The sequence below is a fragment of the Hyaena hyaena genome, unplaced genomic scaffold (genome assembly GCF_003009895.1).
Source record: "Hyaena hyaena isolate Hyena2069 unplaced genomic scaffold, ASM300989v1 scaffold_1069, whole genome shotgun sequence".
Lineage (NCBI taxonomy): Eukaryota > Metazoa > Chordata > Mammalia > Carnivora > Hyaenidae > Hyaena > Hyaena hyaena.
In genome coordinates, this window is record NW_024081703.1 from 309,078 (window position 1) to 381,166 (window position 72,089).

The 72,089-nt window shown below is 33.7% G+C and overlaps 1 long non-coding RNA gene across 1 annotated transcript; it reads right to left on the minus strand.

Annotated features, from left to right (window-relative positions):
- Positions 1 to 11,558: 11,558 nt before the first annotated feature.
- LOC120223930 lies at positions 11,559 to 51,081 on the minus strand. The gene is made up of 3 exons (XR_005526409.1): positions 51,022 to 51,081; positions 48,113 to 48,224; positions 11,559 to 11,865 (listed from the first exon to the last, which is right to left on the minus strand). It is a non-coding gene; the product is annotated as an uncharacterized LOC120223930 (long non-coding RNA).
- Positions 51,082 to 72,089: the final 21,008 nt, after the last annotated feature.

The window sequence follows — 72,089 nt, forward strand, 5'->3', positions numbered from 1 at the left end:
CTCATCAAAAGAATCACACACCATAAGCAAATGGAATTTATTCCTGGAATGTAAAGATATTTCAACATATCCAAATCTATAAATATGATACATCACCTTAATAGAATGAAAGATGAAAAGCATCTGATAATCTCAATAGATGCAGGAAAAAAAAACACATTTGACAAAATACATTGATTCATGACAAAAACTCTAAGCAAATTGGGTATAGAAGAAACATACACCAACATAAAAGCCATATATGACAAGCCCAAGGGTAACCACATATTAGGTGATAAAATGTTGAAAGCTGTTGCTCTAAGATCAGTAATGAGAAAAGGGTGCCTATTCTCACCACTCCTATTCAGCATAGTCCAAGCCAGAGAAATTAGCTAAGAAAAAGAAAAAAAAGACAGGCTAAATAAAAAGGATGAAATAAATTGTCTTTATTTCCTGCTGTCATGATGTATAGATAAAATTATATTTGCTTACATCAATTTGGAAATCTTTGGATCAGTGTCCTTTGAAAGATCTATAACTTTAAAATATGTAAAATTTTATCTTTATTATTTCTTATATGGAAATTATTTTACATATAGGTAAGTGTTCAGATATGTTTATAATAAGATTTTGCATTTTTAAAAAATATTCAAATTATATATACTTTTATACACATACTTATTCAATATAGCAACTGAATTTATGAAAGAATTTATACTATCCTTACTATAAATTGTATCATGATCCTTGGCTTTGCATGTTATCACAAAGATTATGTAGCATTTATAAAATTCTCCTTTTACTGATAATAGCATTAATTATCACTGATGATTTTGTATCATTCAAATTGAACCATAATATTTAATTGCCATGTTTAGACAGACTTTCTTTTGTATTGCTTCGATAATTTTCAATTGGTATCCTAATCTGAAGCTATTCTTTTAATGTACTATTTATAGCCAGTTTTCCCAGTAGATTTATTTATGTTTAACATCAAACACAAAATGTTGATTTGTATATTTTTTGTTGATCAGGGGCAATATACAATCTCTCAATCCCTCATTTCTGTGCATGACCAGCAATTAACAGTCTGCCACTTCTCTGTATATTTCACAATTTTAGTGTAATTGTGTGGCTGGTGTCCATTTTCAAAGATACACATTATTCAGTGAAATATTTGATGAGGAGTAAAATATTTGCCAATGCCTGATAATTGAGGAAAGTAAATATTGTTTTAGTAGGTATTCTTTCAAAAATGTCTACAGTGTGGTAGTTTGAGAGAATGGAGATGTGTAATCACTGTCAATGGCATCACATTTTGTTATCATGAAAGACTGCACTGAAGATGTTGTGAGGCATAGTAATTAGAAAATTCATTCTTCATCTATTGATAAGCCATATTTCATAAGTGGAAGCATAGAACTCCTAGGAATTTAAGTATCTAAATTTAACTATTTTAGGGGAAAAATACGCTAACGAGGAGCAAATAGAGAATTCAAAAGAGAGTGAAAATAATGAAGTTCTTATAAAATGTATGCTAATTTATATGCTTTCAATATAAACTTTTCAAACTATGTGTAGAGCACTGTGATCTTCAATACGTGGGCACACTTTTAAAATGCAAAGAGAACCTTAGTAATGCTTAAAATGGTTATAAAGTAAATTTTATATCTGAAGGATATATTAGCATATATAGTTCACAAAATGATTTTAATATACCTTACATTATTTTATCTTCAATGTTTCAGGGAAGTTTTTTCTAGCAATAAACAAGGATATTGACCAAGATACTGCCTTCTTACTTCTGCTGCTTCTTTGGGAGAGACAAGTAGGGAATCCTAGTAAAGTCATGAGATTTCCCTTACAACTATTTCTGTGTGCAGAAACCTAAGGAGTAAGTTTTATGGAAAGCCTAAGTTACTGAGATTTCTTCTGCCCTAATAACAATGAAATCTGAAAGACAAAGTGTTTCTGATAAAAAGCAATTGCAGGGTTTTTTGTTCTCAATTAAATGGAATCTCATTTCAATACCTAAGTGCATTTCATGAAAATCTATAGCTTATACTCTGAAGACTCCAATGAGATTTTAGAGTACATTTTATTTTTGAGAGATATCTGGAAAAAATAATTATTTTGAATTTGTAAAGAGAATAGACTGAAGGAAGTTATGAATCCCCTTTCTGCTGTGGTCTTAAAGAGACATCTTCTTAAGTGGCTATGGAGATATCAAAAAAACCCTAGTGGACATGGTTGAAAAATTGTGCATCTGGAAATAAAAGCACAATTTGTTTAAATTGTTTTTGAAGAATTTGAATACATATATATTATATTCATTACAATATAATATGTATTATATGTAATATAATATGAATTATACTTATGTATGTATATATTTTAATACATGCACAAAATATATATTACATATTGAATACCTGTCCATATGTAATATATATTATGTATAATAGAAATCTAAGTTGAATGTTTTGGGACAGTTGATCCAACTCAGGGGGTTCCAGGGAAATATCCTGTGTTCATTTTTCACCCTGTCTCTAGTTCTGCTGTAAGCAGCTAAGATTGACTGTGTGAAGGCTAGGGCTATTGTCAATTTGACTTTTTAATGTCCAGTGGAATCTATTTTAACCTTAATATTTTTTAATCAATTAATAAACACATGAAAAAATACTGTGTATGAAAATACTGCTTAAAAAGAAAACAAAACCAGGGGTAGGCAAACTTGTTATGGAAGAAAAACAAATAGTAAATATTTAGAGTTTAAAGGGCCATAAAGTCTTTGTCATAGATACTCTGCTGTGACACAAAAGCAGCCATAGATAATATATTTAAAAAATGTATGTGCCTGTGATCCAATAAATCTTTATTTATAGAAACAAGCAGTGGCCTGGCTTTGACTAATGTGTCTTAGTTTACCAAACACTAACTAGACAATGAATTCCAAGTTTATGTGTATATGTGCATATCTATGTATATATAAACATATGTAGGTAAATACATAAAAAATATATAATAGGTATGTATATATGCAAGTAGTAAAAGTGTTTAGTAAATATCAAATAGCATAAATAAATGTATATAGAAAATTGATCAATAATAAATTGGGTAATGAATAGCAATGAACAGTTGGAAACATATATGTTATGTATAATATATATTTATGTATAATATAAAATATAATGATACAATTGACTAGCATATTAGATAAACCCCAGCATGTGCTAAATAACAATTGTGAAGAAAGAAGGAATAAAAAACAAATGAGTAGATACAACAAAAAATGAAGGTAAGGGCAGGGGTAGAATGGAGGGGAAAGTGAAGAAAGAGAAAAGAACTGGGAACAGAATTTAAAACAAAGATGAGTGTATAGTGTATAGACAATGAAAGATTTAATAATAAATATAATGTTTTGCAGTAAATTAGTATTTAATAAAACTATAATTTTATTAAGAATAGAAAAGTATACTATTTTTGAAAAAGTAAGAGATCGGTGCATCAAAGTCTCTGTGGTGTGTTTATTCACTTGAATGATCATCAATGGCACATTACAGCTCTGCCACGTTAGAGACAAAGTACTTGCACATTAACTAATAATAAAACATTCTTAGCTAATTGTTCTGGTATGATAGGCTCCCTCTGTAGACCTTAGACCTTGACGTTTCTTCTGAGTCATTCTGAATATTGACTGAGTACTGCTGAAACTCCATTGCCTTAGTTAGCTGCAATTTAGATTGGATTCATACATATATTTCTGAACCATAATTAATTAAGACTACATAGCCTCCTATACTCCTTAGAATATGGCTTAAATTCCTTGGTTTTCAAGCTAGAAAAAAATCTGTAGAAGGTTTCTCATTTCACTAACATGGGCAAAATTAGAGTATTGCCCCAGTGACCAACCATATTCTCCTATGTTTATGGGCTTCCTCAAGGTACTTGGTCCATAGATCTGTGTCCATCTTTGAGAAGAGTTCTTCTACATTCTTACTTATTGCATGTGTTTTAGGTATGAAAGATTTTTTTTTTAAATAGTCAACTGTATTTGAAAAATAATTTTGGAAGATCATCTTATACGATTGTCCTCATGGTGGTAATTATTATATTTAACAACATTGGATCATAGTAATGCAAAATCAGAGTAGGAATGAATAATTTTAAGCTCTATAAATGCACAATAGTACTAAAGCCTAGAAATATTTTATTTTGTATTATTGTATTGTATTGTACTGACCATTGAGCAAGTGGTCTCATCCCTATGTTTATTTCCAGTGTTGTATGTGCTATTATATAAATAATTCAGGCAACTTAGTCTTGATCAAACACTTAAAAATTATCTGAAATAATCCCTTCCTCAAGGTGTCCAACACTATATGGGCTGGCCCAGATTATCTTGATGGCATTAATAGTGGAAGAATTTTTCAGACTTTAAGGCACACAAGACCTGATATTAAATATATGACAGATATCTCCATCATTTGCCATTTTATTATTTGTTATTAATAAAAGATTCTCAACATGATAACACATAGTAGACTTTTCATGAAATAAATTATAAAATATGCTAATATCACTTTAATTGCTTTAACTTCACTACATCTACATTCCATCCATAAAGAGTCAATAGTCTTGTTATTATCACTTGACAGTGCGATATTCCCAAATTGGCTTTTATATTCTCAGTTTACACCTCTAGCTTAATTCAGGTTATGTTTCAAACTATCTTCTGACTTCTCTTTAAACTTCTGGTTTTCCACACCATTCCCAGATCCAATCTAGGTAATGGCACCAGTACTGTGACCTGATCTAAAGAAATTTCTTTTTGGGTTTTGCCTTTGACATTTCCTCTTTAGTTTGTTTTTCGTGGTTCCTTTGGTCGAATACTCATGATAATTCCTAGATATTCAAATCATAGTACAAAGCATATCAATGGAAAGTACTAAAGAGAGGCAAGAAGATGGCAAAATTCATCCTAAGAAAACTTTTAACACATTTTAGGTTCCTTGCTGGTAGTCAGGCAAAATCTACCCAAAAGAAGATTTTTAAGATGTTGTGTAGGCTCAGTGCAGGCTACCACAAAATATGTCACAATGGCATAAAGATTATTTTAAATTAAAGTTATTTAAGGAACAGCTAGTGTAAACAGAACACTCTGATTCCAGAAAGTAGGAAATAAATCTCCCATGTGAAATGTACCATGTGAAAAGTATCTGCAGGTAGAGAGACATCCTTACTATAACAGACAGGGAATTCAGAGCCACGGAAGCTTATCTTAACAAATCTTGATACTTTTACTAATTTACTGTACTTCCCCAAATTCTGTTTACTGATTGAAACTCCCAAACCTAAGTTTTATTTGTCTTGTCAATTTCTCAGATATATGTGTTTGTTGTTTGCCTAAAATTTATTAAAGCTGAATGCTTTGATCATTTCTTTTGGTCTCACTTTTATTACTGATCTTCTGGCTGCATGTAACTAAACTTTATTTTTTTTTTTCTATTAATCTGCCTCATGCCAATTTAATTCTTAGACCAGTCAACAGAACCTTGAAGGTGAGAGAAAACAATTTTTCCTCTCCCGGAATGCCAATGTTCCACCCAAAGTTTAAAACAATGCTTTATTCCTAAAATAAAAATGGAATAAACTGGGATCAAGCAGGGAAATGAGAATAATCACAGTGCAGTAAGCAACAAAGACAATGTGGCCTTAGATTGGCAGCAAAATATAATACAAAAGTGGTCAGAGTGGGTAAAAACCCATACTTGTTTGTGATATCCCAGATCCTGAGCTAAAGTGTGAAGTAAATAAAATGGTACTGAGTCCTAGGTCTTGTGCATGTGAATAAACCAATAATATACTTCCAGCATTTTTCAGACTAAGGAAGAATATTAGAAAACTTGTAAACTAGTTCTATAGACTGGATTATTCAGTAAATAGATCTTTAAGGAGCTATGAAAGTAAAACGTAGATAAAATGAAGAAAAGATTTATAATTTATTTTTTCTAGGTAAGTTCTATCAAATTCAATGGTGAAAAATGTTGTAAACCCCATAATGCAAAATAAGCAATAGATAAGTCATTTTTTCTGAGTAATTGTCTTTCAGAAGAGATATATTTGATGTTGATACTGAAAGTTCTGTAGGAGTGGTTCTTGGAGTTCAAGAAAGTCAGAGGCATCAAACTCAAAGAGAACAGCATGGTACATTTCCTGCACTATTTCTACTTAAAATTTATTGCAGGGGCACCTGAGTCGCTCAGTCAGTTAAGTGTCCAACTGAGGCTCAGGTCATCATCTCATGATTCATGCGTTTGAGCCCCACTTCATGCTCTGTGCTGACAGCTCAGAGCCTGGAGCATAATTCAGATTCTGTGTCTCCCTCTCTCTCTGCCTCTCCTCTGTTCTCTCTCTCTCTAAAATAAACATTTTAAAAATTAAAACATTGCATATAACTTAGAGTAAAATATTTAAAAATATGTTGTTCTTTTCTTTAAATGTTTATTTCATTTATTATTATTAATTTATTAACATATATTAATCCAGAATTTTTCTCTTTAAAATACAACTCATTTCTCCCTCCCTAAATTAAAGTGACTATAGAATTCCAGACTGCTTTGAAGATTGCTCTCAATTATGCAGTATTTTTTTTCCATGACAATTTCCACATTTGTGCTAGCAGTTTTTTATGTTCTTTATAACCTGCTAATCAGAATGTTACCAAATTAACAGTTAATTTTTCTGTACTATTAGTATTTGTTTATGATTGGTGAAATACTACTAAGGTTAAAAGATTGCTTCAGGTTTTAATTTTCTTTTATTCTCTTTTCCCTCTTCATTACACCCTGGCACCTAATGGCCATAAAAACAAACAATAAAAGTTGAATTGAGTTATAATAATTATTAAAATATTATTAGATTAAATTTTATATTTGAAAAGAAAGAAGACAAAATTTCATTGTGATACTTTTCATACTCTAAAATGAGATAATGAGATGGTCAAATAAATATTCAAAGCATAATTTAAGCTCACCATTTCTGTCTTTCCATTTTCCGTATTAACAACTATTGAAGTTTTAGTAGAAATTTTGTAAAATATTTTTGACTGTATCATTTTTTAAATTCAAGTGACCTAAGACGACATAGTTCACTACTATAAGGTGGAAAGTAGAACTTAAAAGAAGCCTCCTGACATGCTTAAATTTATCACAAGAATGCATTAAAAGATATCTTAGATTAAGATCTCCCACAAAGGTAGATTTCTAAGGGGACTTACTCAATTTTTAACAGTCTAGTTCTTAGCAGGATGAATGAGAATAACATTAGCTGAAATTGAAAGCGTTAAGTCACTTGCCGAATTAAGTCTTCTAAATTTGGACAATTATTTTCCAGTCTGTTTGATGCTAACACAATTAAAAGAGATTAATTTGGTAGTATTCAACTTGGTTTCTTTTGTTGTTGTTGTTTAATTCTTTGCCCTAGAATGGCTAACAATGAAAACAGGTAGTATGCGGCATCGCTGCTAGAACCACTGAATCCAACAATATCAGAAGTCTGGCGGCATGTGCCTCCACTTTCAGAGGCTCAGATAGATTTTATAAATGTTCTGAGTTCCAAGAATATCAGTAATATTTACTGTACACCTACTATGTTTCAATTATTGTGGTTTACATTATAAAGGATGTAAGGTTTTCAAAAGACATCGGTGTCATAAATTCTGCCCTTGAGTGCTGTTATATTTCTTCTTTTTAAGCTAGATAGAGATAGAGATAAAAGAAATAAATAAAAAATATGTTTTATGATGTGGTAGATTAATTTCCTTGAAGAGCATTAGTTTCCATCTATTTCTGGGTCTACACCTTTTATCGTTTAACTTTATAAGTCTCTCTCATTCTGATTCTGGTCCTAGTCATGTGATTTGCTTTGGTAAATGGAATTCTAGAAGGTATGATACAAGCAGAGACTTGATAAAGCATTTGCACAGTTTTGCTTGTGCTTTTTTCCCTCTGCTATCACCATGAAAAAGACATACTAACGAGTTTGTTGAGGGATGAGATCTACAGAGCAGTCAGGTTTACCTCAGCATCTCAGCTGAGGCCTCTTAAATTAGCCAACAGCCAGCTGACCTATAGACATATGGGCAAGTACTGTTAATATTAGGATTCACATATCAACTGCACTAGGTTCATGATTAATGGATACTACTAGTGTGTGTCACTGAGACTTTTTTTTCTTATAGACCATTATTAAGGCAATAAATATCTAATACAAATAGTACTAAATTATAGTCTAAATATTGTGGAAGATTCTCGAAATTTAGGTTCCTGTGAGGACTTAATCAGAAAATGTATGATAATCTTACACTTAATAATCTTTCAATGGTTGTTTATCATCTCCTTCTCCTTCAAAAATTCCCAAATGATCTTTTAAATTCAAAATAATGTGTGTGAACATAAATAAAAGTGTTAGATAAATAATTAACCCAGTCATAAAGAGATACGTTTGCCTGAAATGAACATCAGCACAAACACAAATATGTCTATGCACTCATGTGCATAAACAGACGTACATATGTCACAAACTTCCAGTTTTAGGGACACATTTTCCTTCAGATTTTAGATAGAATATCATGAACTTTTTTTCTATACAATCTGAGCTGTTGCACACTTCATCTCCATATTTTAAGAGTTTGGGGGGTGAGAAATAGGGATGAATGACTAAAATATTTCCTGATTGATCCATTCAGCCACCTGTTCCTCCAATGCCAATAACCACTGGCAATCCTGTTTCAGTAATTCATTTCTAGCGACTGTCATTTTCTTATTTACTTTTTTATGTTCAGGATATATCTCTTTTCTTCTTCCCTCGATAGTGTTCTTGTATAGATGAAATATGTTGAATGTTTCTGGATGGCAAAGTATAGTTACAACACAGGACATAACAGAACTTTAAATTCTGCCTATTCTAGATGCATACCTGTATTTTTACATCAAAGAAATTATTTCCCCTGCCCGTGTATTATCTTATTGCCTTCTTTTGTTATCTGTCTTTATCCTTATAAATTTCCTCATCCACCAAGCACTATACACACAAATCTGAAGGTATTGTAAATAACAGTTCACAAATATGACTGTAGTTATTTTTTTATTTGAAAAAATTTACTCTTTGTTTATACCTTTTATTTCAGACTGTCCTGGAGTGAGCAATATTGGATGGTGAGTAATTCAATTCACTTTTTACTACGCTATCAGAATATTTCTAGATTAGCCATAACAAAAAGAGCCCTTCTTCTATCTCTACTTTAAAGCATACCTGATTACTCAAATAATTTATTTGAATGGTATATATGTGGAAAAATGTATACATTTAATACATATTTAAATATATGTATATATGTGTTTTGTATTAAAAATTTAAAGATAATATTCAATGTATTTATGATATCAACTCTTCCAGGACATGGTGACTAAGGTATTGATGAAATATTAAGAAGATATAATTAAGCAAAAATCTTATCTAGTGCTATTGAGATAGAATTCTTTGGTTGCCATGGTCATATTGTATTTAGATTGTCTTCTCTGTCCATTTCACTATGTATAAAAGTTCTGGGTGGTTTCTTTTCCTGTAGTTTAAATTTCAAATGCAAGAATATACCACATCTAAGAGTTTAATATTTCAACTTCAGATGAAGAAAGTTATCTATGCTTATTCTAGGGCCAGATGAATGATTGTTCTACCTTAAGAGTGAGGTTAAGATTTTTATTTTTTAAAGTTAATAAATAAGAAGAATTAGATAAAATGGTTTGAATTAGAACAGACCAAGGACATATTATCTTTGTATGAATTGAAGCCCTAGTGTTGATTTTAAGCAACTTATTAAAGATAGAATCTGATGTAATGAACATTAATCATTTTAGTTTTTGCTGCCCTTCATGGAGCATTTGTAGTTTTGAGAATTTCTAATATTAGGAAAATGAAAATCTTTCTTCCCAATACAAAAGGCAAAAACAATATATTTACAATCCTTCCTCAATTATGCCAGTTACCTGGCTTTATAGTACAATTTATTCTAGAGTGATAGTGACTAGCTTAATATATCAGACGTTAGCATGTATCTAATTGCAGGTGTATAAGGCTTTTAGTACTTGAAGAATAAAAAGCAATAAAGGAGGTTTGAGAATGAGTGGATGGACCACTCAAAATCATTCTATATTCTGAGTCTCAGAAGAAGCTGCTTTTGGGGTAAAATACTTAATAACCACATGGAGGAGAAAGACCCACTCTGTGAATGTCTTCTTTTAGTCCTCTCAAGGTGCTATAACAAAACATCACAGACTCAGTAGCTCGTAAACAGTAGAAATTTATTTCATACAGTTCTAGAGGCTGAAGGTCCAAGATCAGGGTGCCAATTCAATTGGGTTCTAGTGAACACCCTCTTCAAGATTGTGGAAGCACACAATCCTACTCCAAAGCAGTCACTGTTTCAGATATCAAGGATTTATTTATTTTTATGTCTTTATTTTATTTTTTTGAGAGATGAGACAGACAGTGAGTGGGGGAGGGGCACAGAGAGAGGGAGACACAGAATCTGAAGCAGGCTCCAGGCTCTGAACTGTCAGCACAGAGTCTAATACGGGGCTTGAACCCACGGTCTGTAAGATCATGACCTGAGCCGAAGCTGGATGCTCAACTGACTGAGCCACCCAGGGGCCCCTAGATATCAAGGATTTAAATACATTATATTTGGGTTCACCAGGTAAGTTCTGCCTATTGCTATGACTGAAAGTCCAACATTCTAGCATCAGCATTCATGTCCCCTTGATATACTACCGTATCTTACAGTAACCAACCAGTCACCTAGTGTTAGGTTGACTACACTTCAATGAAAAGATGATTAATTTGGAGAGAAAATTTTTATTACTGTATGTGAGCATTTCCCATGCTCATGATTCTTGTATTTGTAAACGAGATGTTTTATAAAACATAAGTGCTATTCACCTTCTACAATAATTATTCAGTGGGATTTTTAGTTAATTCCATCTTACATTTCATAACTTTCATGCTGCTGAGTGAATGGAAAAATATAATGAATCTATGGTATTATCTAGGAAAGTTTGTCTTAACTACCAAGGAGGTTCTGGGGAGGGACTATACAATGCAGTCAGAGAGGAGATGGAACAGACTGGAGGAGGTTGAGGAATAGAAGAATACTATCTCAGTGCTCTGTCTGGTAATAATAAAAGGAGCATTATAGCTGTTTTATACAATCAAGATAAATAAGAATTCAGATTCCTCAGGACCTGATCATTTGGAGTAAAAATATCTTTAAAAGTATTCAACATCATAAGCTCTGAACCATAATTTGGTGCAAAGCAAGTAAAACATGCACATAAATGATGTCTTGTTATATAAAAAATCATGGCTTACTACAAAAGATTCTAACAGTAAATATGAAAGACAATGTGACTCAATGGAAGACTTTCAATATACTAAGTGAAGACTCAAGTTAGAGTTGTAAATGGCAATGACTCCTCAAAGTAAGACAGTGATGGGGGGAAAAAGACAACATTGCTTTCTTTATTTATGATGTGGTACACTTACTCTTTTTCTAAGACAGGGAAAGAATCAACTGATCTCGGAAAGTTAATCCTAGCTCTAAGACTGTCAAACTTTAGTTAGGCAATCTTCTTCTTCCAGGTAACTATCATCATGCTTTTCCTTTCTGTTCATATTTATCAAACTGATTAAAGTCACATCATTCCTTCTCAGTAAATTTCCATCCCAAATATTAATGTGATATTTCAGGATGTAGATTATCTTCCCTACATGGATATTTAATATCTGGATTGCAAGATACATCAGATTCCTTTGCAAAGAACTAACCTGCAAAGTAAATTTTATAAATCAGTGTGATACATTCTACATATTAGATGTTGATCAATACAACAACAAATTTGTTTATTCATCAATCTATTTAAGGAGTCTTATTAAGTTGGTTTCAGGTTTACCTTTTTAGGAGAAATTCCATTATTAAAGAAAAGCTATCACTAGATTTGTTCAAACTTTTTAAATGTTTCCACCCACTAATTTTATTTAAAAAACATTTAAACAAAAAAGAATGAACCAAAGAAACCCAAACACATTTATATATCATAAGGATTATAAAACAGCTTTACTTAAAAACAAACACTTAGAACATACTCCAGGAATATGCCTGCTCATGAATATTTTAGGTCTATTGCAACTTTCAAAAAAACCTGTATGAGTTACATAAGTAAGTAAGAAATATGTCTGAAGAGAATGGCATCTGTCCACTAATGGTTGTTCCCAAGGAGAGAGCATTTCTTCACAGCCTCTGCTGGTCATGGGTGAACTCTGTTGTTAATGGTCTGTGAATAGCATCATGGATACTCTCCTGGGGACAGGCCTAGTTGCTAATAATTTCTACCATGCAAATATGCTCATTGACCTACAATGGGATGAAAGTGCAGCCTTCTGAAGCTGTTTGCAGCAATTAAACTCAGTGCCCAGGGTGGATAATTTCCACCATCAGAACAAGGAAAATGGTTAACGCTGTGCTCTACCTTTGTCTTGCATCCTGTAATTTCTGTTGAAAGTCAGTGTTAAGTGACTTCTTCTACTGAGGGTTTCCAGCAGAGTAAATGTGTCTACATCATCACATATATGAAATTAGATAGTTTAGAAAATAATGATACTAATGGGAATCCCATGTAACTTTTCCGTACATTAATGCCTGAATTTTTGTTGTACTTTCACTAGAACCATAAAGATGTGTCAGTGGAAACTATAGCCTAATAGAGCTGTATACAGGCTCTAAATTGAAAGAGCCAGGGGAGAAGTCAGAGAGACATTTTACCCCTCACCGCATGAATTCACTATTATTCTTTGTTGAGTTATACTAATATACAATGCACTGTTCATTATTAAGTAGTTTTAAAAGTTTGATAAAGTGATAACACATTCCTCAAACAATAACCCAAACTGAAGAATAAAGAAAAATATGCTTCCCCCACCCCAACTACAGAAATTAAAAAGTGTAAGACAAAAGGTTGCATGTTTTGTGGTTCCTGTTCTCTTTTAAGCTATCAGAAGAGACTGGCAAAGAGTCTCATGTGTATTCGTTCTAACTATATCTTTTAAATGCCAGAAATTGCACCCTTTATAAAATATTTTTTTATTTACTGGGGCTTTTAATAATATGGATCAATCTATATAGTTTTTTTAATTTTTAATGTTTTTATTTATTTCTGAGAGAGATACAGAGAGAGACAGTGTGAGCAGGGGAGAGTCAGAGAGAGGGAGACACAGAATCCAAAGCAAGCTTCAAGCTCTGAGCTGTCAGCACAGAGCCTAACACAGGGCTCAAACCCACGAGGGACACCTTTGGAATCTCAGCTGGCTTTTTATCTTATACCTCAGACACTATGTTTCTTATAAAATAACTTATTTTCCTCTCTGAGGAAGCTTAGGATCAAATACTTGTTACATATCCAGAAAATATAGAGCACCAGTTGAATCAATTTTGAACTCCACAATGACATTGCTTTTATTTTCTTTATGTTATCATTCTCACAAATATTTGCTGTGCCTTTTGATATTGTTATTTTTGAATCTTAGGTAAAATATTGTTTTATAAATCTGGAGAGTAAGGAGAAACAACAAGATAAAAGAAGGAAAATAGGTTAATAAGATGACAGGAAAGAAAATAAAGGAAAGTATAAAAACAAAAAGAAAGAGGGAAGGAAGGAGGGAAGAGAGAAAGGGAAGAAGGAAAGATGGATTACCCAAAAAGGAAGCAAATGAATAGAAAGACCTAGGAAAGTTAAATTGGAGGAACTTTTGAAGAAAAGAAAACTAAAAGAAAGTTGTCTTGGTAGTGGGGAATAAATAAAGGATTTGGGAACAATTCCTTAGTTCAAATGACTGAAGCTGCAGAATACCGGACAATTATTTCTTGCTTAGAATACTATATTCTGAATAATACAAATCTATCATGGCTAACTGTACTTTGCTTAAATTTTGGAAGACTTGTAGAGCTTTCAGATCTCTCCCTCTCCCAATCACTGAGCCAGTCAATAAGATAGGATGAAATAAAATAAAATAATTTACAGTTAGGTAATGAAGCTTATATCTAATATTTATTTTTTAAATGATGAGTAGTAGTAGAAATAATTTATTATTTTATAATAAATCTAGAAGGAGTAAAAGACATAGGCATAATGCAGCAAACATCTGAGTGATTATTCATATAATCTTACAGCAATGAAGTTGGCTATAGCTAACTATTGGATTGATGGGAAGAGTTAAAGTCGTCCTCCAAAAATAGCCTTCAATAACTTATAGGAACAATAATGCAGAAGATGTTTGGAGACTTAAGATACAACTTAACAATAAGCTACTCCAAAGCACTGGAGTTGGTACCCCCTCAGTGGCCAGGAAAAAGAGCAATTCCAGCATTTGATGAGCTATGGTTATAGGTTAGCACATTAACACAGGAAACACATTACTCTCCTAAAACCTTATTTCAAAAATGTCTTAGAAAGTAAGATCTGTGTCTTATCATTTGTTACCTCACATAAAGTTGCCTCTTTTTGAAATAAAAAAAAAAAAATGACTTACTGAAAATCTACACTAATTGAACTCATCTACTCATATACACAAGCACATCAATACTAGATCAACCCATTAATTTTCCCTACTGGCCTTTTCTGGATGATTTTACATCACACTACATAATGGGGGTAGACTGGAAAACGTCTAGTTAACCTTCCTGCCCTCCTCTGCCCTGTTCTGTGTCTTGGGAGACTGACTATTAGGGACTGCATCAATTGGGTGCCCTTGCCTTCTAGCTTTGAGATGGATTTGACCAAAGAGCAAAAATAGCAGGAGTTTCAAGGAGAGCAAAATAGAGCAGGTTCTTTATTTTCTCACTCATTTGTAGTATGAGATTTATAGGGTCCAAGATGCTTTTCAACTATGTCTCCTACTCAGTAGTCTTTCTTATAATACACAGGCTCTCACTGGACTCTGGTGACCCCCCTTTTCCCCTCTATTCCTTCAGGAATACAGGGGTAAAATTTTATGCAATTGCTAGAGCCTCAACATCCTCTGTTGGTTGCTATACCCAGTTCACATTGTACCAAAAATCCCCTATTAATTTGTCTTCAAATAGTCAACTTTCATATCCTTCCATGATATAAAGGCAATATGTCAAAAATATATTCTAGCCTTATGACTGTGTCATGTTGGGCATAATAAACTGGGTTTGGAAAGCAATGTAGAAAACAATAATTACATCTTCAGCCTCATAGTATTATTAAGAAACAGAGAAAAAGTGATACTCTAAATACTTTTAGTTTTATATTTCCACACTGAGCATGGAGCTTGCTCAAGATTCTCTCTCTCCTTCTACCTATCGTTGCAGAGCATGAACTCTCTCTCTCTCTCTCTCTCTCTCTCTCATAAAAGTATATGGAGAAAACATTTATCATCTGGGAAGTATTATATAATTATTAGCTATCTCATTTATTTTATTTTATTGATATAAGTATAACTTATATGACCTGGAGGAAGAATACTTGAATTTGTAAAGAACTGTATTTTCTTTTATGGAGCCAATTTCCTGGCTTTCAGCCTATTAATTTAAGTTTGCATTTCTCCTAGCATTTTCAAAATTACTGTCATGGTTCATCTATATCTAATGGCACAGAATGTCTTTGGCCTTTAGTCATTTTTAATGACTTCTAAGTTCTTTAAAATCACTTAAATGAAATATTTTCTTTATTTGTATTATAACAGAAATCATGCTCTGAAATGTAAGGAATACAGAAACCTTTTAATTGAGTCTTTTCTTACATTTTGTAGTATTTATTTTTTTCTTAATTTTAAGTTTTGTTTGTGTTTTTACTTTCAAATATGATCTCTCTCATAATTAGAAATCATATCTTTCATTAATTCACTTAATGACAGAGGAGATAGTTTGAGTACTGACTGGGAAGACATTTATGTTTTATTGATTTGTCTTTTTTTCCTTGGAGAAATTTCTTCCTCAAAGAAAAACAAATGTCAATATAATATCAATATAGGGGCGCCTGGGTGGCTTAGTCGGCTAAGCGTCCGACTTTCGCTTAGGTCATGATCTCGCGGTTCGTGGGTTCGGGCCCCGCGTCGGGCTCTGTGCTGACTGCCAGCTCAGAGCCTGGAGCCTGTTTCAGTCTGTGACTCCCTCTCTCTCTGACCCTCCCCTGCTCACGCTGTCTCTCTCTCTATCCTAGAAATAAATAAAACATTAAAATTTTAATATAATATCAATATAAATTAACCCTCATGTAAAATGATTCAACAGAGGGTCAAAGAGAAAATTACGTGCAGTCTGGTTGTTTGTATTTTATACAATCATTAAAGATTTATTAAACCTCTTACTTTTTTTCTTAAGAGAAAAATAACATCCTTTATTATTTATTTTGTCATTTATATTTTCTCTTAAATAGTTTCTTTTCTTTTTTTTTTAATGTTTTATTTATTTCTAGGAGAGAGAGAGAGAGACAGTGTGAGCAAGGGAGGGTCAGAGAGAGAGGGAGTCACAGACTGAAACAGGCTCCAGGCTCTGAGCTGGCTGTCAGCACAGAGCCCGATGCGGGGCTCGAACCCCCGAACCACGAGATCATGACCTAAGAGAAAGTCGGACGCTTAACCGACTAAGCCACCCAGGCGCCCCTTAAATAGTTTATTTTCAAGTTGGTTTGCATATAACATGTAGTGCTCATCCCAGCAAGTGCCCTCCTCCATGCCCATCATCCCTCCATCACCTTCCCCCCACCCCATCAGCCCTCAGTTTGTTCTCAGCATTTAAGAGTCTCTCATGGTTTGTCTCCCTCCCTCTCCCCCACTATTTTTCCCCTTCTTCTCCAACATGGTCCTCCATTAACTTCCTCCTAATCCACCTATATGTGCAAACATTGGTATTTGTCCTTCTCTGCCTGACTTACTTCACTCAGAACACCCTCAAGGTCCATCCATGTTGCTACACATGGCCAGATTTCATTCTTTTTCATCGCCATGTAGTATTCCACCTTATAGATAAACCACATCTTCTTGATCCATTCATCAGTTGATGGACACTTAGGCTCTTTCCATGTTTTGGCTGTTGTTGAGAGTGCTGCTATGAACATTGGGATCCCTGTGCCCCTATGCATCAGCTCCTGTATCCTTTGGGTATATTCTTAGCAGTGCTATTGCTGGGTCATAGGGGAGTTCTATTGTTAACTTTTTGAGGAACCTCCACACTGTTTTCCAGAGGGGCTGCACCAGTTTACATTCACACCAACAGTGTAGGAGGGTGCCCATTTCTCCATATCCTCGCCAGCATCTAAAGTCCTCTGATTTGTTCATTTTAGCCACTCTGGCTGGTGTGAGGTGGTATCTCAGTGTGGTTGTGATTTGTATTTCCCTGATGAGGAGGGATGCTGAGCATCATTTCATGTGTCTGTTGGCCATCTGGATGTTCTCTTTGGAGAAGTATCTGTTCATGTCTTCTGCCCCATTTCTTCACTGGATTCTTTGGTTTTCAGATGTGGAATTTGAGGAGCTCCTTATAGATACTGGATACTAGCCCTTTATCTAATATGTCATTTGCAACTATCTTTTCCCATTCCATCATTTGCCTATTAGTTTTATGGATTGTTTCCTTTGCCAAGCAGAAGCTTTTTATCTTGATGAGGTCCCAGTAGTTCATTTTATGCTCTTGATTCACTTGCCTTTGGGGATGTGTCAAGTAAGAAATTGCTGCAGTTGAGGTCAAGGAGGTTTTTTTGCTTCTTTCTCTTCTAGGGTTTTGATGTTTTCCTGTCTCACATTCAGGTCCTTTATCCATTTTGAATTTATTTTGGTGTATGGTGTGAGAAAATGATCTAGTTTCATTCTTCTGCATGTTGTTGTCCATTTCTCCTAGTACCATCTGTTAAAGAGGCTGTCTTTTTTCCATCAGATACTCTTTCCTGCTTTGTCAAAGATTAGTTGGCTGTACATTTGTGGGTCTAATTCTGAGTTCTCTATTCTATTCCATTGGTCTATGTGTCTGTTTTTGTGCCATTACCATACTGTCTTGATGATGACAGCTTTGTAGTAGAGGCTAAAGTCTAGGATGGTGATGCCTCCTGTTTTGGCTTTCTTCTTCAATATTACTTTGCTTGTTTGGGGTCTTTTGTGGTTCCATGCAAATTTTAGGATAGTTTTGAGAAGTATGCTGGTGCAATTTTGATTGGGATTGCATTGAATGTGTAGATTGCTCTGGGTAGTATTGACATTCTAACAATATTTATTCTTCCAATCCATGAGCATGGAATGTTTTTCCATTTCTTACTTTTATTTTGGGAGGTAACCTCCTACTTTAATTTTAAGAGGTAAGAGCAGTTTTAGGTAATAAAATCAATGGCAAGTCATTTAAAGGTTAGATTTTGTGTGAAATGAAAATTGCTCTATTGGGTTTTGAAAGGTAACTTGACCTAGTAATGACAATGCTGTATTTCCATTCCTGTATCTGTGGCATGCAAAATTTCTCCAGGCAAAATCTTCTGGCAATTACTAGCTCGCATATTTTGTTTTAGGCAAAGGAGGAAATTTCTGTTGCTACGTTTTGGTTAGATGCTGAAGTTTCCACGGTTTTGCTTATTTTTCCTTTCTTTTCTTCCTTCCTCCCTCCCTCCCTTCCTTCCTTCCTTCCTTCCTTCCTTCCTTCCTTCCTTCCTTCCTTCCTTCCTTCTTTCTTCTTTCTTTTTTCTTAAATTATTTGTCTTTTTCTGCTACCTGAGGCAATAAATGTTGGTGAGGTTGCAGTGTTGAGCTCAAAGGCTTGAGAATTAGAGGAATCAAAGAAGAGACCATATTCTCTTTCAAATAAAGGAACAAACAATGGAGCAAAAGAGAAGGCTAGGAATTTAAAAGATCGCCTCTGACTTTTTCCAGAACAATGACTTTTCCTAAGAAACCTTGTTATTTTACCATGTTGAAAGAGAGAACAGAAACAACTAAGATAGTTTAGAAGTGCTTTCGGAACAAAAAAGAAAAATGTAACATTTCTTAATATATGACACATAATTCTGGTTTAGAATTCAAATCAGTATGATTTCAATGTGACTTGTAAAAGGTGATTCTAAAGGTACACAAGACTAATTTTCATTGAAGTAGCAGACCACATTTTAATTTATAAAAGAAGTATTTTTTTTTCTACATAAGATATTTATAGGATGACTTAGATTTCTTCTGGGGTTTTTCATTCACAAATGTTTCCTTGTGCTGGTTTGTAACTTTTCTGTCTCATACACCCTATCACCCTCCCCCAAGTACAGACAGTGCCTGTATAATCATTTTTTTCTGGTTTCCTTCATGCAGCATAATTATTTAAAGATTTTTCCATATTATTTCATGAAATATATTTCATTCCATTTTATTGATGAGTAGTGTTTGACTATATATATATGGCATATATATTTATATGCCATAATTTGTTTATTCACAAACTTTCTGATGGACATTGGGTTGTCTACAATTTTTAGCTAATAGAAATAAAATTGCTACAAATATTCTTTTAAAACTTTTTTAAATGTTTATTTCTGAGTGAGAGATAGAGTGCAAATGGGGGTGGGGAGTCAGAGACAAAAGAAAACATAGAATTCAAATCAGGCTCCAGGCTCTGAGTGGTCAGCACAGAGCCTGATGTGGGGCTTGAACTCATGAACTATAAGATCATGACCTGGGCTGAAGTTGGACATTTATCCAACTGAGCCACCCAGGTGCCCCATGAATATTCTTATGTAAAACCTTGTATGGGTATAAAATTTAATTTCTCTTGGGTACATACCAAGATATAGAAGGACTGGGTCATTGTTAAGAAACTGACAAATTTTTTCTCTGATGTTACTGTACCATTTTACATTTCCACTTTTAGTGCTGGAGTTGGGTCTTATTTTAAGCTAAGTTAAGGCATAGAGAACAATTAGTCTCGGGTTACTTTTGCCCTACTACTGAGGGAAAACCCTTCTGTGCACTTCACCTGATTCTCAATCACTTATGAATTTTCCGACTCTGGATAATGGGAAGAGAAGCTATTCTTGGCTACGTGTGGACTTATATGATTGTTCCCTTTCATTGTTTGGGAGTTTCTTTCCCCCTAGCTTCAGACACTTTCCTAATAGGCATGCAGTGATTAGCTCTCAACTAAAGATTTGAGGACTTTTGGCAAGGCTTTTTGTCTGTGCAGCTCTTCTCCAGTGCTCTGTTCTGTGAACTATACCACTTTGAACTACAAGCCATCTCCTAAAGTCAGAGAGACCTCTGGACCCTGCCCTTTCTGCTCCTGTGTCTGTAGCATGCAAAATTTCCTGAGGCAAAACCTTCTGGCAACTGCTAGCTCACATATTTTGTTTTAGACAAAAGAGGACATTTCCAATATTCCATTTTGGCTAGATACTAAAGTCTCCATGGTTTTGGTTCTTTCTTCTTTCTTTCTTTCTTTCTTTCTTTCTTTCTTTCTTTCTTTCTTTCTTTCTTTCTTTCTTTCTTTCTTTCTTTTCTTTCTTTCTTCTTCCTTCCTTCCTTCCTTCCTTCCTTCCTTCCTTCCTTCCTTCCTTTCTTTCTTTCTTTCTTTCTTTCTTTCTTTCTTCTTTCTCTTTCATCTATTTCTGTTTCCTGAGGCAAATGTTGACATGGTTGCTGTGTTGAGCTGGATGCCTTGAGAGTCAGAGGAATCAAAGAATCCATACACTCTTCAAACATTCACTTTTAGATAACTCTAACCCTTGCATTAATACACACCTTAATAGAATAGATGCCCTATGTGACTCTCTACAAAAGATAATAAAATAATTGCTTTTCCTACTCATTCTACTTTTTTTTCCTCTTCTTTTGCTTTTTTTATTTTTTTAAATGTTTCCTATTTATTTCTGAGACAGAGAGAGACAGAGAGAGAGAGAGAGACAGAGAGAGACAGCATGAACAGGGTAGGGTCAGAGAGAGAGGGAGATACAGTATCTGAAACAGGCTCCAGGCTCTGAGCTAACTGTCAGCACAGAGCCCAATGCGGGGCTTGAACCCACAAACCATGAGATCATGACCTGAGCCGAAGTTGGATGCTTATCCAACTGAGCTACCCAGGTGCCCTTCCTTCTACTTCTTTATTTCTTATGAAAACATGTCTACTTAACTCGATCATACACTGGCCCTGCACTGGAAACACCCAGATTGCTTTTTAAAGCAATTTGTATCTTTTTAAAAATGTTTATTTATTTATTTTGAGAGAAAGACAGAGGCCATTAGCAGGAGCGGGTAGACAGAGAGAGAGAGACGTAGAGAATCCCAAGCAGGTTTGGAACTGTCAGTGCAAAGCCTGACATGGGGCTTGAACTCACGAACCATGAGATCATGTTCTGAGCCAAAATCAGGAGTCAGATGCTTAACGGACTGAACCACCAGGTGCCCCTAAAGGTATTTATATATTGAACCTACCCTTGAAGTTAAATAAGAATCTCTGGGATTAAGATCTCAGCGTGAGTACGCTTTAAAACTTCCAAGGTGATTTCAATGGATATGAGCACTACAGTCCTGCACTAATCTATTGTGAGAGACTGTGTGTGCATGTGCCAGTACTATGCAAGTATGTGTGTATTTGTAAATCAAGTCTTAAAACAAAATATGCTCTTAAATACAAGTGACAATCTAAACTTCTCTAAATTTATAGAAACACAGAAAATAATGAAATCTATTTTTATTGAGTATTTAAAGACAATTTTATTTGGGATGGCTGTTATAAGAGCTCGTGGGATTTTTCTCTAAGATTAATAGAAGGAAAAGAAATATATATCTGGGAATAGTATGATCAAATGAAATAGCATTTAAGTCTGGAGAGCACACACAGGAAATAAAGTATCTGGATTTTAGAAAAATAAGTGCACGTGTATTTTGTATTTATGTGTGGCAGAGTAAAGAAAGGTGGAAGCAAAGAACAACATGACTTGCTTGTCCAAGTTGTAGAGACTATTGCATTTTATGTTAAGGAGTTTTACTTTATTATTTTGGTAACAAGTAGTTATTTATACAAAAATTAAGTCACGCAAACATAGGTTAATGTCTTAAATGTGGATTATTAGGAGATATGCTGGTATGAATATAGTTTGGAACCCACTTTTCCTATTTATTCTACAGCAGTTTTGTAGATTATCAGATTTCATGAGGATATACGAAGCTAAATAACAGAAAGCTTGGGGAGTTTGGGTGACTTATTCAGTTAACCATCCAACTTCAGCTCAGGTCATGATCTCCCAGTCTGTGAGTTCTATCCCCATGTTGGTTTCTGTGCTAACAGCTCAGAGCCTGGAGATTGTTTTGGATTCTGTCTCCTCTCTCTCAGCCTCTCCCCTACGCAAGCTCTGTCTCACTCACTCTTTTTTTTTTTTTTAAATGTTTTATTTATTTCTAGGAGAGAGAGAGAGAGACAGTGTGAGCAGGGGAGGGTCAGAGAGAGAGGGAGACACAGACTCTGAAACAGGCTCCAGGCTCTGAGCTGGCAGTCAGCACAGAGCCCGAAGCGGGGCTCGAACCCACGAACTGTGAGATCATGACCTAAGCGAAAGTCGGACGCGTAACCGACTAAGCCACCCAGGCGCCCCTCACTCACTCTTTATCAAAAATAAAAATAAACATAATTTTTTAAAAAACTAACAGAAAGCTTGAGAGATGCCTGGGTGGCTCAGTCAGTTAAGCATCTGACTTCGGCTCAGGTCATGAGCTCACAGTTTGTGGGTGTGAGGCTTGGGTCTGGCTCTGTGCTGACAGCTCAGAGTCTGAAGCCCGCTTGAGATTCTGTGTCTCCATCTCTCTTTGCACCTTTTCCGCTGGTGTTCTCTCTTTCTCTAAATAAATAAATAAATAAATAAATAGTATTTTAAAAAATAACAGAAATCTTGAGTGTCAAAGCAAAGTACATTTTAGTGCTTGTATATTACTCCTTCATTTATTCCAATGGTAATTATTGAACTATTTATGACATTTAGCTAAGGGCTACATGTTTTCTTTTAATATACAATAATTTAGTAAATAAACTCAGAAAATAATATCATACAGTCCAATTGTTGTCACTAATCTCTATTCAATCAAGCTATTGTTATTATTTCTTAGGATCAGTAAGAAAATTTAAATAATGAATATATAAAGTTAGTAAGTTGAATTTATTTTCAGTAAATACACAATGTGCTAGTGAAATGTGATGGGAAAAATTGTTTTATTTTTCAATGTGAACTGTGCTGTGTCAATTCTGCTTGCATTGACTCTGTTAATTTGTGATCTATTCTTCAGCTGAAAAGTATGATGAAATAAACAGTGGAATTTAGTGACATGTATTTGCTACCAACAATAATTATACTCCATAGTATGCAATGAGATTATGCATTTTGTCCAGAGAGACTGCAGAAGAATTAGTCTAAACACAAAGGTAAAATTTTACCCAGAGCAAGAATTAAAAAGTGAAAGTATCTGCTAAGTAGGCTTAATTGTGACAACTTTAAGTGGGTAGATAGCACATGTAATGGAATTCTCTTTTAGATATTGAGGGTATGACAATTCTGGGCATACTCTATAAAACATAGAGAAGAGGATTGCAAGGAAACACATTATCTAGTATGAAAAAGTCGGTAAGAGATAACCAAGTTAGATAAGCAGAATAATTTAAGATAAATGAAAATACCCATAGTTTTATAAAACAGAAAATTGGAATTTTAAATATGGCTGATTAAGGTCATCAGGGACACTTACAGAAAAATATACTGTTAAGTAAAGACTCTATGGTGACAGGTTAAACTGGAACTAAGTAGCCAAATGTATAAGGGAAGAGTCAATAAAAGATTAATTTTATAGCTTTATCTCTAGTGTTTATTCCCCTTTTTAAAGATTATTTAAGCACATAATGAAACTTCAGTTTACGTGTATTAGACCTTAAGTTTTTCTGTTCTTTATGTTTTTGTTTTTCTGAGTATTCTTTTTTTTTATCTTATTAATGTTTATTCAATTTTGAGAGAGAGAATGTAAAGGGGAGGGTCAGAGAGAGAGGAAGACACAGAATCTGCAGCAGGCTCCAAGCTCTGAGCTGTCAGCACAAAGCCCGATGTGGGGCTCGAACCCAGGAACCATCAGATCATGACCTGAGATGAAGTCAGATGCTCAACCGACTGAGCCACCCAGGCGCCCCTGTTTTTCTGAGTTTTCTTATTTTGCTTTTCTAACCTAGCCTATTTGTAGACTTAACAGATAAAGTCTCAAATATCTCTTTTTCATGGTACAAAGGCTGTAGAACCTAGGAAAATATTAAATTCATAAAGAAAATTAAGAAATACATGCCAGAAAGCTGTATTTTATTTTATGTATTGACCACTAAGTTGTTTGCTGATAATTTATAATCCTAAATTCATGGTTAGTATTCCTAACCCTAAATGTGTAGTTCACCTAAGCCACATTAATGATCAATATTGTTTCAGCCCAAAACATATATATACACACATATGTATGTACATATACATGTACATATATACAGATATATGATGATGACTGGGTACTATTATGTTCTAGTATAAAAATATATATTTTATTATTATTTTCTTTGCAGATATTTGCAGTCCTTTTATGGATACAATACAAGAAGTAAAATATCTTAACCCCTATTTCACTTGCTTAGATGATCTCAAAGACAAATAGATTAGTAATTAAATTTCAGGAGTACCTGGCTCATGTAGTTGGTTGAATATCCAGCTTCAGCTCAAGTCATAATCTTGTGGTTCATGAGTTTGAGCCCTGTATCAGGCACTGTACTGACAGCTCAGAGCCTAGAGCCTGCTTTGGATTCTGTATCTCCCTCTTTCTGCTCCTCCCCCACTCATGCTCTGTCTCTCTCTCTCATTCTCTCTCTCTCAAAAATAAAAAAAAAACAATAAATATATATATGTGTGTGTGTGTGTGTGTATGTTTAAATTTCAGTAGTCTGATATTTTTTAGAATTTTGTTTCTTTTTTGTTTATTTATATAGAAGTATTCTTAAAATATAATATTTATTCTTAATATTTTCTCTTCCAGAGCCAATTTATTTTTATTTAAGCAAATATTTGGATAATATTTTCTATATTACAGAATATGAAAAGGGTTAAGTTTGCAGAATAGTAGGAATTTCTTCTGCTTGCCTTGTGCCTCCAACACAGCTAGGTAAATATCAAGTCATTCTTAACATCCAAGAAATTGATCTGATGACTAAGGACTGAGAGAACAAACTGCACAACTAGAGGGAGAGAAGAGGCCCCGTGGTAGAAGGCAAGAAATGTGGAGATGTGGTTTGGGGAATGGGGAAAGAATCACAGGTGTGCAGATGGATAGAGGAGGGAGGGAGAGAGAGATGGGGAGAGATTGAAAGAGGGAAAGATAGAACAGTACATAGGGAATCCCAGAAGAAAAATACTTCCCCAAAACTACTAACTGAAAAAATGAGAGGGGCTGATTATCATGATTTTACAACCAACAGAGCTCAAAGATTGAAGTTGTAAAAGTCTAAGTCATGATCAGTGTGGAACCTGGCAGGCACAGAAATTCTCCTGCATAGGAGGGCAAAGGCCAGGGAGCAGACAGTATGATCTGAGAATCCCCTGGGATGCACTGGGAGAGATGTTTCCCCTTCTTAGAGTGCATCTGGAAGACGTGGCACTTCCTCTCGGGGGACAGAAAGCTTGTAGGCATCATTGTGCTGACCTGTTCCTTAGCATAGATCTCCTGCTGAAATCAGCTAACCTTGACACCAGCTTTTTATTGCACTTTATTCTAAACTTCAAGCTCTTGCACGTTCATTTGATTGTCCTTCTGGTACAAACCAGCACCAACCTCAGCGTGGCAAGATCCTTCCCCAGAGGATCAGCATGGGTCCATACCGTGCCAGATCTCTAAAGACTGAACATTTGAAATTTAGCTGGCATACCAGGGATAAAACATAGATAAACTGTGCTGTTGGTGAGCAGATGGCCCAGGAACACAGAATAAAGGCAGGGATCTGAGGGATGCCTGGGACACATGAAGGGATATTGTCACACCTCTGTGAGGTCTTCCCAGAGAGTGGCATGTGCAACCTCCCATCTCCAGCAATGAGGAAGAGGGCTGACATAATATTTTTCCCCACCCATAAGCCTGGGCTGACTTCAATGAGCAGTACAACGCCCAGAATGGAGGCCGAAGCTTCTTACATTAACCCTAAACCTCTGATCTCTGCAGTTGCTTCTTTAGTAAGGCAAGTGTGTCCCTCCCCTAGAAGACCAGCAAAAATCCCTGATGTGCACCAAGTGTTGCAAAGCTTCAGCTCTACTGGTAATAGGATCAGGCCAACTTTAACAAGCAGACCAGACCACAACTACATAAATACTCGCCATAAACTATACAAAATCCAGACACTCCCCACTTCAGGCAAGGAGAAATTCTACAGAGGCCTGATCTGAGGGAAAGAATACTATGGTTTCTCTTCAGATTGTATAAATCTTTTGCCCTTTACTGATCTGAGGGAAAGAGCAGCCAAAACACAACAGCAGAGTATACACAGCATATACCAGAAACACTTCTTGAAGAGCTAGGCTCTGGACACTATATGACCTCTTCTTAATAAATACATTACTCTCAGGAGTAAGAAACATACAAGGCTTTCCTAACACAGGGAAGACAGAAACCTATACAAAATGCCAAGATTGAGGAATTCATTCCAAAAGAAAGAATAAGAAAAGGTCATGGCCAGGGATCTAATCAAAAGAGATATAAGTAATGTCCTCATCCAGAATTTAAAACAACAATCATAAGGATACTAGCTGGGCTCAAGAAAAAATAGAAACCACCAGAGAGTCCCTTCCCACAGAGTTAAAAGACCTAAAAATTACTCAAGCAGAAATTTTAAAATGCTGTAACTGAGAAGCAAAACTGACAGAATATAATGACTACAAGGATGGAAGAATCAGAAGAATGAATAAGTGATATAGCAGATAAAATTATGGAAAATAATGAAGATGAAAAGAATAGGGAAATAAAAATCTTGGATCAAGAATGTCAACTTGCAAATAGTAAAATTTGCAAAGTACAGAAATAAGGAAAAAGAAATAAAACTTGAAAGTAGCAAGGAAAAAGAAATCCCTAGCATAAAAGGGAAGACAAGTAAGATTAGCAATAGACTTATCAACAGAAACTTGGCAGGCCAGAAGGGAGTGGCATGATATAGTCAAGAGCTGAATGGAAAAATTATGCATCCAAGAATACTTTATCCAGCAAGACTTCATTCAGAATAGAATGAGAGATAAAGTTTCCTAGACAAATAATAACTAAAGGAGTTTTTGACCACTAAACCATCCCTGCAAGAAATATTAAAGGGGAATCTTTGAGTCAGAAAGAAAAAACAAAAACAACAAAGGCTAGCAAGGAATAGAGAAAATCTCCAGAAATAATGGAGGTAATACAATGGCACTAAATTCATATCTGTCAATCATCACTCTGATTGCAAATGGACTAATTACTCCAGTCAAAGTACATAGGGTATCGGAATGGATTAAAAAAAAAACAAAAACAAAAAACAAGACCCATCGTTATGCTGCCTATAAAAGACTCATTTTAGACCTAAGGATACCTGCAGATTAAAAGAGAGGGTATTGAGAAACATTTATCATTCTAATGTACACAAAAGAAAGCCGGAGTAGCCATATTTATATCAGACAAAGTAGAGTTTAGAACAAAAGACTGTAAGATAGAATTGAATTCAGTAAATTGGCAGGATATGAAATCAACATACATAGATCTGTTGCATTTCTATACATGAATAATGAAGCAAGGATGAATATTATAATAGAGGGATTGATCCAACAAGATCTAACATTGTGATCATTTGCACCCCCAATGTGTAACGACCAAATATGTACAACAATAAAAACAAACATAAAGAAAATCAATGATAACAATACAATAATAGTAAGGGACATTAACACTTTACAACAATGGTGGGGCATTGCAAGCATGGTCAGATCATCTAAGCACAGAATCAACAAGGAAACAATGGCTTTGAATGACATGCTTGACCAGATGGACTTAACAGATATATTCAGAACATCTCATTTTAAAATAGCAAAATACACATTCTTTTTGAGTGCACATGGAATGCTCTCCAGATTAGATCACATACTATTTCACGAGTCAGGCATCAATTAGTACAAAATGATTGAGATCACACCATGCATCTTTTCAGACCAAAGCACTATAAAACTTGAAGTAAACCACAAACAAAAAAAATATTTGGAAATACCACAAATACATTAAAGAACATCCTACAAAGAATGAATGGCTTAACAAGGAAAGTAAAGAAGAAATAAAAAATGAATGGAAACTAATAAAAATGAAAACATGACCGTCCAAAACCTTTTGGATGTAGCAAAAGTGGACCTAAGATAGAAGTATATAGCAATACAGGCCTACCTCAAGAACAAGAAAAATCTCAAATATACAACCTAACCTTACACCTAAGGGAACTATAAAAAGAACAGCAAATGAAGCCTTAAGCCAGAAAAGGAAGAAAAATAATAAGGATTATTACAGATATAAATGATATAAAAATGTAAACTACAGTAGAACATATCAATGAAAGTAGGAGCTGGTTCTTTCAAAGAATTCATTGACAAACTTCTAGCCAGATATATCAAAAAGAAAACAGAAAGGACCCAAATAAATAAAATCATAGATGAGAGAGGAAAAACCACAACCAACACCACAGAAATACAAACAATTATAAGAAAATATTATGAAAAATTATATGACAAGTTGGGCAATTGGGAAGAAATGGATAAATTCCTAGAAGCATGTAAACTACTAAAACTGAAACAGGATGAAACATAAATTTGAACAGACACATAAACATCAGAGAATTTGAATCAGTAACCAAAAATCTTACAATAAACAAATCCAAGGCCAGATGGCTTCCTGGGGGAATTCTAGCAAACATTTAAAGAAGAATTAATACCTATTCTACTCAAACTGTTCCAAAAAATAGAAGAGGAAGAAAAATTTCCAAATGCATTCTACAAGACCAGTATTACTTGACTCTAAAACCGGATGGAAACTCTACTAAAAAGGAGTGTTATAGGCCAATATCCCTGATGAGCATGGATGCAAAATTCTCTATATGATACTAGCAAATCAAATCCAACAGTACATTACAAGAATCATTCACCATAATCAAATTTATTCCTTGGCTGAGAGACTGGCTCAATATTTGCAATCAATCAATGTGATACACTGCATTCAAAAAAGAAAGAATAACAACAATATGATCATTTTAATAGATGCAGAAAAAGTACTATAAAGTACAGCTTCCATTCTTGATAAAAATCCTCAATAAAGTAGGAATAGAAGAAACATACTTCAACATCATAAGTCCTTATATTGAAACTGACAGCTAATATCATTCTCAATGGGGTGGTGGGGGAACAAAGCTTTTCTTCTATAGCAGAAACAAGGCAACAATGTCCATTTTTTTTTTAACCATTGTTATTTAACATAGAACCAGAAGTCCAAGCCTCAAAAAGAAAGAAAAGGTATCCAAATAAGCAAGAAAGAAGTCCAACGTTCACTATTAGGAGACATCATTATATTCTATGTATAAAACCCAAAAGACTCCAGAAAAAATTATTAGAATTATTGTATTCAGTAAATTCAGAGTTTAAAAAATCAACATACAGACACCTGTTGCATTTGAATAATAATAATCATGAATAATAAAACAAATGAAAGACAAATCAAGGAAACTATTCCATATATAATTGCATCAAAACCCATAAGATACTTAGCAATAAGCCTAACCAAAAGGGTAAGAGATTCGTACTCTGAGAACTGTAAAATGCTGGTGAAAGAAACTGAAGACGATACTAATAAATGGAAAAACATTTCATGCTCATGGATTAGAGGAGGAAATATAGTTAAAATGTCTCTACTACCCAAAACAATGCTATCCCTATCAAAATAACACCAACATTCTTCACAGAGTCAAAACAAACAATCTTGAACTTTGTGTGGAACCACAAAAGACCCCTAAAAGCCAAAGTAATATTGAAAAAGAAAACCAAAACTAAGACATCACAAATCTAGACTTTCAGCTATATTACAAATCTGTAACCATGAAGACAGTATGCTATTGTCACAAAAACAGACACGTAGACCAATGGAATAGAATAGAGAATCCAGAAATGGACCCACAATTATATGGCCAAGTAATCTTCGACAAAGCAGGACAAAGTATCCAGTTGGAAAAAGACAGTCTATTTACCAAATAGTGCTGGAAAAACTGGAAAGCAACATGCAGTAGAATGAAACTGGACCACTTTCTTATACCATTCACAAAAATAAACTCAAAATGGATGACGACCTAAATGCAAGACAGGAAACCATCAAAATCATAAAGAAGAACACAGGCAGCCACATCTTTGACATCAGTTATGTCAACTTCTTACTAGACATGTCTCCTAAGGCAAGGGAAACAAAAGCAAAAATGAACTATTATGACTTCATCAAGATAAAAATATTTCATGCAAGAAAGGGAAAATATAAACAAAACTAAAAGGCAGTCTATGGAATGAGAGAAGATACTTGCAAATGACATATCTGATAAAGGTTGGTATCCAAAATCTATGAAGAACTTATCAAACACAACACCCATTAAACAAAGAATCCAATTAAGAAAGGGCCAAAAGACATGAATAGGCATTTTCCAAAGAAGACATACAGATGGCTGACAGACACATGAAAGATGTTCAACATCACTCATCATCAGTGAAATACAAATAAAAACTAGGATGAGATACAACCTCATACCTTTCATAATGGATAAAATTAACAACACAGAACATACTAGATGTCTGCGAGGATGTGGAGAAAGGGGAACAATCTTACATTGTTGGTAGGAATACAGACTGGAGTAGCCACTCTGGAAAAAGTATTTAGGTTCCCCAACAATTAAAAATAGAGTTACTCCATCACCCAATTACTATGGGTAAGGTATACCTACTACTAGGTATTTACTCAAAGGATGCAAAACTACTGATTCTAAGGGTCACTTGCACCCCAATGTTTATAGCAGCATTATTTACAATATCCAAATTATGAAAAGAGCCCAAATGGTGATCAACCGATGAATTGATAAAGAAATATGTATATAGAATGTTACTCAGCCATCAAAAAGAATGAAATCTTGCCATTTGCAATGTCATGGATAGAGCTAGAGTGTATTATGCTAAGCGAAATAAGTTAGTCAGAGAAAGACAAATACAATATGATTTCACTCATATGTGGAATTAAAAACAAAACAAAACAGATGAACATAGGGAGAAAAAAAGAGAAGGAGGAAAACCGTAAGAAAACTCAACTATAAAGAACAAACTGAGGGTTGCTTGAGGGGGATGATGGGGGTAATGGGCTAAATGGGTGATGGATATTAGGGAGGGCCCTTGTTGTGATGAACCGTGGATACTGTATGTAAGTGATGAATTACTGGATTCTGTTCCTGAAACTAATATTACGCTGTATGTTAACTAGAACTTAAGTAAAAATTTGAAACACTAAAAAAAAATGGAAGTAATCAAAAAAGTATGAAAGATTGTATATGTGTTTTATGATTTTATTGATAAAAATGTAACCAGATTGTTATCAAACTAATTTAAAAACTAGAACAAATCTGCCAAATAACCTCGCTCATAAGTGAATGCAGAAATATGAAAAAAAATACTAACAAGATTTCATCATATTTCAAGAACGATAAAATATGGCCAAAATGGTTCAATGAAAGAATACAAAGGTAATGTAATAGTAGAAAAATAAGTTATATATTAACAATGTTATAAGTGAATAAAAATTGTCATCAGAGATGTTAAAAATAAATGATAAATGTTTTCATCTATTTCTGATTATAAATAATGAAAAAGAAATTAAAATAGATTGATATTGTATTAATATTAAAAATCAGAATCATAAAAATTGATGATGTAAGAAACATTTATATTATTGTCCAGAAAAATTCAGTGATCTCATTATCACCATTATCATTTTAACGGTTGTTCAAAAATTACTAGTCAAAGCAACTATATATACGAAAAGCATGAAATATATAATAAGAATGGGAAGGAAATATTATCATTTACATATCATGTAATTCTGTCCCTGGAAAGGCCAAAAGAGTCACTTTAAAATTTTTGAAAATGGTGAGTGAATTCAGGGAGATAGGTGTTTCAGAAATCAAGGACTCACCCTTGTATGATCAGTAACCAATATGAAAATAAAATGGAATGATTTAGCTTCTGATAATATTGGACAAAGTAAGTCATATCAATCTCTGCACCGAAAATAACCATTGAGTCTTGGGGAGTGGGGCATAGAAGCAGATAAGAATTGAAGGCAGCAGAGAACTAACAAAATAGTGAAGGATTATGGGCCTATGTTCAGGGGAAGGAAATTCAGTGAGATTAGCTGAGCATTTGGGGTGTTTTGGAGCATATATTAAGCAGTTTAGTGAAATGTTGGACTTCTGAGAACAATGTTTTTGAAAACATAATATAAAATATAGATAATTAAAGAAAATATATCAGATTACAATGTTTTCAAATTATATTTTAATAATGATCAATGTGAAGCATAAATCTATTAACACATTTGATAAAGGTATGACATCACAATAAAAGCTATCTTAATTTCAAAAAAATGATGAACTACTATGTCAAGTAGTGATGAACTAAGTCAAGCACTAATAGACTAGATAAAAACAAAACAAAAAGCAAAACAACAGCAAAAAATATACATTAAGGGCTGAAAAAATATATGCTACAAAACACTAACAGAAAGATGATGTTATATATCGATAATAGACAACAGATTCACAAATTAAAAATGGATACTGTAGAAAGGAAGGGCATTTCCTGAATGGAGATATTGCCAGAAAGATACAGCTCCTAATAACCCAAAACATATAAAAAGCAAAAACAACAAAATTAAAAGGAAAATGAATATGATAGTGAAACACTATGATAGTAGAGCATTTGTACCATTTCTCAGTAAGTTACACAAAAGTATCAAGAAAAAAATTTAGTGAGCAAAATATTGAGCAGTAATCTTCAAAACTAAAGGCATACAATGACATATATATATGTATATATATATATATATACACATATATATAAAAGAAATCATTCTCATCATTGTATGAAGAATGTAAAATACCCTATACATTATGATTTATACCATTCCATAATTGATAAAATTCTAAAGACTAAACAGTCCCAAGTTGTAGTGAGGATATGAAATACTAGAATTTTCTTAACTTCCTTAAGGTGGTGGTAACTGTTGCAACTACATTGGGAAACTATTTTGCAATGTTTACTAAATGTTAAAGTATAGGTGGCCCATGAACCAGGATTTCATTTCTAGGTATGAGCTAAACAGAAATGTGTACATATGTTCACTGATAACATACACATCTCAAAGTGTCATTATTTGTTATAGTTCCGACTGCAATCAAAATGTACATCAACAACAGAATGGAGAAAGTTATAAATGAACCACCACTGTATCAGTAAGAGCAAATCTTTCATATGAAGAAATGTTGCACAGAAGTAGCCAAACACAAAAGGTGAATAATGCATGTTTCTATTTATACAAAAGTCAAAAACAAGAAAAATGAGGAAAGAGAATACAAAAGCTATACTTATGTTTATTTACATATATTTTATATGTGAAATTCTTTTGAAATGACAAATTATTCTAGTCAGAAGAGCCATTATAATCGACAAATTAAATTATTTCCAAGTGTTTAGTTCAAGTCACAGAGAGAAATTTCATTTCTTTGGACCTCTTATGGTGACGTCTACTTTCACTATGTATAAACAATTATTAAGTACTTACAATATAAAGTCCATTTCTATCACTGATAATGATTATTTTTCCAGTGAGCAATTTAAGAGAGGCTATTTGAAATGTCAATTTGTGCTTGTGCTGTGGGATACAGTATTTTTCTTGACTAACTATGGGCTATGAGCTTCTGGCTCTTCTGCTTTCATTGATTATCTAGCATCCTTGAACAAAGACTAATGATCAAACAAGATAGGCAAAATGGACAAACATGGAAGAAACTAGTTAAAGGAAAAGCCTACATCTCTTATGTCAGAATTACTCTCCCAATGTAGTTCTGGACAGTGTCTATGAAGCCTGTGTAAGCATAGTTGTCAGCATGTGCTGATTCAGTTGTGTCCCTGATTACAAGAATCAAAGCATGCAGTTAAGAAAGGTTATGCCCTAGAGATTTCTTTAAAAGATTGTCTATTCCTTGTCCTAGTTTTTGAAACTTGAAACTGAACTTGAAACTTCAGTAATAGCAAATGTATAAAATAAAATTTTTGAACAGATAAAATACACTGTATGTATTGTGATATTGCCAAATACAATTCACTTTACCCATAGTAGTAAATAAATTTCATCTAAATATGATCCATGAAGAAATAGTTTATAAACAATTACAAACACCATGTAAATCATTATTTTATCAAATATATCATCTCAGTATAAAAGTTCCTTAGGATCAAATGCCTAGTTTACTCATCCTCATTTTTGCTATTTTACTATATAACTTAAAACTGTAATCTGTTATAATTTCACAATTGATTTTTGAAGGAATGAGATGCTACATTTTTTTAGGAATGCAAGTTTAAAAATATATACTTTTCATATTCATTGATGTTCTCATTTGTTTACTCAACAACTGTTAAATGGATTCTTAATATCTACTAGACAAAGTTAATACATCATTCTAGTAATATTTTATAATCAATATTTAATAAATATTGATTATATTAAAATATTGATTATATTTATTGCTTATATAATAATTGTATTTATTAATATACTATGTTTTGATATCAACATCAGGTAATTCATTCTTTAAAAGTTAGATAGGGGCGCCTGGGTGGCTTAGTCGGTTAAGCGTCCGACTTTCGCTTAGGTCATGATCTCGCGGTTCGTGGGTTCGAGCCCCGCGTCGGGCTCTGTGCTGACTGCCAGCTCAGAGCCTGGAGCCTGTTTCAGTCTGTGACTCCCTCTCTCTCTGACCCTCCCCTCCTCACGCTGCCTCTCTCTCTCCTAGAAATAAATAAAACATTAAAAAATATATATATATTAAAAGTTAGATAGAAAAAGATAAAGAAAAAGTTAGATAAAATGATAGATAAAAGTTGTTTTATCTATCACAAAATAGATAAAACATAATCTTGACATTTTCTTTTATACACATGCTTGTGTATGTCTGTATATAATATATATGTATGTATAGCAATTGGGTTTTAAGTATGTTTTAATAGCAACATAATATTTTGTAGGACCACTTGAAGCAATTCAACTTTATAACACTCAATAGCAGTATCTGATCAGGGAATGTAGATTGATTTTGACTGTTTAGAAAGCCTTTAATTCCTACCTGAGAAACCCGGAATTGATTGTAATACACTGAAAATTACTATAAATTCTTAATTTATTGAAATGATGAAATCAGCAATATTTTATAGACACACAGAGATAAAGGATTTAGTGCTAATGCAAAGAAAGACAGGAGAGATTTAGAATTCTCGTGAGTAGTTTGAGTTTCCAAAACATAATAAAGTAAAATAGAAAAAGAGAGAAGGCTGAATCTATATTAAATACATATCTAGAGAAAAGTAAATCCTTTAGTTTATAATACTCATTTGTCAAAAGAGCATAATGCGTGACATCAAATAGATTTTCTCCCTCTGCTTGTTAGATGTGTTTTCTTGTTCTCTCCAAGGACTAAATAAAATATGTAGTATCCAGGAAAAGGAAGTAGATGAGTCATTTATGCTTTAAGGGTCACTTTAAGGGCAACTATTATTGGTCACTGTATCAAATTGGAGTTAATATGTTCCCCAACATATAAGTTAACATGTTATATTTATATTACTCAGAAATAATATAGTTTTGCAGATAATTGTGTTCCAGTGCTTAGAGTGTTAATAATTGGCTTGTATACTCCTGATAAAGATTTTTATCTTTTATTCATGCTAATATTATCTTTTTAATCTGACAAAAATATTACATTCACTTCTGAGATTACTTCCCTTTTCTCCTCCCCTCCAGTCACTAGCCGTTTTTTGCTAAAGAATTTTATATCTGCTGGGTTTTATAATATACACAAAAGTACTTAAACCAAGTTGCCTGGATTCGAAATCTGACTCTGATACCTATTATCTGGGCAAACTCTGACAAGTTTCTTAAAGTCTCTGTGCCTCAGTCATGTTATCTATAACCAGAAGATAATGCTATTACCAATTTAATGGAATCAATATGAAAATTAAAAGATAAATATATATGCCCAAAGCCCTTTAAAATAATACCAAACATATTGAATATGCTTAATAAATGTTAGATTTCTAAATCTACCTTCCATAAAGTTGCTCTTTTTATTTGATCCTTTAATTTGGTAAAAAAACTTATTAAAATGTTAATTTTATTTTAGTGATTGATTTTATAGTGTTTCTGATGCGAAATTTCTCATAAGTGAAAGTGAGATGTCAAAGAATTTTTCGTTTTTTTTTTGTATCTTATCATGACCCAAATTTACAAATGTCCATTATGTGAACAGTATCCAAATATATTAATCATCACTTAAGAATGTATCCAAGGCATTTTTGCATTTAAAGACTTGCAGAGTGATTTGCTTTGGGATCATACTACATTTGAAGTCCAGCCTTCATTAAATGATTTTCCACTGAATTAAAAAATATAAGAAATATTAAAATTTCAAGTTAATTATAGAAGGATTAATTTTTATTTATTTATTTTTTAGAAAGAGAGAGCGCTCATGTGCTCATGCAAACAGGGAAGGGGTGGAGGGAGTGGGAGGGAGAGAGTCTTAAGCAGACTCCAAGCTATGTGCAGAACCCAACTTGTGTCTCGATCTTCTGACCATCTTATATCTGTGAGATCATGACCTGAGCCACCCAGGTGCCCCAATGATGGTAAGGTTTTTTAAAGGAAGTGTCTAATAGGCCCTTTACTGAGTTAAGATGTCAAGAAAATAAAGCAATATATCACTTTAAAAATTATTTGAGTTTTTAAAACTCAGTCTCCCAATTAAAAACCATTTGCTTGATATTTCACTCTTTCCAGTAAAATTAATTACATAATTTTATGGTGAAACTGAAATGTTTTAATAATAGTCCTCCAAAAATTTAAAAAAAAAAAAGGATGTAACAGAACAAAGAAGTCCATGGGGGAAAATTTTAAGATGCTATTTTGTATCAATTCAATGAGCTATGTATTATTCTAGTTATTTTAGAATAAATATTTTAATTTCAACTTTTCATATATTATAGGAAAAATACTGTCAAAATATGAAATATTCATTGAAATTCAATATAAGTTTAACTAGAAGAATTATACTTACAAATTTAACTTCATACTTGGACATGTAAGTTATCCGATCACTTTTTAATACCTGATATTATGAAGATGATAAATATTACTAGAATATTATAATATGTTGTATTTCTTTCTCACTGTTTAGATCATTTTAGGAAGTAAATCAAAGTTTACCATATAGAGGAAATAAATAATCAACTACTAAAATTTTTCAACAAATGTATTCAATAATGATTTATTTCAATGGTCTGCCATTGCTCTAAATATGTTATATTTTTCTACAAGCTATAAATTTGTTTTACATCCTTTTGAAAAGAAAAATCCCTAAAGTCTATATCTTTAAGTTTCCCAGACATTTTCATTTCATTTATAACCATCATTGCCAAACTACTCAAAATATAAATAGATTTTATCCCTATGAAGCATTTCTTCAATTTCTCTTTGATTGATGAATGCAAACAGAAAATCAAGTAAATTTGATTTCTGTACCAGTAAGTGGTCATATACACCTCATTTTGTAAGACACATTTTCAAAAGTTCACTTTAAAATTTAGGAAAGGTTTATTGTTAAACAAACCTCATAGTGCCTGTGACAATTGAAAAATAAGACAAATCAGTAAATCTGTTTACTGAAAGTGAAAAATATGTTAGTTTTCCCTTGGTCAAAGATGACAACCAACAAGTTAAAATCCTAGGGGTATTATCTTGACCTGTAATCTATTAGCTATATCCACTCAATGTTCTCCTTTCAACTATTGGTTTATTTTGTACTAATTTTACCATTTCATCTAGAACTTTGTCCTAAAATCTCAAATTTGCATTCAATTTTAAAATTTCTCCAAGGTGAACCCTCAAGTATATACACATAGAAAGCATATTGAATATTCTTAAAGTAATATAAAACAAATTATATATGTATAATTATTTATATATATACTTGTATATATAAGATATGTATATATCTCATATGTACATCAGAGTTAACTGTGACTCTTGTGAATGGACAACTTCTTAAAGCATAGCAGATTAAAATTTTACTTCTCCAAAATTATTAGTGTATAGTTAAAATTTCAATTTTGTCTAAGCAGAATATGCATGCATTACTATAGTGATTTTAAAAACACACTTGATAAAAGAAAAAGGTGATGTGTGTTTTAGAGAATAACTACACAAGAAGTTCTTATATAGTTCTTTGTTACCTGGGTAAATACTGCCATCACATTATATCTGATTAAATACTTCTTAGCCATGAGTAGGTATATATGGGTGATCAAAAGTAGCTAAAAATTGACTATTTCTGATGGTAGCAAAGATCACTATTATTTTTAATCTATTTTATTTTTTTCATTGAGTATAGTTGACACACAATCTTACATTAGTTATAGCTATAAAACTTAGTGATTTCATAAGTTTATACTTTACACTATGTTCACCACAAGTGTAGCTACATCAATATTACAGTCTCATTGACCATGTTCCTTATGCTGTGCTTTTAATCCTGTGACATATTCATTCCACAACAAGAATCCTGTATCTTCCTTTTCTCTTCGTCCATTTTAACCACCCTGTTCTGGACTACCCTCTGGCAACCATTAGTTTGTTTTCTGTATTTATAGGAGTGATTCTGCTTTTTGTTTGTTTATTATTTTTTTTAGATTCCACATGTAAGCAGAATAATATGGCATGTGGCTTTATCAGTTTGACTTATTTCACTTAGAATTATACCTTTTAAGCCCATTCATGTTACTTCAAATGTTATGATCTCCTTTTTCATGGCTGTGTAATATTTCATTATATATATATATATATATATATATATATATATATATATATAATATTTATATTTGTGTGTGCCCCACATTTTCTTATCTATTTGTCTCTTGATGGACACTCAGGTTGTTTCCATATCTTGCCTATTATAAATAATGCTGTAATAAGTACACAGGTGCATATATCTTTCCAAATTAGTGTTTTTGTTTGCATTGGACAAATACCCACTAGCGGAATTATTGGATTATATAGTACTTCTGTTTTGAATTTTTTGAGGAACCTCCATACTGTTTTCCACAATGACTATACCAATTTACACTCCTATCAATAGTGCACAAGTGTTCCTTTTTCTCCACATCCTCACTAACACTTGTTATTTCTTGTCATTTTGATTTTATCCATTCTAATTGGTATGAGGTGATATTTCATTGTTTATTTTTTTAATGCTTATTTATTTTTGAGAGAGAGAGAGAGACAGAGCATGAGTGGAGAAGAACAAAAAGAAAGGGAAATACAGAATCCAAAGCAGGCTCCAGGCTCTGAGCTGTTAGCATGGAGACCGATGCAGAGTTCAAACCCATGAACCATGAGGTGACATATACCAATTTTATTTATTTGTTTGTTTGCCTGTTTGTTTTCTTTGGAAAAATGTGTATTCAGGTCCTCTGCCCATTTTTTAATCAGATTGTTTGTGGAGTTTTTTTGGTGCTGAGTTGTATAAGTTCTTTATATATTTTGGATATTAACCCTTTATTGGACATATTGGATATATTGCAAATATGTTCTCTCATTCAAAAGGTTGTCTTTTCATTTTGTTGACAGTTTCCATTGATGGTTTTGACTTAAAATATGATAGAAGAGGGGCGTCTCAGTGGTTCAGTCAATTAAGTTTCTGACTTTTGATTTGGGTTCAAGTCATGATCTTGCAGTTGGTGGAATTAAGCCCTGGGTGTCAGGGTCTACACGATCAGCATGGAGACAGCTTGGGATCCTCTCTCTCCCTCTTTCTCTTGCCCTCCCCAGTGCTCTCTTTCTCAAAATAAATACATAAACATTTAAAAACATATCGATAGAGGAGTTATTTTTTTAGACAGAACATAATGTCCTAGTAGGACATTAAGTTTGCACTGATAATTTATGGTACTTTATTCTAGTTAAATATATTCTTTCTCTTTATTTTAGTAAGGAAAGAATACCCTGATAACTGCCCATTTAACTAAAAAAATTCTTACTCCTAGTTTAGCCCAGCCCCTGACATTTGTATTTATCTTGTTGACTGTTCATTTACTATAAATGTTGGCCTAGAGCACCAAACCATCTTCTGATCCCAGTGGATTTTTCATATTACTGATCTTAATCTCACAAAACTCAACAATTACACTCAGTAAAGTCATTCTGCCCTTCATCAGGAAGCATGGCCACCTGTGTGTCAGTATTTACTTATTTTTGAATCTAAGGCAAGTATGAATTATAGTACCAAGATTCAAAGAAAAATAGTTGATGACTAAAAAGATGAAGTATTTTATATGTAAGTAATGCAAAAAAAGAAACAGAGAATAGATTCCTCTTAGCATGAGTTTTTATAAAATAATGCTTATATTTCTCCTCATTTTTAAATGTATTTTCAGAACATAGTGGTTAATAGATTTAGGTTCTGGAACTTCAGATGCCTGAGTTCAAATTCTACTGCTGCTTCCTTGGGCAGTTACCCCCTTGAGAAGTTACTTAATCTTTATGTGCCTTAGTTATCAGCTATTAAATGGGTAGTTAATGTGGAAGAGTTCCTGCCAAATGAAACACTTAGCCATATATATAATTGGGATATAACGTAAAAGCTTAAATTGTTAGTTTATATAATAATGCATATATTAATGAGAAAACAAGCAATAAAGTAATGTAAACTAGCCTTTCTAAAAAAAGTCCCTCTATGATTTTAATTTAAGTTAAAGAATTAATTAAAGAAGCGTTATATTAAAATAATAAAGGATTAAGCAAAAAGTAAATGAGTTAGAAAATGCAATAGGAGAATCAGATTTTTTAAAGTTGCTTATAGCATACAACAAAAAGGAGGAAAGAAAACAATGCAAAGACTGGAAATTTCAAAATTGGTATAATAAAGCAAAAAGAACGATATGGAGTGTGAACTATAAAAGAAAAGTAAAGGAATAAGTCAAGTTTATATTCTTTTCTCTTGTCATTATGAATTTAACTGAATAATATGATTTACAATAAATTTTACTAGTAATAAGCCTGCACATATTCAACCCTTATTGCCCTTTTAAAGCTCTGAGGAACCTGTGGACTCTTTTATGTTTTATAAAATATATCTTAATAATTGTAGTTCCCCTACACATTACTTTAACCTGACATATATAGCATTAAAATAATGAATATTTTTCAACAGAATATTTTTAAAAGTAAACAATTGAATTTCAGTAACACTTATACCAGAATACAGTGAACTTCATTGGTGAAATATATTGAAAAGTTTAGTTAGTAAAAAAATGCCTAATATTTCTATGAATTAACCATTTGCTCCAAGTTCATGACACTCTCATAATATTACATTGATAGGATCATTTGTTAACATCAGTACTAGAAGGTTGATGAACTGATTAACTGGTCTACATTTTCTTTTCAGGAGTTTCTTCTTATTGCCAAGATCATTAGGTGGTTGGAATCTCTAATAATCCTCACAACATCCTACCTCTTCTCATTCTACTATTTTACTATTTTTACCAATGCCCTGGTAGAATAAATGTATTTATAACTTCAATACAATAACACATTTCAAGCATTTTCTCTTCATTAATTCCTCACCTGATTACATTCAAGAAACTTGGAGAGTGACTTCTTGGATAGAATTCTATTACCATTTTCATAATAGTTAATGTATATACCAATCTGTTCTTGAAACTGAGATTATTGACAACGGAGTCTAGAGAATTTTTTTCATCTTTGTATTCCCAGGGTATCCTTCAGTAGCGAAGTTATAAAAGCATCTCAGTATGTATGTTGTGAATCAATGAATTAATGAATGAATAATAGGATATTCATTCACAGGAGGAAATAATTCATTTATTAATAAAATGTGCACAACACCTATCACACTTATATTGTTTCAGGCCCTATATATAGTGGTGAATAAGACCAAGAAGGATATGCTTATATAAAATTTATGGTCTGTGGGTTTTCTTTCTCACCTCAAATCCCATGTACTTCTATGAACCTCTGAATATCCTTGTCTCTTAAAGCTCATTTTCCAGGGACTTCTCCTGGTTTAACCTTGAAAACACATACTCATACACACTGAGGCAAATATTCAGTTACACTGTGATAAATCTGTCACTGTTTCATGTGTTTTGAGTTAATTGCTCAGATAAAATAGCTGACGGGAAAAAATAGACAAAAATTTTATCAGGGCCTAAAATTTAACTGCCACTTATTAAGGTAATTCAAAGGGGGTAAATTCAAAGGAGGTAATTCAAAGATAGGTAAATTTCAGTCAATTTTATTTTCATTCTCTACCTGCTAATACTCAACTGTATTTTTTCACTGATATTCATAAAAGATTGAACCTCCTCATTGGATAAGCAGTTCGGGTTTTAAAGTAAAGATAATATACATGAAACATTTGGAAAAAATCACATTCATTTGCTCCAATTACTTTAAATGTCAAAAGCTCTGTGCTTAGATGAGCAATACCAGCCTCCTCAATCAGAATAGAACTTAACAGAAGTAGAATAAAAGTTTTACTGATCTGTTGGCAGGAGGATGGGGGTGGCACTATTGAACAAAAACTTCAGTTTCAATTATTCAAGTTTTGAATTTAAACTGAAAGATACATTGAAGCAAGAATGTGATTTTTAAATGAGAAATATAGAATCGTGAACATGACTTTAGCATTCTCCCACCTCTAATCATTTAAATTTCTATATCAAGAGCACAATTAGTGTAAACCTCAAGCTCAAGTCTAACAAATCTAAAAAAGAAAAAATAAAAAGTAAAGTAGGATAGGTAAACACTGTGAGACTTCAAAACAATCTTATATCATATTTCTAGAATTCCAGGATTCTAAAGTTCTTTGACCTAAGATACTCCCATTATGATATGAAAAATTTCACAATTTAGTGAAAGTTAAATTTTGCACTGCTAGATTTAAAAATGAGTATATTGTTAACTCTGAATGGTCATAATAATAATTGAGAATGCTGAAGGTGATTGAGAAGCATTTCATTCAGCTCTGTTCTCCAGAAAATAGTATGAAAGTAGGAATGGTTACACAAGAATACCTCAAACCCTCTGAATTAGCTAAGGTACTAATTGTCCACAAGTGTGTATTATTAAGTAGAATCAAGTGTTTTTATTTTTTTTTATTTTTTACTAAGATCAGGAGACACATATATTCTTGATCAAATCACTGCCTTGATTTCAGATGCTCATATCATTGGTGTGAAAGAGATTTCAAATATTCATATATGCTTATAGATGGTGAGACATGAAGAGATGTGAAGAGTGGTTGGTAGGAATGGAATAAACATTTGCCTGTGAATTTCACTTAAATTATGCCCTAAAGTCTTTATTTATTCGTAGGGAGGTTGAAACTTGAATTTACTTTGGAAACATCCCTTGTTTCAGGAAAAGAAAACAAAACATTTGTATAGTATTTCAAAATCCTCTTGCCCTACCATTTACTTCAGTTAATTGAGTGGTGACCAATTCTATGTTAACTTTGTCTAGTTTAGTGCAAGTAAAATTGAGCATGTTTTGGTATGACCAGGCCTTTCCCTTTGGGGCTGCTTGAAATAAAAATGGGATCCTAAGGGACTCCACTCTACATACATGGATGCACTCACAGCTAAAAAGGAAGAGCATTTAATCTCCATGGAGATGTTAACACCCTTGGTGAGTGGATGATCAAGGACTGATGGGTAAATGCTTCCCTCCTTTCTTCCCTGGGTGGACAGTTATGAAATAATTTCCATAAAACGGCTTATAAGACACAGACAGAATGGAAAACTATTCACCCACAGAAATGCAAACTCTTTATCACTTCTTTGTACTGAATTTTTCCCCATCTCTGTTGAATTCCCCTGCCCTTTTATTCCTGCTCCCCCAAATAAATTACTGCAGACAAGTGTTTTTCCTTAGGGCCTACTTTTAGGGAACTTGGACTAAGAAAACAAAACTAATAGGCAACCAACGGAATGGGAAAAGATAGTTTCAAATGACATGTCAGATAAAGGGTTCATATCCAGAATCTATAAGGAACTCACCAAACTCCACACCCGAAAAACAAACAACCCAGTGAAGAAATGGGCAGAAGATATGAAGAGACACTTCTCCAAAGAGGACATCCAGATGGCCAACAGACACATGAAACGATGCTCAGCATCCCTCCTCATCAGGGAACTACAAATCAAAACCACACTGAGATTTTTTTTTTTTTAAATGTTTTATTTATTTCTAGGAGAGAGAGAGAGACAGCGTGAGCAGGGGAGGGTCAGAGAGAGAGGGAGACACAGACTCTGAAATAGGCTCCAGGCTCTGAGCTGGCAGTCAGCACAGAGCCCGACGCGGGGCTCGAACCCACGAACCGCGAGATCATGACCTAAGCGAAAGTTGGACGCTTAACCAACTAAGCCACCCAGACGCCCCTAAAACTTCTTATTGGTGATTATATTCACCTAATCATTTGTGTTTTTGAGCTTGCTTCACTCATTAGAGTGGCTAGCAGATTATGACATCATATTACATATTATATGTATCTTTCAAGGATCAGCTTTTGTTTGTATATTTTTTTTAATTTTCTATAATGTATATTAGTAGTTTCTCTTTTTATAGTGTTTCATTTTGTTTGCTTAATTTATTATACATGTATGTTTTATCTTCTTCAGTTGGACAGTTTCTTATACTATTTTTACTCTTTATTTTTTATTTATGAAAATGCTTTTGGTTATGGCTTTACCAATGTTCCTTGTACTATTATTTTTTCCCTTGGGCTCCTTCAAGTTCAGTGTTTAGGTTAGTGACCTCCCATTCCATCTTTATTGAGTGTTTCATATATTTTTTTCTGTTTATTCTTATTACCTTATCTTCTATGAGTATAATGTTTCTAATTATGTTTTTTTTTGTTACACAAGTAAGGATTTCATTGAGTTTCATGTGTTTTGTTTAGTTTTTTACTTAATTATAAACATTTGATTATTTTAATTTATTCCTTGGCAACAGCTTTCTAGTAAATGTTCTTCATCTGATGATAAGATTTGATGCTTGTTCACTTTCATATAGTTTTTCTCATAATACTTTTGTTGATTATATCCATGTTACTTTCTTTAACTCATGATTAACTAAGAACATTTTTCACAAATTAGTAATTTTCAAGAGGTTTCTGTGTTTTCACCTGTGTGTCATACTATGGAGGACACGGTGGCCTTGCTTCCACAGGTAGACTTACATTTACTGTGTGATTCTTTGAGAAGGTCCGAAATTTTGCTTTTCAGAAGTAATTTTGATGCAAAATACTTTAGCATTGGTCCTGCCCATTCTGGTTTCTGCATTCATTATTTCAAATGACAGACATGTTTTGTACTATAAGTGAGGGCTTCACTTTCAGAAAGTATTTATTTCCTGGTACTTTGTACGATGTGGTGCAACTGAGCTCTCTTACCCCTCTCTGTGCTTCTTTATTTCACTTCTTTCCTCAAGACTTTGAACCAGATTTATTGTTTTTAGTAACCATTATGCTTATTTTGGAATCTGAAGGTTTTATATATCTTCTTGTTTTTTTATAAATTGACTTATCAGGGTTTCTTAGTTGTTGCTTTCCTTGTTCTTTTTGTTGCTTTTTAAATAATTTCTAAGAGAATAAGGAGAAAGATGCTGAACTAAGTGACCATGTTTCTACCAGAAATTTTTGAAATAATTGGAACACATATAAATACTTAAAACTGTTAAGAGACATGTAACCCTTTCCATCTGGCATGAACCTGAAAGTTGAAAAGAACATTTTTCAGAGCAGAAAACTGTATTAATCTGCATCATTTAATTTTATAATTATACAGTTATATAATTTTATAATATTAATTATATAGTAATAAAAATAATTGACACCTGATTTTAAAAATAACTACAAGTGAATGATTATCCCAGAGGCACCACATGTTACTCTGTTTCCATGCACCACAATTCTAAAACACTGAAGGAAAAATATGACTTAAAATTAAGGAATAAATTATACTATAAATCAGCATGAGGTGAAATTAAAGACCCATATGATGATTTTTCAGAAATCATGCATTGCTCTTATTTTAAAGTAAAATAAATGAGAAATTTTTTTTCACTTGTGAATTTGTTTTCCTTGCTAAGCATTAGAAATACTGGCCTTCTGCAAATTTCACTCCACATTTTATTTCCTATCTCAACTCTGTGAGCTAATGACTCTTCCTCATGCATGTACAAGCAGAGTTGCAATCCTAAGTGGAACCATTTATATAATTCCTCACTCAGTTACTTACCTATCTATTTAACTTTTCTGGCACATGTGGGAGAAGATCCCTGGGCATTCCTGCTCAATTTGTGAGTTCTATGACATAATTCATGATCCCTTACAGTAACATGACAGAATGAATCTTGGGTGGATATAACAAGCAAAATCAACTACACTGTAGAAAGCAATATGTGGCCACATAGGTCAAATCGAGTTCTACCTTTGTGTCCAGTTTTGAGCTTTACTTTTAAATTTATTTTTAATGTTTATTTCCTTTTGAGAGAGAGAGGGAGATATGAGCAGGAGAGGGGCAGAGAGAGAGGGAGACACAGAATCTGAAGCAGGCTCCAGGATCTGAGCTGTCAGCACAGAGCCTAACACCAGGCTCGAACTCACCACAAGATCACGACCTGAGCCCAAGTCAGATGCTTACCTGACTGAGCCACCCTGGCACCCCGAGCTTTTCTTTCAATTCAATTAAATCAAACATCTCAATTCTTTTTTCTTTGTTTGTTTTTAGCAATTACAACTAAATTAAAGAGATGATTGCAGGATAGGAAAGCTGCTGAGAACTGCATTTGGATTGAGCTTCGTTGTTAAGTGTGCACCAAAAAGACTATGGAAAAAATAAATCTATGATATATTATCACAAAAATTAGTTTAGTACGTTTGAGAGTGTTGTAAAAATATTGTGACTACTGGGGCGCCTGGGAGGCTCAGTCGGTTAAGTATCTGACTTGGCTCAGGTCATTATCTCACAGTTGGAGAGTTTGAGCCCCATTGGTCTCTGTGCTGACAGCTCAGAGCCAGAAGCCTGCTTAAAATTATTTGTCTACCTATCTCTGCCCCTCCTCTGCTCATGTTATGTCTCTCTCTCAAAAATAATTAAATATTTAAAAAAGAACAAAAATAATATTGTGACCATTATAGCAGATAAGTTTGTTGAGCAGTGGTCAATTATTAAATCAGAGGCAGCCTAGAGGGCTAATTGGAAACAGCTGGATCAAACAGTATCTTCGTATTTTTCCACTGAAGAAAGCAGTAGCGGTCATCAAGGTATGATAATATTTGCTATGGGAAAGAATGCATTCTATCATGATAATAACAGTGGTAATAGTAGTGATAATAGTGACAGACAAATCTAAAACTACTGGCTTCAAAGGTAAGCAAATTGATAAAGTGATAAAAATCATAGAGTCTCAGTAGAGTGAAAAACATTGGGCCTTGGGGAGCGGAGTGTTAGTTGTGTTCTCTGATGCTGATTTGCTCTTATGCAAGGGGGTGTCTTCCTTTAGACCATTAAATTAACAACAGACCAGGTATAAAAGAGACAAACAAAAGGTGGTTTACCTTTTAGAAGTCTTGGGAAATTTAAGATTCATTCTTATTCCAGGTGAGCTTCTTGAAACAGGACACTTGCTGTTGCACTCTTCAGGGCTCCAGAGAGCTTTATTGTGAGAACCTTAGGAAGACAGATAAAAGACTCTTCTGCATCTCTTCCAGGGGAACCAACCTTTGTTTAAAAGACTGTGGGGCTGAGAGTTCCCTAGAAGTGGAGAGTTTTTAAAATATTCAAAACCAATCAAATCGTTAAGGGAATTTGTCCTCCAAGATACATGTTTTTGTGCATGTGTTGAGGTGGTTGAGACAACCGGTTTGGGATGTAAGAAACAAGTTTTCAACTTTGTAGCAAAGTTGCCAAATATTATAGTAAAGGAAAAGGGCACATTCAAATATTTGAACTATAAACATTTGTCACATGTAATTTACAGTGCTAGTACTGGGACTTTAAAAATTTATAATATGTCTCTGACCTTATGCTATTTATCTAGTAAGAGACACAGGACTTATACACAAAAAGCAAATAAAACCCAGAATAACGTAAGTCATCTGCCCAGCTTTCAATCCCTGAGTTCAGGACTCTGATTTTTTGTTCCTGTTGAGCTATGGGCATTTTATTGTTCTAGACTGTTTAATAAAAGGAGTGACAACAACAGCAGCAAAGCCAAAATGATTCATAACATCAGTAGAATATTTGTGTGTATGTGTACATTACATAGAGTTTGGTTTTACTGGAGAACAAATTAACATATAGTAAGAGAAATTTTAAAGAGTCAGGCTTAGAGAGGGTGTTGCATGGTATGCCTAATACAATTCACTTAGTATTCTAACAACAGGTACTTAGTGAATGGGGATATGTTGCAGGAGAGGAACCTTGATTCAGAAGGACCAATATTATCTAAGAGAATGTTGTCAAAGCCTATCCCTTATCCCACTCTGGAAAGAGATTTTCATTATCTTGACTATCCCAGAATGTAAGCACATCGGCTCCAGGAAAAGAAATCCATCTCTTCAAGGTTATTTGTTTATACAAACATCTTTGAAAACATAGTCTAAAGGATATTAGATGTTAATGCTGAGATGTACAGAAAGATGGGAGGCAAGCAGAATGGTCTTTCAAAACAAAATTCTTCTCTAATCTCTCCTACTCCCACTGATCTTGTTTAGATGTTTCTCTGTGCAGACTGTTCCCTCCAATAAAGAGTAGATTTCCCAAATCCCAGAAGACTAACAGATAAAATAACAGATGCACATTTAAATTTGAATTTCTGATGACCAACACCTTTTTTAATGAATTTTATGAATTTTTTAAGAATTAGTATCTTTCATGCAATATTTGAAACATATTTAAAAATATTCTTTGCTTATCTCAAATTAACTTTTAACTGGGTATTATGTATTTTATTTGCTAAATCTAACAACCCTAATAATGCCTCATGAAGCAAATGAAACATAGGCTTCGTGCCCCTTTTTTGAACAAGGCTCATCTAAGGCACTGGTAGGGAGTCTAGTAACCTTATATTTGTAATTTTGAACCAGTTTTCTTCAAGAGACACCTCCGAATTCTTCTCGCAATAGAAAATCTTATTTTCAACTGCAACGGTCTATCAACCCATGCAAAATAGTGTAACTAAGGAGGTCAGACACTAGTGCAGAACTTCAAACTAAGTAATACATTCATTTGCCTTTGTCTTTGTCTCTAGCTTTATTAAAATCAAATTAGATTACTGAAATTGCTGCCTGCCTTTACTATTATACTTAGTCACTTGTGACTCAAACCAAATGCCTAAGAATGACATTTGACAGTATCTATAATTAGCGCCTGAAAGCAACAGTTTCTCTGTGCATGAAAACAAAATCTTACCCCTGTAAACAGCACACTTAGCAATAAAGAGAACTTTACTCATAAACAAATTTGAATGAATGTAGGGAATATGCTAAACTGTCTGTACAACTATAGCCAATCTATAAGATTATTAACAAATACATTTTGAAAGCTCACACTATACATAATCTATTTCTGGGAAAAGAACCATGGCTAACTATAATCTATTACTTTTTTTAAACTTGTAGGTATAGTATATACAACAGTTATTACAAAGACTTCATTTTGATATATGATATAACAAGACACTTACTGTTTGAAAACTTTTTGCTACTATTATTTTTAAGGGGGAAATCCCTGGTAATATTTTAACATTTTCTCTTCAGACTCTAAAAGAAATTTGAAAGTAAAAACTAATCAACCATAATTTGATCCTACTAATTCAAAGATAATTTATAGCTTCTAGCATTCTGGTAGGTGCTGATAACTTTTAATGGGATTAGCAATGGTGTGTTGGAGCTGACTCAAATTAATTCATGAGACCCACTTTGAAACTTATTGCAGTTTTCTTTTCTCTCTTCTCCTCTTACTTTTATTCCTTACTACCTTCCTTCAATTCCTATCTTTTTTTTGTAAAGAAATTTGTCAGTGATGAGCTATTCTACTTCAAATTTTCTAATTTATTTGATCATTGCTTTCCTACTGATAATATTGTGATGAATGCTTAGCCTGGTAATGTTGACTTTTAGCACAGCCATAGCACTGTTGTTCAAAAAACAATACTGTCTGGGCCTCTCTCCTCAGGGAAAAAATTGGAGCAGTGTAGTTAATAATATAACTACATCTTTGCAATTTGTAGTCATCTGGGCTGCAGTGTGAGTTGATGAGAGCACATATATTCTCTGTTGCAACTATTCAACCCCGCTGTACTGCCAAAACAGCCATAGGCAATATGTAAACAAATAAATATATTGTGTTCCAATAATACTTTATTTGTAGACAGACTTGAATTTCATATGATTTTCACATCTCACAAAATCTTCTTATTCTTTTAATTTTTTTAACATTTTAAAAATGTAAAAATCGCCCTTACTTTACAGGCCAGACAAAAACAGTCTGATGACCAGATTTGATCAGGTTGAAGAACATCCTTCTAAAGAATGAATGGGTAAGCCAGGAAATTAAAGGAGAAAGAAAAAAAAAAGATGGAAGCAAATGAAAATGAGAACAAGATAGCCCAAAACCTCTGGAAGGCAGCAAAAGTAGTCTTAAGAGGGAAGTAAATAGCGATATAGGTCTACATCAAGAAGTAGGAAAGTCTTATACACGCAACCTAAACTTAAGGGAACTAGGAAAGAAATAGCAATTAAAACTTGAAAGCAGGAGAAGGGAAATATTAACGAGCAGAGCAGAAATAAATGATATAGAAACAAAGAAAGTACTAGAACAGAAAAATGAAACTCTAAGTTGTTTTTTTGAAAGAATTAATAAAATTGATAAACTCCTAACCAGGCTTATCACAAAGAAAGGAGAAAGGAGCCAAATAAAAAAAATCACGAATGAAAGAGATCACAACCAACACGATAGAATACAATTATAAAAGAATATTATGTAAAAGTATATGCCAAATTTTAGACAATTTGGAAGAAATGGATAAATTTCTAGAAACATATATACCACCCAAACTGAAATAGAATGATTGTATTTTCTGAAGAAGAGATTTTCTTTAAAAATAAATAGAGTCCTAAGTGGCTCATCAGTTAAGCCTCCTACTCTTGATTTAGGCTTGGGTCATGATCTCATGGGTTTGTGAGTTTGAGCCCCACATCAGGCTCTGTGCTGGTAGTGTGTAGTCTGCTTGGGATTTTCTCTCTCTCCCTCTTTCTCCGACCTTCTCTCACTCCCCCTCTCTAAACGAACAAATTAATGAATTAATGAATTAATAAGTAAGTAAATAAATAAATAAATAGAGTCATGCCACCTCAGTGGCTCAGTTGGTTAAACATCTGAATCTTGATTTTGTCTCAGCTCATGGTCTCATGGTTCTTGAGATCAAGCCCCACATCAGGCTCTGTGCTGACACTGCAGAGCCTGCTTGGGATTCTCTCTCCCTCTGTCTCTCTCTCTCAAAAATAACTAAATAAGCAATTGATAGATAGATAGATGATAGATAGATAGATAGATAGATAGATAGATAGATAGATAGAATAATTCTATTTTAATTGATGGTTACACAGTTCCTGATGGCATTTTGGACTAATGAGTTAAACACAATATATTAGATACTCAAGTAAATTTATCTAATATCCATTTACACTAAGTTATGCCCTAAGGGGTCATAAATCCACCATGTTTATAAGACTGATACAAATTAAAGATAAGATTCTGTGCTTTCCAAGGGTATATTAGTATTAGGATAATACTGACTGACCTATTCAATATGTTTGTAGCTTCATAGGCTAATATATGATATATTTGGGATTTCTTTGAGGGCTAGTCATAGTCTACCTGGATGATGGTTAAATTATTCCTGTCTATAAATAATATATTATTCCCACCTAATATACTTTAGTAAGGCTGTTTACTAATTATTTTAGGGTAGTGGCAAATTTGTCTCAACTGTTTTTAATCCTTTAGTGTTTTGAACACATTAGCCATGAGATGTAGCTATTATTGTTAATAGTAATAATAATCATATTGAGAATTATCTTTTTATGTTTGGCTCCTATCATTATTCTCTGTGGAGTGTCTCTCTTTTCTAGATGTGCTTGTCAAAATTCTATATGTTTCAAGAACCCAGAACAAATGTGTCATTCTTATTGAAATTTCTTTCAGTTTCTTATTCTAGGAGCTACTTCTTGCTCCTTTGAATACTTTCAGAGTGTTTCTAGGGTGTATTTGATGGTGTTATATCTTCATGTCATATCATCATGTTATATCTTGTATCTCTCCCAATTAATTTTATTTTCAAAGATTTTAAACCTACAGAAAATTAAAAGAATTATATAATTATTACCAAATACCCTTCACCTAAATTTGTTAATTATTGGTTGTTTAACTTACCTATTTCTATACATATTTTTTACTATTTTTGTGCTATCTAAAAGTAAATTGAACATTTCATGGCCTTTCTCCTATAAATACTTCTATGTGTATTCCCCAAAACAAGAGTATTCTCTTATGAAGTAATAATACAATTATCATATAAACAAAATTTACCATTGATACTATGATATAAACTAAAATAAGGTCCTTATTCAAATTTAAATAACAGCATCCTTCCCATCTGCTCTCCTCTTCCTCCTCAGGTTTATCAGGTAATCAAGGTTTATACATTGAATTAATTGTTTTGTTTCTTTGATGTCCTTTTTCTAGAGTAGTATCCTCCATTTTTCTTTCTTGATATGTATGTTTAAGAATGCAGGTCATAAGGCACCTGGGTGGCTCAATTGGTTGAGCTTCTGACTTCGGTTCAAATCATGATCTCACAGTTTGTGGGTTTGAGCTCCACGTTGGGCTCTATACTGACAGCTCAGAGCCCAGAGCTTGCTCAGATTCTGTGTCTCCTTCTCTCTCTGCCCCTTCCCCACTCATGCTCTCTCTCTCTCTCTCTCAACAATAAAATAAACATTAAAAAATTTTTTTTAAAAGAATGAAGTCAGTTGTCTTCCTCATAATAAGATTCAAGTTAGACATTTGGGTACAACACTACGTGGTTGATATCTCATCCCTAAGTTGATATAATAAAAGTCATATAATATCAGTATGCACAATTATCAGTGATGCAATATCTAATCACCTGGCTAAGTAGTATCCTCCAAATCTCTCAACCGTATATGATATCTTTTCAGTTAATAAGCAATTTGTGAAGTGATATTTTAAGATTTGTGCATATTCTGTGCCCCAGTACCTTTTACTCACGTATTTTTTTTTTTTGTTCATTGGTGATATTGTTTAAATAAATTATATATTTTAACATCAGACAACTCTTGTTTTCCACCTTACATACTCTAGGTAGTGGTCTCAGGAGCATCAGTATCAACATCACTGGGGAACTTGTTAAAAATCAAAATCTCAGACAGTATCAGACATACTGAATCAGAAACTCTGGGGTGGAGCCAAGCAATATGTGTCTTAGCAAGGCCTCCTGGTGATTCTAATGTACAATGAAGTTTAGGAAACAATGATTTAGAACTACATTTTATTCCAGAAGTTGTCATGGCTACCATCTGTGCATAAGTGTAACTTGACAATACCTTAGACCACTGTACCTAATACTTTTAACTTTCTGCTTAGGGTTTAACTGCCTCTTTGTAGGATATTTACTCTCCCATACTCAAAAATGGAACACCAGGAAGTTATTAACACAGAGGACAGCTCTTGAACAATCATACCAATAACCAGTAGATAAGTATTTTCCTCTTTAGTGCTTTAATGGTACAACTCATAGATGTATTTTTGCAGGATTCTTCAGAAGCTCACAGCTTAATGAACCCTCTGTTGGCAACAGGGAAGATCAATTCAATAATGCATCCTTGGATTAGTTTTTTTTTTTCTTTTTTCTTTCAAGTCTTTCTATATCCCCTTATCTCTTCTCTGAATTACTTCCCAAAGTAAACTACCTTCATAAAAGCCATTGGTTTGGGATCCGCTTCCTATGAATAACAAAAGATAGGATATTTAGAATCAGATGTGGCACTGAAAAATCCCATGCTGGGTATGGTATGATAGAAATGTGTCACTCACTCATCTGTCACATGGTGATGTTAAAGATTATTTTACCAGTGGCAATCAGGGAGATGATAACTTCTGGAATATAACTGTGTCACAATTAGCAATATTCTACCTGAAGGTGCTTTGGTTTTAGAGCCAGATATTCGTTGAAGTATGGGCTTATGTCGTAGTGGGGCACTGAAAGACATGGGGGCAATGGTAATTATAAAATTGTGAATTTAGATTATTTTTTTTAAGATGAAAGCCTTTAAAAAGCAAAGGACATATTTAGATTATGGCACTTAAAATTCAAGGCATACTGTAAAAGTCAAAGTCTTCCACAGCAGTATTTAAAGACATTATGTCCTACAGGGTTAACTAGGCTGAAAATTGGGCCTGGGAATTAATTGTAAGTGTAGTGGAGTTTCAGGGGATATTGAGTGCATAGCATTTACAGGTCCCTTAGTTTAATTCAGCTCCCTGATAGGAAAAGATTAAAACTCTGAGGCTCATCAGAATAAAGATATTTGAATGATGACCTAAGATTCATGAACCCATAATTTGCGTCTTGAATCTCTGTGTTGATAGAAGTAACCCCATCCCATTAGAAAAGGAGTCTCTTTCCTCACGCACTCCTCCCTTATCTAAATCCTATAAAGGGCTCAGAAACAGATGCTTGCCCTCCTCAAGATTCTCCTCTATTCTGTTCATTGCCTCTAAGCCAATAACTAAGGTCAAGTCACAGCACAGCCCAAAGGCCAATGTAATTCCATTTCTGGGAGGAAATGGTAGGTATACCAGAGAATTATAAGACTTGCTTAATATGTCTCTGGCAGGAAGTGAGTGAACATATATGAGTTTTGATCTTGGAAGTATCAGCCAAGGGAATATAGAATGTAAATCTGCATAGGAGAGAAATTATTCATTCTTTAGTGATTCAGAAATTTATGTCCTGTCATGAACCAAATGCTGGTTCTGATATGTTGTTGAGATGTCCGTTTAAAGATGTCCAGTTAAAGCCTGCAGTTGGATGATGGCTGTGGTAAATAAAATAGAGATGATAGAATTGCCCGAGCAATGAATTGGTGAAGTGTCAGAAGACTAAAAGAGGTTTGTTACTTGACTTATACTACCAGTAAACACCTAGAACTAAGGAGTAGATGGCTGGTGGCCTTTGATGTAGTAGAAAATTAAAATTCTTCCCCCAGTTTTTGGATATCAGTCAGTTCTTAGGGTTACAGTCCAATGATTATAAGATAATGAGTCCTCTTTAAGAAGAATTGTACAGTGTCACCATAAGTATAGCAACAATTTCCCCCCAATATTTTGTAAAGCCACCTGTGGCCAATTGCAGGTAAATTGTACTTTGAGAAAGGGATGTATTCAGATATTTCTAGAGTACACACTTTATCGAAGGACCTATAAGACTGCCAGTTTTCTTCTTAGAGTGGGGTAGAAAACAATTTAACAAAATGTTAAATAACATTTTGCCTCAATTCATCATACAGTGAAACCATAGTATTCACTGGCTCACTAGATAAACATTTCTGCAACCCCTGGTCCACAATTGATAGGCATGATAAAAAGAATTGAGACAACACAGAAGTGAGAACCGATATGCTAAGAAAGACTGAGAAGAACTCTTGAAACTGCCCACTTCTCAAGCCAAGTAAATAAGTCAGAAGTTTTATACAATCTTGGGAGGAATGCACCACTTAAAGATATTTAAAACTCATCTCCTAAGACTTAAAATAAGATAAGGATGGTTGTCTCTGTCTTAACCCCATTCAGTTACTGTCTGGTGCTTGAAAAAAACTGTGGAGCATGGTGGATAGTGATGGACTACCATAAATACTAATAAGATTACTTCTCATTATAACAGCTGTTATGCCAGATGATGCATATTTACAACAGTAGATCAGCACTGCCTCTGGCATTTGGTGCTATTGATCTGGTGAGTGCATTCTTTACCATCTCCATTAGTAGAAAGCCTCAAAAAGTCATTGCTCATTGGGGAGGGAGGTCAGTAGAAATAATTGACCCTCTTTCTCAAGGTCATATTACTTTTATTCTCTGTCACATCACAGCCTGCAGGGATTTGATATTCTTGACATTCCAGAAAACATCATGTTCACCCACTATATTAATGACACCATGCTAATTAGACAATTTATAAAGGAAATAGCAAGTGTTCTGGATATTGTGTAAAATATATGTGTGCCACAGGATGGGAGATAAACATACAAAGATTTAAAGGTGCCATGTTGGTAAAGTTGTAAGTTTTTATGAGTCCAGCCATCTGAGGTTTCCTGAAACTTCCCTTTTAATGTAAGGACAGGATATTAAACTTCATATCCTATACAATTAAGAATAAGTCACAACATTTGCTGAGCCATTTTAGATTCTGAAGGCAAAATATACACACACTAAGAAAAACAGCTCTGAGTTTTTTGTTGAATGTCTCAAAATGTTGTCAGTTCTGAGTGGGATCTACAATATGTTAGGACACCTCAGCATGTCACTCACCAGGTAAGAATTAACTCCTGGCATACAAATAGGCCCTAATAGAGATGGAATATACTGCCACTCTTAAGTATATACATGGCTAAAGCTTCTCATCATGAGTTGATGTCATTAGATACATACAGTCATAAAACTAGTGCATACAGAATTATTACATTCAGGATTGGGCCTAAGCAATATATAGAGGGCACAAGTAAGTGACATGAATATGGCCCAAACTACTTAGTCACATATTTCTTACAGAAACTTTTCCATCAATTTATGCTCTGGCATCATCAGGGTTTACTTATGATCAATTATCAGAGGAGAAATAAATTTGGCATAATTCACACATGTTTTAGCTCACTATGTTGGTAGTGATTGAAAGTAAACAGCTGCTGGGGCACCTGGGTGGCTCAGTCGGTTAAACGTCTGACTTCAGCTCAGGTCATGATCTCACGGTTCATGGGTTTGAGCCCTGCATTGGGCTCTGTATTGACAGCCAGCTTAGAGTCTGTAGCCTGTTTCAGATTCTGCATCTCCCTCTCTCTCTGACCCTCCCCTGCTCATCCTGTCTCTCTCTCTCTCTCTCAGAAATAAATAAAAGACATTTAAAAAAAAAGAAAGAAAGTAAGTAAGCAGCTGCTATAAAACAGCTCAAACAAGCAAGGCCCAAACAAAAGTTTCTAAGTGAAACCACTCCATTTACCAGAGCTATGAACAGTGGGTTTGGTCCTCCTCCCATATGGAGGAAGAAATGGTGTGAAGAATGAATGTTCATTCATTTTGAATAATTTGGTTGTATTATTTATGTACTTCTTGGTTTGCCTTATATATTATAAATCTGCTTTATAGAAAATATCAGCTCTTTGTTTTTCATCTCTTCACATATTTCTACATTAAGGTATAAGAAATGTAGTAGATCCCTAGGGCTCCCATAACAAATCACCACAAACTTAGTCCCTTAAAAAAACTAGAAATTTATTGTTTCATAATCTAAAGGATGAAAGTCCAAAATCGAAGTGTTGGCAAGGCCACTCTCTTTCCAAACGCTGTAGAGGTAGATCCTTTATTGCCTAATCCAGCTTCTGGTGACTACTGGTGTTCCTTAGTTTGTGACAGCATAACTCGAATTTTTGTTTCAGTGTTTGCATGGTCTTCTCTATGTGTTTGCTTTTTCTATCTCTTATAGTGATACTTTCATTGGATTTAGGCCCATCTTTTTCAAGAATGAACTCATCTGGATCTTTCCCTTAATTACATCTTTAAAGACTCTATTTCTAACTAAACCACATCTTGAGATTATGGGTATACACAAATTTCTGGATGGGGGAGAGAAATATTCAATCCACTACAAGGAACTAAACTAATAATTAATGATAAATCATTTGTTTTCCTGAGTCAAATGTTTCAAAAGATATTCTCCACACAAGAATATAAGTAAAATGGCTTATAAATTTCTTAGGTAATGCATTTTTTACTTCTTTTCTTGAATCAGGAGACTGATTTCTCCTCATGAAAGTCTTCAGGAGCAAAGGAGAAATGCAGTATAATTTGTTCTCGATCCTTTGAGCTCTCAGAAGCTCTCCAAGGAACATGGAAATAAAACAATTTTTTTTCTTAAATTCTACTGCACCCTTGTTTTATTATTTTTTTTAATTTATTTCTAGGAGAGAGAGAGAGAGAGAGACAGCGTGAGCAGGGGAGGGTCAGAGAGGGAGGGAGTCACAGACTGAAATAGGCTCCAGGCTCTGAGCTGGCAGTCAGCACAGAGCCCGACGCGGGCTCGAACCCATGAGCCGCGAGATCATGACCTGAGCGAAAGTCGGTCGCTCAACCGACTAAGCCACCCAGGCGCCCCGACTGCACCCTTGTTTTAATTCCATAAAATGCTTACGGGTATATCTTAAATTCTAGTTTTTGTATAGACAGGGAATAAGAACTCAAGTTGGTTTTTTTTTTTAATTTTTAATGTTTTATTCATTTCTGAGAGAGAGAGAGAGACAGAGACAGAGACAGAGAGACAGAGTAAGCAGGGGAGGATCAGAGAGAGAGGGAGACACAGAACCTGAAACAGGCTCCAGCCTCTGAGCTAGCTGTCAGCACAGAGCCCAACACGGAGCTTGAACCCAAGAACCGTGAGATCATGACCTGAGCCGAAGTCGGACGCCTACCGGACTGAGCCACCCAGGCGCCCCAGAACTCAAGTTTTTGATAACTTCATGCCAAATATACATGAAGCATATATTTTGGACAACAGGGCTTAACTTTTTAGCCATGTTTTCTAAGTCCTGACCAGGGGTTCCAATGTCTTGTTCTTGACACATTGTTGTTTAAAAAATTGATAAATTATCATATGGTATTACTCATGCTAAGTTAATAGCATTGAAACCATCATTAAAAATAACCATTGACATTAAAGTACTTTAAAACATTTAATTATAAAGTCAGCTCTTCCAGTTAAAAAATTGACAAATATGGAGCAAATAGAAAAATATCTTACGGTCCCTGTTTTCTTATGAAAAAAATAATAATAGTGAAATAGTTGTTAATCTCTAAGCCTTACATATAATATTCATTCATTCAAAATCAAGGCAAACATTGAAGAGAGAAATAGATCTCCCATTCTCATTTTTAAAACTAAATAACTTTTTTTGTTACTTTTGGTAAGATTTATTTATGACTTTAAACATGCAAGTATTATTTTCTCTTTTTGTTTATTATGAAAGTATCTTTGTCTGCTCTCCATGTCCACACTCACATCCAGTTATTTGCAAGAATCATCATCAGTGAACAGTTATGTCAAATCAACCAGTACTATTCCTAAGAGGGCAGGAAGAGCAAAAGTACACATGGTACTAAAATGCTTATGTTAAGGTTCTGATTTTGAAGCTGAGCTACATACTTTTGCCTGCTCAGTTCTTTTTGTTTCAAGTGAAACTTCTGCTTCCCTTACCAATGAAATCTCTTCTCTCACTGCTAAATGGTCTGTATATATTTGGGGGAGGGAAGATGACATATCTTATGTTCATTTCTTCCTTTTTGTTCTTTAGTTATTTTATTATGCAATAGGTCAATAATTACTGGCTTTTAATTCTCACTTGCTTGGCATCTCTTGAAAATAGTTGCAGGTTCTGGCAGCTGGTGAACACAGGCTTCAATTTCAGTTCTGCTACTTAAATGCTGTGTGCCACTTGGCAAGTCTCTTAAAATCTCTGGCCCTTAATTTAATAATTTATTAAGTGATTATAGCAATTCAAAATACTCAGGATTGCTGTAAGGACTGTACTAGATACTACACATGAAACTGTATGTACCATAGTTAGTACTTTACAAATATTAAGACAGAAAAAGGAGAAAGATCCCAGTCCCAGATTTTTGGCAAATTCTCTTACAGACTATATCTATCAAGTTGTAGGCCACTAAACATCTGTTAAATGTTTATTTATCTATATCAAAATAAAAAGACATAAATGCACTAGGCCAAGTACTCTGTGATGAATCAGTTGTAAAGTTGGTAATTAATTTCTAATTATAATTAGACTGATTTCTAATTAAAAATTTAAATGACCAATTAAAGTTCTTTCATTGCAACCTTTTCCCACCCTGATCTAGTACTCACTACTCCACTACTGTCTGTCAGTAATGTAAAAGGACTCTTGGTTTTATGAAGGCCAGTTTTACCTGCTCCTTCTAGCTAATATACTGGCTTCTCAACAATGAATCAGTGTCAATTAGTCCATTTAATGCAATCACTAAGAGCAACTAGAGTAACACAGCTGGACTACTCCAGTGGCTCTCAGTGATTTAATGCCATGCTTGGCTTGACCCCTAGATGACTATTTGGTATGCCACCCATACCACCCATCATGAACAATGATGTCTACATTGCTTTATGTCTCTTTTAAACCTTTTCTCGATGTGAGAAATTCTCAGGATATTACTTTTTTTTAGTTCAAGAAAAATTAAATTGATATAATTGGATGTTATCCAGCTATTATTTAGAGCTTTCTAAATTTCAGATATTTAGTCCATATTAATCAAATAAAGGCCAAGATATAAGATTATAGATTGTCTTATGCTGAAGAAATAATGTAATTTTAAAATAGTAGTATGACATCTATAGTTGTCTCTTGGATTCATCATTTACCTCAACACCATTGTTTAGATTTGTATATATGTCTTAGATATGCATATCCTATGAGACATTATCATTTATCAAACTTGAAACCCATATAAAAACCTAAGGGGAAAATTACTGTAAAGGAAAAACAAATTTGTACAGACTTGGAACCTTCGGAATATGACAGATCTGTCTATAGAGAATTTGCAAACATCATATAAGGACATTTCCCAAAGTAGATAGACTATAGAAATATATTGAATACAAAGTGAGAATTATATTTGTTTTTCAGTAATAATATTCTAGATTTCCTAAAATCTAAAAGATAAAGTTTATTTTCAGAAATCTCAGTAATTTTAAGTTAATGTAAGGGTGGAATCACCAATAACATTTTCACCAATATAAAATAAAAGAAAAAAGTTAATTACTTTTAAGTGTAAAAGTCTGTATTATCTAAAAAGTTCTACTTCAGTTTTGAATATCAGTATGTAAGACACTATTGAATGGTTATTAAAAATCTCCATGTTTTAATTTTCTCATCTCATCTCCATTACAAGGCTGAAAAAGCTAAGTAAGCATGTTGTCAATCACCAATTTCAGGTAGCAGTTGCCATACACACAGTTAGGAGTTATGAGACACAAGTGGAAATTTGCTGAGGAGCTTCTTGGGAAGGAGTCTTCTTGATAAAGGAAGTTTCTTTCTGTCTTAAATGATGGTTACAAAGGTTGAAGTCTTAGGAACACTTTGTGTCTATGAGAGATAGCTAAGGAAATTGTCTCAAATCTTGAGCTACTGAACTAATGTCAGTAGCTACCTACCTTCACTTCTTTTTGTATATTAACAGAGTAATAATCTTCCCCTTTTTTTAAAACTAGTGTTATGCTGGCTTTTGGTTATCTACTGCTGGAAAAAAATGTCTGATTGCCGAATCTACTTACAACTGTGATAAATAAGTGAATACACTGCATGTATTAAAAACCCATACTACATGAGTTGTCAACTTGGTATAACTGCTATAATATAATCTTAAGAAAGTTCTCCAATGAGCCCAAGGAATTCCCAGATACCAAAAAACAGGTGTTGTGGGTAGGTGGAAAGAACAAGTAAAATTAAAAAGGTTATTCTGATTTCAGGTAGAATGCTTGTACTTTTATTTTTCACACTTCCATGTTAGTGTTCTTTTGAAAAAACAGTCCCATAGCTAAAATATTTGTGAAAGCCACTAGTGAAAGGAAAGAAAATATTAGACTATCTGTTGACAATCTGGAGTTCCTGCCCTACCCCGACTTTGTAACTTCTTAGTAAGATTGTCTCTGATAAAATAATTCTTAAATCTTGAAATATTCAGATATAGTTCACATAGTTTTTCAAAAAAACTTTCATATAATACTTTGCTGAATCTCATAGAAATGTTTGTGGTAATGACTGACAAATTTTTAAGCACTGCTTCATTGTATTATTTTTGAGGATGTTTCTGTATGTGTACAGGATTTAAAATGTGACTGCTGAGTTGCCTAATATTTCTAATATGTGATTACTCATTGAAGTAGGATTGCAGACAAAGAGAAATGTCAACAGATGGATATTTTTGCAAAAGAACACCTACCTCTCATGGAACTGAAAATTGAATACAGAGAATGATTATCTCAAAGGGAGGATAATAGAGTGAGACAATTTGACAAAGTAATATTTTCTGTATAGCTTTGCTTTAATAAAAAATTATATGTACTTTTATGCTCACATGATCCTGGTATCCTTAAACTCTATTAAATATCAAAAATAGAAAAGTTAGAAATAATGAGTAAATATGAAAACAACAAAAAGTTTTCTATTTGAACACTAAAAATATCCAATTGCCCCTTATATGCTTTACATGAACCATAAAATGGTGCAAAAATCACAACTTTTTTCATGTAATCAGTTTTAAAATCTTTCTTTAAATTACTTCATCTAAAATTTTAAACTAAAATTAAGTTTAAAACTGTTGGAAGATACAAAATTACCATAGGAACTCAAAATTTATAAAAAGGAAACTTTAGCAAGAAAGACTTTTATTTCTCCAGGAAACAAAATATTTCACCAAGATAAAATACTACTAATGCTATTAACACTAACTCTCATAGTAGGAAATAGATAAAAGTGGGTGAGTGCCCTATCCTGCCAAAATAATTCATCATGAAATCATGAGTGAAGGAATAGTTGTAGTGTCAAGATGATTCTTATAATTTAGAGCTCACTAAATATGGAAAAGTATCAAAATTGACATTTAAATGGTAAAGTATTGCATTAGATGCAACCTACCCAAAAACTCTTTATGTTTCTTCTTCATGTGTCTGTGTCAATTCTTGATAATGACTCCTCTTTCTTTTCATCTTCTGCCTCTTTCTTCTTTCTTTCTTAACAGTGTTTGGCATCTAAAATCTTTAAGAAATCAAGTTTCCTATAGCTATAGTTTATCTGCCACACCTCATGGACCCTTATTGTCATAACAATCACAGTAGTTCTCCCTTGGCATTGCTATAAAATTACACATTCTTTTAGGAAAATTCTATTTATTTAGTTTTAATGTTTTATTTATTTCTGAGAGAGAGAGAGACAGCGTGAGCAGGGGAAGGTCAGAGAGAGAGGGAGAGAGAGAATCTGAAACAGGCTCCAGGCTCTGAGCTGGCTGTCAGCACAAAGCCCGATGCGGGGCTCAAACCCACAAACTGTGAGATCATGACCTGAGCCGAATTTGGATGCTTAACTGACTGAGCCACCCAGGAGCCCCTGAAATTACACATTCTTAAAAGTGTTTCCTTTTGACTCCTCCAGACCACCTGCCCTAATATCTTCTACTATTAAGTGCAAATCTTTCAGGCTAACAAAATTATCCAAGAGTTGCAATGTTGTCTGTTGTAGTGCCTGATAACTACCAATTTTGTTGGTATGTTAAGGTTTTTTCAAATGTATTTCAGATCAAACTTTATGGACTTTTGAAAGTTATATTCTGACACTGCTCATGATTTTGGAAATATCCATATTGAAGCCTTTTCTCAGAAATATGCAAATAACAATTAGTATGTACAAAATGCTTGTTTTGGTACCTACAAAATGCTTCATATCAGTTATCTCACTCACCTCAAAACAACATTTTGTTTAAAGAAAGCACTTATAAGGAACTTGTTAAAAAAATCATTTGACTTGTTTTAATGAAGCAAATCTGCATACGCCCAAAATCTTTCTTTCTTGGTTGCCTTACAGGCTGGCATAGCACATTGACAGTCTTAGTCTTAGAGACTTCCTGTTCTAGAAATGAGCAGTAGGGACTCATTTCACTTTCTGATTACTGCTTTTCCTGGAATATTTTTTTATTTTTATTTTTTTAATGTTTATTTGTTTTTGAGAAAGAGAGAGAGACAGAGCATGAGCAGGGGAGGGGCAGAGAAAGACGGAGACTCAGAATCTCAAGCAGGTTCCAGGCCCTGAGCTGTCAGCACAGAGCCTGACGCAGGGCTCAAACTCATGAACCATGAGATCATGACCTGAACTCAAGTCAGACACTTAACCGACTGAGCCACTCAAGTGCCCCTTAGCTGGAAGATTTCTATGAAAGTTCACACTCCCCTCCTCATGTTCTCTCTAAAATAAGAAAATACCTCTTTGTTCTCCAAGAAAGAACTCAGCACCATTATATCCAGGGTAGATTTATAAAGTATATCATCGTAGATAGATACCTAGATAAATATTGATACTATCTACATTTCTAAATTAAGAAATTTATACATATGTGGAAAGTAAAGAAAATACAAAATATGGGAAATTAGAATACTTTGAGGTGAATTAAAACAAATGAAATGCATACAAAAATTTATAGGATATTATTAAAGCAGTAGTTAGAGACAAATGTCTACCTGTAAACTCATTTTAAAAAAGAGGGAGTTGGGTTTAAGATGGAGGTACAGCATAATCTTGGAATCACCTCCTCTTATGGATACAAAAAAATCTATAATTACCTGTGGAGTAATTTCTTCTAAAATGGACCTAGTTGTTGAATGAGCAGAGTCTCCACAACAAAGAAGAAGAGAGCAGCAATCAAGATGGGAAAGAGAGGAAGAGACACAGACTTGTCAAAGGAAAACAGCAACAACACACCTCACTCATGGGGAGTCACAATCAGGATGGATATAAAAGGTATAAAACTTTTTCCTGAGGACAGATTCCACCTCCACATCAGGAACCCCAACTCTTAGATCCTTCACTGGAAAGACAGGTCCCCAAATAATCAGGCTTTAAAAATCAACAGGGGTATGTTCAGAAAAACTATAAAACTGTACAGAACGGAAAACCCACTCCTAAATGGCTTCCGTGAATATTACTTAACATGAAAACCAGCACACACAAAAAAAGATCAATTCACAAAGTACATAGACAATAGTTAAAATAAACCCATTTGCAAATTTTAAGCATTTACCAGGGAGGCAGGAAACATCAGGGACCGTCCACAGGGACTGAGAAACTGGTGTGAGCCATTTTTGAGATCTCAATCTACCTTAGTAATACCCACACTAACAGATACTATTTTGGAATTCTCCCTCTGATATGCTAATGCTAGTGGGTGTGCCCTGCTGACTGCTCAAAACTTCAATATGCCATGATGGTAATAGATGCATCCCACAGCTGGGCTGGGGGCAATCCCCTTCATATAAGACAATTTCACAGTTAACATCATACTCAGTGGGGCAAATCCGAAAGCTTTTGCTCTAAGAACAGTAACAAGACAAGGATGCCGACTCTCCCCACTTTTATTCAGTATAGTATTGAAAGTCCTAGCTACAGCAATTAAGCAAGGGATAAAAAGGCCTCCAAATCAGAAAGAAAGAAAGAAATAAAACTGTCACTATTTGCAAATGACATTATAATATATATTTATAAATTTAAAGAACACAACAAAAAATGCTAAAACTAATACATGAATTAAGTTGCAGAATATTCTACCTATAGAAATATGTTGTTTTCTACAATAATAATGAACTATCAGAGAAATTAGGAAATAATCCATTTATACTTGCATCAAGAAAATAAATATACCCAGGAAAATTTTTAACCAAAAAAGTGAAAGATCTATACACTAAAAACTATAAGACATTGATGAAAGAAGTTGAATAAGACACAAATAAGTGGAAAGATATTTCATGCTCATGGATTGGAAGAATTAATACTGTCAAAGTGTCCATATACCCAAAGCAATCTATAGAATCAATGCAATACTTAACACTCCAATGGCATACTTCACAGAACTAGAACAAATAGTTCTAAGATTTGTATGGAATAACAAATTATTCCAAATAGAGAAAACAATTTTGGGAAAAGAACAAAGTTGGAGGCAACACACTCCCTGACTTCAAACCATACTGAAAAACTATATTAATCAAATGGTAATGGTAATGGTATGGTATTGGTACCAAAGTAGACACACAGATCAATGGAACAAAATTGAGATTCCAGAAATAGTAAACCCACACATACATGGGTATATGTCACAAAGGAGCCAATAACATACAAGGGAGAAATGACAATTTCTTCAATAAATGGTGCTGGGAAAGTTAAACAGCCATTTGCAAAACAATGAAACTAGACCACCATCTTACAACATACTCACACAAATGAATGACTTGAATGTAAAACCCAAAACCATAAAATTCCTACAAGAAAACATAGTCTGTAAGTTCCTTAACTGGTCTTAGCAACATCTTTGTGTGTTGACTCTAGTGGCAAGGAAAACAAAAGCAAGAATAAACAAATGTGAGTAGATCAAAGTAAAAAGCTAAGGAAACCAGTTAAGGAAACCATCATTAAAACAAAAAAGCAATTTACTGAGTGAGAGAAGATATTTGTAATCCATATATTCACTAAGGTGTTAATATTCAAAATATGTAAAGAACCCATACAACTTCACAACAAAAATTAAACAACCCAATTAAACAATAAGCAGATGATTTGAATAGACAGATTCTCCAAAGGAAACATTCAGATTGCCAGCAGGCAAATGAAAAGATGTTCAATATCACTAATTGTAGGTAAATGAAAAATAAAGCCACAGTGACATATCTCACTTATGTTCAAATGGATATTGTCAAAAAGATAAGAAATAACAACTGTTGGAGAGGGTGTAGAGAAAAAAAAGGAATCCTTGTACACTGTTGATGAGATTGTAAACTGGTGCAATCACTGTAGAAAACCATATGGACATTTCTCAAAAAATTAAAAATAGAACCACCACATGAGGCAGCTATTCCCCATCTGGATATTTGTCTGAAAAATATGAAAATACTAGGACTGCCTAGGGAGATGGCAGGATAGGAGGATAAGAAGCTCACCTTGTTCCAAGGATGCAACTAGATAACACTAACATCAGTATAAATAACCCAGAAAACTACCAAAACATTGGCAAAACAGACTTTCCACAACTAAATGTAGAGAAGAGGCCAAATCAAAAAGCGTAGAAATGGTAGACATTGTGGGGAGCCAAATGGACACTTGAGGCTGTCCCAGGGAGGGAGAGACATGGTAAGTGTGGAGAAGAGTATCCAAGTTGGTGGGAAGAATTAAAATTTTCACTATGTTCAGATAACATAGCACTATTAGAGAAAATTCTATAGCCCCCACCAAAAACCTACTAGAACTGATAAAAAAAAAAAAATGCAGCAAGTTTGCAGGATACAAAATCAATATACAGAAATTTGCTTTATTTCTATACACCAATAATGACGTAGCAGAAAGAAAACAATTCCATTTATAATTGCACCAAAAATAATAAAATACCTAGCAATAACCTTAAGCAAAGGGGTAAGATTATCTGTAGCCTGGAAACTATGAAACATTGATGAAAGAAATTGATGATAACACAAACAAACGGTAAGATATTCCATGCTCATGAAATGGAAGAACAAATATTGTTAAAGTCTTCATACTACCCAAAGTAATCTATAGATTTAATGCAATTCTTATCAGAATACCAACAGCATTTTTAACAGAACTAGAACAAATAATCCTCAAATTTGTGTAGAACAACAAAATACCGTTATAGCCAAAGCAGTCCTAAAAAAACAAAACTGGGAGTATCACAATCCCAGATATTAAGATATACTGCAATGCTTAAATAATCAAAATAGTATGTTACTGCCACAAAGATATGCACAAAGATTAATGGAAGAGAATAGAGAGCCCAGAAATAAACCACAGTTAAATTATTAACTAATCTTCAACAAAAGAGACAGAATATGCAATGGGAAAAGACAGTGTCTTCAAAAAATGACGCTGGGGAGCATAAGCAGCAATTTCTTTGACATTGGCTATAGCAACATTTTTCTAGGTACGTCTCTTGAGGAAAGGGAGGCAAAAGCAAACTTTTGAGACTACATCAAAATGAAAATAATCTGCATAGGAAAGGAACAATCAACAAAACTAAAAGACAATCTGTCACAGACTTGGAGTCTGGAGTTCTCTCTTGTCCAGCAAGAGAGCAGATGCAGAATTAAATGTGAGAGAAGTTAATGTCCAGGAGGAGACAAGAGTCCGGAGTAAGGGTCCTTGCTCCGTATTTATTAGGATCAGAAGGCTTGCAAACCTGATGGACATGAAGAAAAACAGTGATCATTAACTCAAGTAAGAGAAAGGGGGTTTTAAGACATGCAACGTTAGGGGTTTGGTCAGCAGAAAAAATCCTGGTGCTGAGCAGATGGCTGTTTACATCAGGCACCAGGTGCCATGTCTCTTTATCTTGACTTGCCTAGGAGATAAGACAGATAGAGCATGCTACCTCAGGGTCAACAAGGCACCTTTCTTTTGCTAATTAGCTCCACCCAGGGCAATTTAAGCCTGCTGTGATGGGCAATTGGCAGACTATATCCCTGTTTACCTGTTCACCTATTCTGGCCCTCCTGTGAAAGTGGCTTCCCACTCTTATGCTTTTGTTTCATGATAGGGGTGCTTTAGCCCTGTTTACCTATCCTGGATGCTTTTGTCATGGGGTTTCCCATTTCTATGGTTTTGTTCTATGCTGGAGGCACTAGATACTAGATAGGGAGTGTTTACCTATCCTGGACAATTTCATCCCAGCCTTGTTAACCCATTGGTGCAAGCTCAGGGAATTCCTAAACTTATTCCCCACAACAACTACTGAATAGGAGAAGATATCTGCAAATGATGTATCCAATAAAGCTTTAGTAAACAAAATATATTTGTTTACTATATAAAAACTCAACTCAACTACACAACTCAATAACAAATCATTATCATCATCATCATCATCCAATTAAAAATGAACAAGATATGAAGACATTTTTCTAAAGAAGAAATACAGATAGCCAACAAACATGAAAAGATGTTAAATATCACTCATCATCAGGTAAATGCAAATCAAACCACAATGAAATATCATCTCACACCAACAACTGTTGGTGAGAATGTGGAAGAAAAAGACCTTCATGCACTGTTGATAAAAATGCAAACTGGTGCATGCTCTGTGGAAAACAGTATTGAGATTCCTCAAAAATTAAAAATAGAATGCCCATATGAACCAGTAATTGCAGTATTGGGTATTTACTCAAAGAAGATGAAAATACTAATCTGAGAAGATACATGCATCCCTTCATTTATTGTAGCACTACTTACAATATTGAAACTATAAAAGGAGACCAAGTATCCATATATAGTTGAATGAATAAGATGTCATATATATATGTATATAAGAGTACACTTATCATGATGATCACTGAGTAATGTGTAGAATTGTTGATCACTGTATTGTGTACACTTGAAACTAATAACACTGCATGTTAACTATACTGGAATTAAAATTTTATAAAAATTTAAAGAATATGAAAACATTAATTTGAAAAGATATACACCTTTATGTTCATTGCAGCATAGTCAAGATATGGAAACAGCCTTGGTATTTTTTAATAGATGCATACGAAAAGAAGATTTGATGTTTTTATACATTGGGGTACTACTTAGCCCTAAAAAATAATGAAATGTTTTCAACAGCATGAATGGACCTTGAGTGTGTTATGCCAAATGAAATAGGTCAAATAGTGAATGACAAATATGTTTTCACTTATATCTGAAATCTTTAAAAAAATGAAAAAACAAAATTAAATAAAATCAAACTCATGAATACAGAGAACAGACCAGTGGTTACCAGAGAGGATTGAGTGAAATATGTGAAAGAGGCCAACTGTAAGGTGCTGAATGGTAACTAGAGTTGTGGCAGCTGTCACTTTGCAGTGTATATAGATGGTGAATTATAAAGTTGTACACCTGAAACTTATATAACAAATGAGAAGATGGAGGAGGAGTCAAAGAACTATCTAAATTATCATCTTGATTTTCCACATGAGACACCAAATAAAGAGTTGCAAATTAAAAATAATACAAATAAAAAGTAGGAGATATTAAAGATACAAAAGGAGTTAAATTTAATAGAGAATTGAAAACAACAGAAAAATCAACTAAACCAAAATTTGGTGTTTTAAAAGGATCAAATAATTTGACAAAAATCTAGCTTCATTTGCTAAAAAAATAACAATGAGAAAACTATTATTACTAAAATCATGAATTAAAGAAGAAGCACTACTGCAGATATTACAGAAATAATAAAAAGATTATAAGGGAATAATATGAACAACTATATGAAAAAATTAGATCATTTAGATGAATTGGACAAATTCTTTTAAACCCATAAAGCACCAAAAATGACTGAAGAAGAAATAGAAAATCTGAATAGACCTTGTATAAATAGTAAAGAGATTAAATTAGTAATTTAAATATTCCCCTAAAGAGCAATACAGCCCTAATGTCTTCACCAGTAAAGATACCTTCACTTAACAAACATTTAAGAATTAATACCAGTTTTCCACAACACAGTTTTCCAAAAATTGGAAGAGAAAGAAAGTTGGGAGTTGGGAAACTCCATATATAAGGCAAGTACTTGACAAAATTCAACATTTTTTATGATTAAAAAAAACCTTTTCAAAATAAAAATAAGATTCCTCAGTCTTATATACTGAAGTATAGAAAATCTACAGCTAACATATGTAATGGTCAATAACTGAATGTTTTCTTCCTAACACGAGGAACACAAGAAGGATGCCCAGTCTTAGCATTTCTCATAGCATTGTACTAGAATATCTAACTAAGGAGATAGTTTGAAAAAAGAAATAAAAACATCCAAATGGGAAAAGAATAAGTACAATAATCTCTATATTTTGACATTGCTAGTGTATAGAATATTGTAATGAATTCACTAAAATATTTTAGAAATTATAAATGAATTCAATCTGTTTGCAGATCAATATAAAAATTAATTATATTTCTATATAATCTTGAGGGACCATCCAAAAATTAAATGTGATTCTATTTACAGTATCACCAAAAAGTCACAATGCTTAAAAATAAATATAATACATTAAAATAAAGCCTATACACTGAAAGCTATAGAACATTTTTGAAGGAATTTACTAAATGGAAAACATCACACATTAATAAATCAGACACTATGCCCAAAATTATCTACATATTGAGAGCATTCTCTTTCAAATTCCTACTCTATTCTTTGCAGACATTGGCAAGATGATCCTAAAATCCATATGGCAATATTAGAGACCCAGAACAGCCAAATAATATTGAAAAAATAAGAACAAACTTGGAAGATTCACACATTTCAATTCCAAAACTTACTAATGAACACAGGGGAATAGAAAAGCAAAAAAGAAAAAAAAAATAAAGAGAGGGAAGCAATCTGTAAGATACTCTTAACTACTCTTAAATATAGAGAACA